Source organism: Azolla caroliniana, unplaced genomic scaffold (genome assembly GCF_043228905.1).
Source record: "Azolla caroliniana isolate FFs.n. ecotype wild unplaced genomic scaffold, voAzoCaro1.0.p SCAF_11, whole genome shotgun sequence".
Classification (NCBI taxonomy): Eukaryota; Viridiplantae; Streptophyta; class Polypodiopsida; order Salviniales; family Salviniaceae; genus Azolla; species Azolla caroliniana.
Genome location: NW_028230446.1, coordinates 3,451,561 through 3,523,649, shown reverse-complemented (window position 1 = coordinate 3,523,649; position 72,089 = coordinate 3,451,561). Strand labels below are relative to the sequence as shown.

At 44.6% G+C, this 72,089-nt stretch overlaps 1 protein-coding gene across 1 annotated transcript; it reads right to left on the bottom strand.

Annotated features, from left to right (window-relative positions):
- Positions 1 to 45,386: 45,386 nt before the first annotated feature.
- On the bottom strand, positions 45,387 to 71,044 carry LOC147857605 (K(+) efflux antiporter 2, chloroplastic-like). Its single transcript, XM_087327366.1, has 20 exons — positions 69,006 to 71,044; positions 68,745 to 68,913; positions 68,337 to 68,427; positions 66,480 to 66,616; positions 58,327 to 58,386; positions 58,115 to 58,234; positions 57,654 to 57,722; positions 57,386 to 57,451; positions 57,135 to 57,224; positions 56,943 to 57,047; positions 56,737 to 56,865; positions 47,841 to 48,050; positions 47,111 to 47,260; positions 46,965 to 47,018; positions 46,821 to 46,879; positions 46,663 to 46,729; positions 46,397 to 46,573; positions 46,245 to 46,301; positions 46,069 to 46,143; positions 45,387 to 45,985 (listed from the first exon to the last, which is right to left on the bottom strand). The coding sequence occupies exons 1-20, from the start codon at positions 70,904 to 70,906 to the stop codon at positions 45,842 to 45,844; spliced, it is 3,930 nt and encodes a 1,309-aa protein (XP_087183492.1). The 5' UTR covers positions 70,907 to 71,044; the 3' UTR covers positions 45,387 to 45,841.
- Positions 71,045 to 72,089: the final 1,045 nt, after the last annotated feature.

Here is a 72,089-nt window from a genome sequence, read left to right as displayed (position 1 = left end):
AAGCTCGACAGAAGCAACTACACATCTTGGACAGAGGAATGGCTAGCTTGCTTCTAACGGAGAATTATGTTGATGGAGCTAATGACACAACACCCGAATTGACACACAAAGATTTCCCAGCCTAGGAACAAGCGGCAAGCAGAGTTCTCTATTGCTTCACATCTATGTGAGCGATCAGCTTCTGAGCTACATTCAGGATGCAAAGATGCTGAAGGATGCTTGGGGAAATTTGAAAAAGATTTTTGGCGCGAGCACCATAGCTAGAAAGCTCCAACTCAGGCAAGAGTTGAGCAATGTTCAACAACGAGATATGTCGGTGGCTGACTACACCTCCAAGATCAAGGACATCTACGACTCTCTCGCCTCCGTCGATGTAAACATCAAGGAGGACGAAATGGTGCAGGTCTGCCTCGGAGGATTAGCGTCGAAGTTCGGGGCTTTCCGAACTACGGTCTGTATGAGGGAGAATACGTCGTCGTTTTTCGACTTACAATCGATGCTCCTAGTAGAGGAGAACCATGCGGGTGTGTCAATGAGTACGCACACAGACAACAAGATGTTGTACACGGAGGAAGATAAGCCCTGTGTTCGTGGCGGACAAGGTGTGTTGGCGTGCAATGGAGGCTTGTTTTAGGTATCCACGTTTTGGGAGGACAAAGTGTTGTCAGACCGAGCTCTGCTGGCTTTTTTCCTATTCCTCGTTTTCCGGTTTTCCTTGTCATTGTCTTGCGAGGCCTCCACTTCACGTTGGTAGCCTGTGTGCTCTCGATCGGAGGCTCGCTAGTACTGTTGAGAATCAAACTCAACTTCCCATAGGAATAGGTTCACACTAGCCCATGGACATACTAGGCTAGTTTTGTAAATAGTAGAAAGGGCGCTTGCCCTAGCTTAGTTGGTATATAAACCAACCCATTGTAACTTAGTGACTGTTGGAAGTCTTATGTAATATACAATTGATTATCTTTGTCTTGAGCTCTCACTCACTCACTCACTCACTCACTCACTCACTCTCTCTCTCTCTGTTGCTACACACACACACACACACACACACACACACACAAACACACATACACATACACATCCACATAGAGTCTCTCATCTTCCGATGCATTGCAATCACCATAGACTCCATTTCTTAACATGGTATCAGAGCATGTGGTTGTCTGATCACACCTATTCGATCGTGTTGTGCTAAACGCCGACGATCAACAAAACCGGTTAATCAATAGAAGAAGACATCACCATGAACACTCAGATGGGAAGCGATGTTCCTACGGAGAAGCTCGACTGAACGAACTTTGCATCTTGGGAGTACAAGATGCATCAATACCTTGTCGGACAAGGTTACTGGAGCTACATTGAAGGAGCTCACAAAACGCACCCCAACCCAACACACGCCGACTATCCTGCTTGGGAGCAGGCTGCAAGCCGTGTGCTGTATTGCCAACACGGCCAACACGGCCGCACGCAAGCTCCAACTTTGTCAGGAGCTGAATAACATCCAACAGAGGGACATGTCAATCTCAAGCTATACCTTGAAGATCAAGGAGCTATGCGACACCCTCGGATCGATCAACGTCGTCATTGACGATGACGAATTGGTGCAGATATGCCTCGGAGGCTTAGCACCGCGTTTCAGCGTGATTAGATCGGCTATTCTCGCAAGGGAGAACCCTCCCTCCTTCTTCGACCTTCAATCGATATTGCTGGTCGAAGAGAATCACACTCGGCAGAGGAGCAACGCACCAAATGGTCATATGCTCTACTCCCAGTCGGATGATAGAAGGAATTTCGGCCGAGGTCACAAAGGTCGCTTTGGACAAGGTCGTAATGATCGGCAAAATCAAGAGCGTAACTCTCACCAATGGAAAATGGATAGAAATGGTCCTAGAGAGTTCGGCGGAAGGGGGAGTCATAACGCCGGACTGAGCAATCGCCGAAACCCAGTTGAGTGCGGGTATTGCCGAAAACCTGGCCATTACGAAGAGGAGTGTCAGAAGAAGAAACGTGAGGCAGGCCGACAATTGACAAATTACGCCACGAACTCCGACTACGGCAACCTTGGCGGAATGTTCATAATGAAGCACGAAGCACACTCAATGTCTGCATTTGCGACAATCCCTCCACTCCTAATAGTGTATGGTTTGTCGATTTGGGAACTTCCAATCACATGACTTCCCATGAAGATTGGTTTCGGGAATTACGGAAGCCCGAACGTCCCGAATATGTCGAAATAGGCGATGATAAAACTCATCCAATATAGCATATCGGGAATGTCCCTTTCGGAAACGACGGCGAACAGACCTATCTCAAGAACGTACTGCATGTTCCCACCATCACGAAAAATCTGGTCTCGGTCGGTCAGATTGTAGAACAAGGAATGCAGGTACGCTTCAACAACGATGGGTGCTTCATTGAAAAAGGCGATCAAATCGTAGCTCATGGCAGACGAGAAGGCCGCATGTTCATCCTCCAGTCGAGCGAAGTAAAGTCGGCTATGTAGCAAAGGGCTAGAAAGTTGAAACTGACTTAAAATTGTGGCACAAGAGAATCGTCCACATCAATCTCTAGAAGCTTTAGAACATGCAAACAAAAGGAGTCGTAATCGGACTCCCGAACTCTACGGAAAAGGAGATCACGGGCATGTGTGAAGCATGCCAAATCGGAAAACAACGCCGTAATCCATTCCCAAAAGAGCGGAATGTAAGCAAAGGGATCTTGGATGTCATACATTCAGATGTGTGGGGACCAGCCCAAACAGCTACTTTCGGCGGATGCCGTTATTATGTCACGTTCATCGACGACTTCTCCAGAAATACCTGGATTTATCCGATGAAGCAAAAGAGTCAAGTGGTTGGCCACTTCCAGAAGTTCAAAGCCGAAGTGGAACAAGCCTTTGGCCGGCATGTACGCTACCTTCGATCAGATGGAGGCAAAGAATATTTTTCGGATGAGTTCTCAGCGTATCTCCGCAAGGAAGGAATCCGACGAGAGTTCTCGTGTCGACATACACCTCAGCAAAACGGTGTAGTTGAGCGTAAAAACTGCCACATAGTAGAAGTCGCATGAGCCATGATGAATGAGAAGAACTTGCCGAAATCGTACTGGGCAGAAGCGACGAACACGGCCGTATTCCTCATGAATAAGTGCACAACCTCAAGAGTACACGACATAACTCCTCATGAGAAGTTCTTTGGAAAGAAGCCAGACTTATCACATGTCCGCATTTTCGGCTCTATCGTCTATGTACACATTCTCGACGATACGTGACAAAAGCTTGATCTGAAGTCAGAGAAATGTATCCTCGTAGGATACTCACTCGAACAAAAGGGGTACAAATGCTACAACCCATCTACCCAAAAAGTTCGCATTAGTCGAGACGTAGTCTTCGATGAGTCTGCATCCTGGTACGCACCAGAGAATACTTCGACTCCGCCCGATGTGGATGACACCGAAATAAGAATAGAAGCCGAGGATCAGCTCACGCAAATGTTCGAAGAAAGCCCAACTACGACACGACTGAGTGGACCGCAAGAGCCTCCAAGTGATCAAAGCACATCTCGGCCAAGTCCACTGCTAGATAAAGGCAAGGAGAAAATGCAGGAGTATGAAGATCATTTCGATCTCGATAGTGAGTTCGATGGCCTTGACATCCACACGGACGGCGTTAAGAAACCCCTAGAATCCACAAATGACAAGCCACGCTGATCCACGCGCGAGAAGAACCCCGTAAACCGCTACGGCTACGACGAGTACATGGCGTATCATTACGCATTCATGATGAAGGCAACGTCAGTACGAGAACTGGAAACGCTTTCCGAAGCCGCAAAGGATCCACGATGGGTCAACACGATGAATGAGGAGATGGAAGCGTTATGCAAAAACGAGACATGGGACCTCGTTCCTCACCCCCCGAACAAGAAACCAATAGGTTGCAAGTGGATTTACAAGGTGAAGCACAATGTAGATGGTTCCGTACATCGCCTCAAAGCACAACTCGTTGCAAAAGGCTACGCACAGACACACGACGTAGACTACGAAGAAACATTTGCCCCGGTGGCAAAGATGAGCAGCAGCAGAAGGGTGGCACCTCCATCAAATGGACGTCAAAAACGCTTTCCTCCAAGGAGAGCTAGAAGAAGAGGTGTATATGACACAACCACCCGGATTCAAATCGCGTAATCATCCGCACGCCGTATGCTGACTCAAGAAGCCACTCTACGGCCTCAAACAAGCACCGCGTGCTTGGCACTCGAAGATCATGCAATATCTTCACCAAGTTGGATTTCAGATGTCAAAATCAGATACATCTTTGTACATCCGAAATGAGTCGGATAGCCTGATAGTGATCATTCTATACGTGGATGACCTGGTTATCGGAGGAAAGAATCTCGACGAGATTAACAAAGTTAAATCACTTCTTTCTAGCAGATTCGAAATGAAGGACCTGCACAAACTTCATTACTTTCTAGGTTTTGAAGTAATTCGGACACTAGTCGGAATCATGATCTCACAACGGCACTACATTCTCAACTTACTCTACAAGTTCGGAATGACAGTGTGCAAACTTGTGACTACCCCTCTGTTGGGAGACAGGTCCCTCCGGATGGGAAGGGTGAAGAATAGTGCCGATGAACAAACTCGGCCGAGGCCGAAACCGTATGAGGTGCAGACCCGGTATGAACCGGATGAGGAGTACCCGGTTACGGAGAGCCGGATGGTGCAGACCCGGTATGAGCCGGATGAGGAGTACCCGGCTACGGAGAGCCGGATGGTGCAGACCCAGTATGAACCGGATGAGGAGTACCCGGTTACGGAGAGCTGGATGGTGCAGACCCGGTATGAGCCGGATGAGGAGTACCCGGCTACAGAGAGCCGGATGGTGCAGACCCGGTATGAACCGGATGAAGAGACATATACGTAAATATGTTTCTGAGAGTCCATCGAGGCTATATTTGTAAATAGCCGAAAAGTCATATTAGTATAAATATGACTTAGGGCAATCTTTTAGTTGTGGTAGTTGTCATTCTTGTTGGTGCAAGAATAGAGAGTGTGCGTAACTGTACAGAGAGAGAGAGAGAGAGAAAGAGGTCGTTGCCTCTGTTGTAACCGCCGCCTGTGGCGAAGATCTGTGAGCACGAGGTCGTTGCCTCAGTGAACTCACTGTTGTACATTCTTACATAGTGACAGTTTGCAGCCTGTGGACTGCCGTGGTTTTTCCCCTAGGTTGGGGTTTTCCACGCAAACCTCCTGTGTATCTTTCTCCTCTTTGTGTCGTGTTGTATTTCCTGTTTTTTTGTGTATCATTCCAAGCTCAGTCGTGGCCGAGCGTCGTGCATAAGGAGCGTTGAGTTCCCGACACCCTCTTGAACGTAATCTCAAAATCGATGCCAGCTCTGGCACGGCCACGAGCGAGTCGACTCAGTATCGTCAACTGATTGGCAGTCTAATCTACCTAACCACTACGGGAACCCGACCTCAGTTATTCGGTCGGCCTACATAGCCAATTCATGCAGAATCCGCGTAACCTTCATCTTGATTGTGCTAAGAGGATACTACAGTATGTTAGTACGACAATGGATCACGACATCTTATATAAGTCGAATACGTCAGTTCGACTCGGAGGGTACATAGACGCGGACTGGGCTGGATACAAAGCAGATAGATGATCCACATTCGGATTTGTCTTCTCCCTTTGAAGCAGAGTATTTTCCTAGAGCAACAAGAAATAGCCGATAGTCGCCCTGTTGAGCATAGAAGCCGAATACAGGGGTGCAGCAGTCGCCGCATCTGAAGCCGTATGGCTTAAGCACGTACTAAAGGATCTGGGCATTCCCATCAAAGATCCAATATGCTTGTACTGCGACAACATGAGCAGTATCTACTTGGCGCGCAACCCCGTATTTCACACGCGGACTAAACACATCGAAGTGCACTACCACTTCATCCGCGAGCGCGTACAGGCCGGAGAAATCGATCTCCAACATATCAACACGCACCTTTAGGTTGCTGATATATTTACGAAGGCCTTAGGAGTAGACAAGCTTGGGCAATTTGCATCAGATCTTGGTCTCATGCCGCCTACATTGCCGAGCTTGAGGGGGAGTATGCAGAGTGCGCATTGATACGCAGATATGTACGCCGAACTTCAAACCGATCAGATGGAAGTTGTGTTCGAAGGGGCGCGTTGAGAATCAAACTCAACTTCCCATAGGAATAGGTTCACACTAGCTCATGGACATACCAGGCTAGTTTTGTACATAGCAGAAAGGGCGGTTGCCCTAGCTTAGTTGGTATATAAACCAACCCATTGTAACTTAGTGACTGTTGGAAGTCATATGTAATATACAATTGATTATCTTTGTCTTGAGCTCTCACTCACTCACTCACTCACTCTCTCTCTCTCTCTCTCTGTTGCTACACACACACACACACACACACACACACAGTCTCTCATATTCCGTTGCATTGCAATCACCACAGATTCCATTTCTTAACACCAGTTCCCTATGAACCTCGACGAGGGCCGCGTTTAATGGGGGTAGTTCAATTCCCATTTGGTGTATCCCGACATTCCGCTGTCTGCCTAGTCTGGCTAGTGGCCCCTCATCATCGCTTTCCGTTGTTTGTGTTAGGGCGCGCTCAATCATTTGTTGCTCTGCATGCTCCTCGGCCATTCGTTGTGAGACTTTTATTTGTTGCGTTGCCAAAAATTCCATGAGTTCGTAAGTAGTGCCGAATTGTAATAGTGTGTCGAACTCGTGGGCTATGTCCGGAATGTCTGGATACTTCAGGACCTCACTTTTTGCGATAAATACGCCTTTCCCCCACTGAGACTGGGCCGTAATGATCGGCCGTGGTTCCCAGATTATTTCAAAAGTGGTGTTGGGCTCTGTAGCTACGATGCTCATCTTTGTGGTTGCGAGTGTGTCTTTAACTAATCCGCGCCCATCTTTCCTTTCCAGCCTCCGCCGTTTCGGCCTCGGGCTTTCCTGACGTTGCTCGGCTTCCTACTCCTACGGGGCTTCTTCCCTGCGCTCCTGCAGTTCTTCATGTGTTGGCCGCGTGCTGGGCTAGGCCGATTGAGGTTCATCCTCCCATTCTATGGTGGCCAATTCCACTAACCTCCGTTTCGCGAAATGAGGCGGCGGCGTGGGCTTGCTGGGTTGTGGTGCGGGCAGACCCCGGGGTGGGAATAGTATCGTCAGATACTGTTGTATGATTGGCCTTAGCTTTTTTCCGCCTTGATACGTGTATAGGCCTTCCCGCAATGCTGGTCTTGTAATGACCCCCCAATCGACCGCGCGCCCTTCGAATGTATCAATGATGATGCTTGCCTTCTGTTTTGGCATCCCATAGGCATTTACATGCACGCATCCGACTTCCAACAAGAACTTGGCTTTTTCGTGGAAGAAGGGATCGGGGATTTCCTTCGTCTTGTATGCCTTGGCGGACGCCGAATATGCCCTGAAATATCTTTGCAAGGTTTCCGCAGGATGAATGTCAAAATGTCTTTCTCCGAGCGATGACAGATCAAGCTTCTTCCGAATTGATGAGTTGGTGACCGTGTCTATATTGAGTTTCCTGGCGATGTCTAGGGCTTCAGGATGAGCAGGTGCCTCGACGACTTTGATGTATCCATCCAGACGCTTCTCGACGAGCCATCTACGCAAGGCAGCAGAAATAGGGATCGACATCGTAGGAGGGTGAGACTCGTGGATAGTGGGTGAGGTATATTGGCCATGGCGAACTTGGGCTCTGTGGTAGGATGGAGAGGAAGGTGAGTGAGGGGAGCGATGAGAGCAATGGGAGTTAGAAGGTTGGTTTCTGTATTGTGCAGAAAACCTTCTATTTTCTTCTTTTTGTGGCCTAGGATTCATTGGTCTGTGAGCCATCGTGGTGCCGCGTGTTCTTGCTCTAGAAGTTTGTGCATGCATCAAGTGCTTTTAATAGCAGCTCTATCTTCTTCTTCTTCTTCTTCTTCTTCGTAACAGTTACATACAATATTATTTTTACACTATAGTACAAGTAGGGCCCTATACTTACTCCGCGGATTCGCCGGCTTTGTCCTGTCCGGCAGGGAACGGGTTAAGTGGCGTAGGCCCCAGGTAGGGTTTTAAGCGAAACCCATTCACCTTTTGTCGGAGCACCTCTCCGGCCAAGGTGCCAAGTTGAAATGTGCCGTTTTCCGCTCCAACTATCCAGTACGGGCCTGTCCAGCGGAATCTTAATTTTCTTGGCATTTGCCCCATGCGTGTTTGAAAAACTAATATTTCCTTCTTGAACGTAAAATCCTTTTCACGCGCATGCCGATGTTGGTCCATGAATGCTTTGCACCGCCGCTGTTCTTGTTCCAATATGGCCATATAGTGTACCCGCGTTTCGCCTAGTTCTAGCAATTGTTGTAGTCGTATTTGTTTGGATTTGCCCTCTAGCAGCCGGTCTCGTACTTGAATCCGCAGACTGGGTACCTGGAATTCGACTGGCATTACGACCTCCAGCCCAAATGCTAGCCTGAAAGGCGTGGATTGTATGCTGGTCTTATAGCTGGTTTGATATGCCCATAACGCGCTGTGCAATTTGGTATCCCAATCTATTATGTTCTCATTAACTATCTTTTTTAGGATAGTTTGTAATGTTTTGTTCGTGGATTCGGCCAAGCCATTTGCCTGTGGGTAATACAACGTACTCTTTTTGTGAATCACAACGTAGTGTTGGGTCAGTTCGTTGATGACTGTATTCAGTAAGTGACTCCCTTGGTCACTAATGAGCTCGATAGGGCAGCCAAAACGACACCAAGTATGTTTGTAAAGGAATTTCGCCGTGACTGCCACGGTATTTTCGCGTAGTGGTTTCGCTTCTACCCACTTGGTGCAATAATCCGTAGCCACCAGGATATACTTATTGCCTGTTCGAGCAGTCATCGGGGTGAAGGGTCCCACAAAATCCAGCCCCCACTTTTGGAAAGGATTCAACGGCAACACCGGTTGATGTGGCATTCTCGTGACTTCCATGGGCTGGCCCATCTGTTGGCATAAATCACATTGTTTGCAATATTCATACGCATCCTTTTGCGTAGTCAGCCACCAAAGTCTAGCTTGTCAGATTTTCCGGGCCGTAACATCGCCCGCATAATGTCCTCCCGCCATACCACAGTGGGCTTCGCGTAAAACCACTGCCTTCTCATCCTGCCATATTCCACGCCTCCAGATGCCGTCACTACCTTTGTAATATAGGATGTCTTCGACTAAACAGAAATTACAACTCCGTACGGCCAACTGTTTTTTCTCGTTCGTCCTTAATTGGGGTGGCAGTAACCCCGTGGTCAGAAAGTAGGTCATTTCCATCAACCACCGATCCGGAAAAGTCTTTTCTGTTCTTGCTGCTAAAGTTGTTATACGCAGAATGTTCGCATTCGGAAAGTCGTCATCATCTTTTTGCACCATTTCTCCTTTATCTAGTCTGCTCAAGAAATCTGCCACCACGTGTTGCATATCCAATCGGTGTTGAATTACAAAGTCGAATTCTTGGAGCAATAGCATCCATCTAGCCAATTTTCCCGTAAGTGCATGTTTCCCCACCAGATATAGCAATGTCGTATGATCCACGTGAAACATGAATTTTCACCCTAGCAAATAATGGAGGAATTTATTGATGTTGTATATCATACCCAACGCTTCACGTTCCGTTGTAGAATAGTTATGCTCAACCGTTGATAGTTTCTGACTAGCGTAGTACACTAGTCGGTACCAATTCGGCTCCGTGAGCTGCATCAACGCACTACCTATTGCTATATCTGAGGCATCCACAAACACGTGAAATGGTTTTGCCCAAACTGGTGGCTATACGATTGGTGCATGCGTTAACATTATCTTTAGCGCATCATAATATCTTCTCTTCCATTGCTGTCCATTTGAAAGGAGTACAGTGAACGACGGCATGTAATGGTGTGGCGAAATCCGCCAAATAGCGTATCATCCGGTTGTGCCATCGTATTTTGACGGGAACTGAACGCTCCTTATGTCCAACGCTCGGCCACAAGCGAGATTCTTTTCATACACAGAAAACTGGAAATAAACCGCGACACAAAGAAGAAGAATATACACGGGAGGTTTACGTGGAAAACCCCAAACTAGGGGAAAAACCACGGCAGCCCACTGGTTGCAAACTGTCACTATGTAAGAATGTACAATAGTGAGTTCACTGAGGCAACGACCTCGTGCTCACAGATCTTCGCCACATGCGGCGGTTACAACAGAGGCAACGACCTCTTTCTCTCTCTCTCTCTCTGTACACAGTTACACGTTCTCACTTCTTCTTGCACCAACAAGTGAATGACAACCACAACAACAGTCAACAACAACTAAAAGTTTGCCCTAAGTCATATTTATACTAATATGACTTTTCGGCTATTTACAAATATAGTCTCGATGGACTCTCAGAAACATATTTACGAATATGTCTCTTCATCCGGTTCTCACCGGGTCTGTACCATCCGGCTCTCCGTAGCCGGGTACTCCTCATCCGGTTCATACCGGGTCTGCACCATCCGGCTCTCCGTAGCCGGGTACTCCTCATCCGGTTCATACAAGGTCTGCACCATCCGGCTCTCCGTAGCCGAGTACTCCTCATCCGGTTCATACCAGGTCTGCACCATCCGGCTCTCCGTAGCCGGGTACTCCTCATCCGGTTCATCGGCACTGTTCTTCTCCCTTCCCATCTGGAGGGACCTGTCTCCCAACAAACTCCCCCTTCACTCCGGCATGGGGGTCTTACCAGTCCGATTCTCTTCCGGCATGCATCCCACTTGTCGGGTATCAGCACTTTGGTCAGCATATCTGACCCGTTCTCGACCGTGTGGATCTTCATCAGCGCGAACTCCTGGTCATCTACTCTTTCGCGGATCCAGTGGTACCTCCGCTGGATATGTTAAACACAGTGCTCGGCCACAACCGAGGAATAGGATCAACTCGCAGAAAACAGGAAATACAAAATGCACGAAGACAATAGAGAGAAGAGTACACAGGATGTTTTACGTGGAAAACCCTAAATGGGAAAAACCACGGGAGTCCTCAAACTCCAACTATCACTATAAACAGAGATGTACAATGGTGAAGCTACAAGGCAACAACCTTGCGCTCACTGTCTTCGCCACAGGCGGCGGTAATACACAGAGGCAACGACCTCTTCGTCTCTCTCTCTCTCTCTCTCTCTCTCTCTCTCTCTCTCTCTCTCGGCTGCACACTTAGCTCCCTCTAAGTGGAAAACCAGAAAAATGAGTAACAACAACAAACTGTTTGCCCTAAGTCATATTTATACACATATGACTTTCGGGCTATTTACAAATATAGCCTCAAGGGCCCTTGGCAAACATATTCACAAATATGTCCCCGCATCCGGATCTCTCTCCGGGTACATTCATCATCCGGCTCCGTAGCCGGGTACTCTTCATCCTCCGGTTCCGTAACCGCAACCGGGCTTGCCGTCATTCATCTCCGGACATCCCATCCGGAGGGACCGAAATCCCAACAAACTCCCCCTTCACTTCGGCATGGGATGTCTCTCCAATCCGATCCTCTTCCGGCATGCTTCCAGCTTGTCGGGTGTGAGCACCTTGGTCAGCATATCCGACCCGTTCTCGTCCGTGTGGATCTTCGTCAGCACGAACTCCTTGTCTTCTATCCTTTCCCGGATCTAGTGGTATCTACGCTGGATGTGTTTCGTCCGGGAATGGTAGGCCGCGTTCTTCGCAAGGTGGATGGCACTCTGACTATCGCAGTAGAGCCGGTACTCCTCCTGCCGGACACCGAGCTCTCTAATGAAGTCCTTCATCCATATTATTTCCTTGCCGGCTTCAACAGTCGCCATGTACTCCGCCTCCGTGGTTGACAACGCAACCATCTTCTGCAACCTCGACTGCCACGAAACGGCTCCCCCTGCATATGTCATTACATACCTAGATGTAGACCGGCTGGTATCCGCATCAGCCGACATGTCCGAATCGGTAAATCCATCGAGTTCGGGCTTACCGGAGCCGAATCGGAGGCACATGTTCGAAGTGCCCTTTAAGTATCGGAGTATCCATTTGACCGCGTTCCAGTGCTCCTTGCCGGGATTGCTCATGTACCGGCTCACCACTCCGACTGCATATCCTATGTCCGGTCTTGTACACACCATTGCGTACATCAAGCTTCCGACGGTAGAGGCATATGGTACTTTCATCATGTCCTCCTTCTCAGCCTTTGTCTTGGGGCTTTGCTTGCTGGACAACTTGCAGTTTGCCGGGAGGGTTGACCCGACCGGTCTTGCTTCCGACATGTTGAACCGGTGAAGCATCTTTGTCACATACTTCTCCTGTGACAGCCACAACTGCTTCTTCTTCCGGTCCCGAATGATGTGCATCCCTAGTATTTGCCTCGCCGGACCCAGGTCCTTCATTGAGAAGGTTCGGTGAAGCGCTTTCTTCAGCATCCGTATCTTGAGCTGGTCCCGTCCGACGATCAACATGTCGTCCACGTACAGGAGGAGTATTAGAAAGTCTCCTCCTTTGAACTTCTTCACAAACACGCAGTGATCGGACTGCGTTTTGTGGTACCCTTCGTCGGTCATGAAAGAGTTGAACTTCCGGTACCACTGCCGGGGAGCCTGCTTCAGTCCGTAAAGGCTCTTCTTCAACCGGCATACCAGGTGCTCCTTCCCTTTCTTCTCGAATCCTTCCGGTTGCTGCATGTAGATCTCTTCTTCGAGGTCACCGTGAAGGAATGCCGTCTTCACGTCCATCTGTTCTACCTCGAGGTCCATGCTTGCCGCTATGCTCAGCACCGTCCGGATGGAGGTCATCTTCACTACCGGGGCAAATATCTCGTCGAAGTCGACGCCCTTCTTCTTCTGGAACCCCTTCACCACGATCCTGGCTTTGTATCTCGGGGGGTTTCCGGCATCTCCCGGTTTCAGCTTGAACACCCACTTGTTTCGAAGTACCCGCTTTCCTTTCGGCAACTCCACAAGTTCATATGTGTGGTTCTCATGCAGGGAATCCATCTCCTCCTGCATGGCACTTAACCACCTGCGGCTATGGGTGTCAAGCTTTGCTTCTTCAAAACTCTCCGGCTCCCCCTCGTCGGTTAGCAGCACGTGCTCTGGTTCCGGAAATCTCCGGGGGGCCCTTCTCTCTCTTAGAGGGTATCTCCGTTCCGGAGCTTCGGTAACCGGCTCCTCCGTTTCCTCTTCATCCGAATCCATTTCGGGATCGGGGCCGGTTCCGGTATCAGTTTCATCTTCCTCGGCCGGTTCTGTTTCTTCACCGTCTTCGGCCGGATCCTCGAGTGCTAACCGGTCCCTTGCCGGTCGGGACTGCTCCTCGTACAATTGATCCTCACCGGTCGACTTGGAGCTCTTCATCTTCTTCTCCGACTCCCAGTCGGCGAGTGTCTTGTCCTCCATGAAGATGATATCACGACTCCGGAATATCTTCCTGTCGACCGGGTCCCATACTCGGTAGCCGAACTCGTCATCGCCGTAACCGAGGAATATGCATGGCCGGGTCTTTGGATCTAGCTTTCCTCTCCGGTCCTTTGCCACATGCACATATGTGAGACACCCGAACACCTTCAGATGCCGGTAGGATACTTCCCTACCGGTCCACACTCTCTGCGGCGTGTCTCCGTCCAAAGGTACTGAGGGTGATTTGTTTATCACGTATGTCGCCGTCGACATTGCCTCAGCCCAAAACCCCTTGGGTAATTTCGCATGCGCCAGCATACTCCGGACCCTCTCCATTATGGTCCGGTTCATCCTCTCGGCCAGCCCGTTCAGTTGCGGCGTCTTCGGCACAGTAAACTCGAGCCGGATTCCCTTCGAGCGACAGTACTCCTCGAACTGCCCCCGGTATTCCCCTCCGTTATCCGCTCGTATCATTTTCAGCTTCTTGCCGGATTCCCTTTCCACTCTCGCGTGGAGTTCTTTGAAGACGCACAACACTTGGTCCTTTGTCTTCAACGGTGCCGTCCACAGCTTCCGGCTGTGGTCATCAATGAATGTCACGAAGTACTGGGCTCCGCCATGTGACTTCGTTTCTACTTGACACACGTCAGTGTGCACCAACTCCAATGGTGCGCTACGTCTCGTCGGTGGCCTTGAGTGGAAGGAGGTTTGGTTCTGCTTACCGGCCAGGCAATCGGTGCACTTCTCCAGGTGCACATGCTTCACTGGAATAAGGTTGTCTTCTGCAAGCCTCTTCATCCCCTTCTCACTCATGTGGCACAGTCTCTTGTGCCACAGATCACTGGCAGTGTCAGCTGCCACGTTCAGCTCCTCCGGACATAGCCGGGAATTCATCAGGTACAATGTGTTGACCTTCCGGGCCCGAGCCACTATCAGGCTCCCTTTGCTGAACTTCATGACACCGTTCCGGATGCTACCCGTGTAGCCTTCATCGTCTAGCCTCCCGGCCGAAATCAGGTTCAATCGAACCTCCGAAACGTGTCGGACATCCATCAGCAGCATCTTGCATCCGGTTGATGTCATCAGCCACACGTCTCCTATGCCGGAAATCCGGCATGTACCTTCATTTCCCATCCGGACACAGCCGTGCTCACCGGCTGTGTAGGATGAGAAGTATTTCTTCTCCGGGGTCAGGTGGAACGACGCTCCGGAATCGACCACCCAGGTCATCTCTTCACCGGCAAGGTTCAGCTCCCTCTCTTCGGTAATGAGCATTATCTCTTCTTCACTTGCCGCGAGTGCCGTCGTTCCTTTCCGGTCCTGCCCTCGCCGATCCGAACCTCTCCGGTCCGTGGCTCCCCGGTATGCACCGTTTCGCTCCGGTGACTTCTTCGAATCGGTACCGTCGGTTCCGTTGTCTTTCCGGAAATGCCGACAGTTCTTTTGGAAGTGCCCCGGCTTCCCACAATAGAAGCATGTAGGTCTTCCCCTCGACTGTGACCGTGTCCCCGACTTCTCCCGTCTTTGCGGACTCCGGTTCCGTTGTCTTCCCCGTTCCGATTCGGTAAGCAGCGCCTTCGAGTCGGAGGCCGGTTCTTTATCTCTCCGACGCGCTTCTTCATTTAGAATACTTGTCTTTACCGTTAGTAAAGACAAGTTCTCTTCCTTACAGGAGGTGCTGAGAGTAACTACCAAGTTCTCCCAGCTCTCCGGAAGGGTACACATCAGCATGATGGCTTGCATTGCGTCATCCAACGGGAACTTGATCGCCGCAAGCTGGTTCACGAATCCCATGAACGTGCTGACGTGTTCGACCATGCTCTCGCCGTCCCGGTACTTAAGATTCACTATCTTCCTCATCAGGGAGGTCCGGGTCAGAGCATTCTTCCTCTCATACAGTCCGGACAGCTTCTGCCACATCTCATAGGCGTTCGTATCGTTCGCCACATGTTGCAGGACACTTACATCGACATATTGCCGGATCGTCGCTACGGCTTTCCGGTTCAGGAGCTTCCACTCCGACTCTATTACCCCCTTGGGTATCTCGGCATTGTCGATCGGTTCGTACAGGTCTCGGACGATGAGAAGGTCTTCCATCTTTATCTTCCAGTCGGCGTAGTTCTGTGAGTTCAACACCATCATGCCCGGAGGCCCACTACCGCCGCCTTCCATTTTCTGTGTTACCGTCGCTCTGATATCACTTTGTTAAACACAGTGCTCGGCCACAACCGAGGAATAGGATCAACTCGCAGAAAACAGGAAATACAAAATGCACGAAGACAATAGAGAGAAGAGTACACAGGATGTTTTACGTGGAAAACCCTAAATGGGAAAAACCACGGGAGTCCTCAAACTCCAACTATCACTATAAACAGAGATGTACAATGGTGAAGCTACAAGGCAACAACCTTGCGCTCACTGTCTTCGCCACAGGCGGCGGTAATACACAGAGGCAACGACCTCTTCGTCTCTCTCTCTCTCTCTCTCTCTCTCTCTCTCGGCTGCACACTTAGCTCCCTCTAAGTGGAAAACCAGAAAAATGAGTAACAACAACAAACTGTTTGCCCTAAGTCATATTTATACACATATGACTTTCGGGCTATTTACAAATATAGCCTCAAGGGCCCTTGGCAAACATATTCACAAATATGTCCCCGCATCCGGATCTCTCTCCGGGTACATTCATCATCCGGCTCCGTAGCCGGGGTCTTCATCATCCGGCTCCGTAGCCGGGTACTCTTCATCCTCCGGTTCCGTAACCACAACCGGGCTTGCCGTCATTCATCTCCGGACATCCCATCCGGAGGGACCGAAATCCCAACAGGATATGCTTCGTCCGAGAATGGTAAGCTGCATTCTTAGCAAGGTGGATGGCACTTTGACTGTTGCAATAGAGTCGGTATTCATCTTGTCGGATACCGAGCTCTCCGATAAAGTCCTTCATCCATAATATTTCCTTGCCGGCTTCCACAACTGCCATGTACTCTGCCTTCGTGGTTGACAATGCAACCGTCTTCTGCAGCCTCGACTGCCACGAAAGAACTCCCCCTGCATATGTCATCACATACCCGGATGTAGACCGGCTGGTATCCACATCAGCCAACGTGTTCGAATCGGTGAAACCGTCCAGTTGAGGTTTTCCGGAGCCGAATCGGAGACACATATTTGAAGTGCCCTTCAATCCTCGAAGTCCACGCCCTTCTTCTGCTGGAACCCCTTCACCACGATCCTCGCTTTGTATCTCGGGGGGTTGCCGGCATCTCCCAGTTTCAACTTGTACACCCACTTGTTTCGGAGTGACCGCTTTCCTTTCGGCAACTCCACCAATTCGTACGTATGGTTCTCATGTAGGGAATCCATCTCATCCTGCATGGCACTTAACCATTTTCGGTTGTGGGTGTCATCCTTCGCTTCTTCGAAGCTTTCCGGCTCCCCCTCATCGGTCAGCAGAACATGCTCTGCGTCCGGAAATCTCCGGGGGGCCCTTCTTTCTCTGAGAGGATATCTCCGTCTCTGGGCTTCGGTAGCCGATTCCTCCATTTGCTCTTCATCCGAATCCGATTCGGGGTCTAGGCTGGTTCCGGTCTCAGCTTCCTCTACCTCTTCTTCTGCCGGTTCAGTATCCTCACCATATCCGGCTGGTTCTTCGAGTGCTAACCGGTCTCTTGCCGGTTGGGTCTGCTCATCATAGAGTCGATCCTTACCGGTCGACTCGGAGTTCATTATCTTCTTCTCTGACTCCCAGTCGGCGAGCGTCTTGTCCTCCATGAAGATAATATCTCGACTCCGGAATACCTTCTTGTCGATCGGGTCTCACACTCGGTAGCCGAACTCATCGTCACCGTAACCGAGGAATATGCATGGCCGGGTCTTTGGATCTAACTTTCCTCTCCGGTCCTTTGCTACATGCACGTACGCGAGACACCCGAACACCTTCAGATGCCGGTAGGATACTTCCTTACCGGTCCATACTCTCTGTGGCGTGTCTCCGTCCAAGGGTACTAAGGGTGATCTATTTATCACATATGTCGCCGTCGACAGTGCCTCAACCCAAAACTTCTTGGGTAGTTTTGCATGCGCTAGCATACTCCGGACCCTCTCCATTATGGTTCGGTTCATCCTCTTGGCCAGTCCGTTTAGTTCCGGCGTCTTCGGCACGGTAAATTCGAGCCGGATTCCCTTCGAGCGACATTACTCCTCGAACTGCCCCCGGTACTCTCCTCCGTTATCTGCTCGAACCGCCTTCACCTTCCGGCCGGTTTCTCTTTCCACTCTCGTGTGGAGCTCTTTGAACACGGATAACACCTGATCCTTCGTCTTCAACGGTGTGGCCCACAGCTTCCGGCTGTGGTCATCTATGAACGTCACGAAGTACTGCGCTCCGGCATGTGACTTCGTGTCTACTTGACACACATCCGTATGCACCAACTCTAGTGGTGCATTACGTCTCATCGGTGGCCTTGGTTGGAAGGAGGTCCGGTTCTGCTTACCGGCCAGACAATCAGTGCACTTCTCTAAGTGCACGTTCTTCACTGGAATGAGGTTGTCGTCTGCAAGCCTCTTCATCCCCTTCTCGTTCGTATGACACAGCCTCTTGTGCCACAGCTCACCGGTAGTGTCGGATGCCACGTTCACTTCTTCCGGACATAACCGGGCATTCATCAGGTACAATGTGTTTACCTTCCGGGCCCGAGCCACAATTAGGCTCCCTTTGCTGAACATCATGACACCGTTCCGGATGCTACCCGTGTAGCCTTCATCATCTAGCCGACCGGCTGATATCAGGTTCAGATGAACTTTCGGAACGTGTCGGACATCCTTCAGCAGCAACTTGCATCCGGTTGGTGTTGTCAGCCACACGTCTCCTATGCCGACAATTCGGCATGTACCTTCATTCCCCATCCGGACACAGCTGTGATCACCGGCTGAGTAGGATGAGAAGCATTTCCGGTCCGGGGTAAGGTGGAACGATGCTTTGGAGTCTACCACCCAGGTCATCTCGTCGCCGGCAAGGTTTATCTCACACTCCTCGGTGATGAGCATCAACTCTTCTTCACTTGCCGCGATTGCCGTCGTTCCCTTCCGGTCCGGCCCCTTCCGGTGTTTACCGTTCCGGTCCGGGGTCCGCTTCGAATCGGTACCATCGGTTTCCTTGTCTTTACGGAAATGCCGACAGTTCTTTTGGAAGTGAGCCGGCTTGCCGCAATAGAAGCAAGTAGGCCTTCTCCTTGACTTTGACCATGTCCCCGACTTCTCCCGGTTCTGGGGACTACGGTTTCTATGTCTTTCGCGTTCCGATTCGGTAAGAAGCGCTTTGGAGTCGGAGCTCGTATCTTTGTCTTTCCGACGCACCTCCTCATCTAGCAAGCTCGACTTTACTCTTGCTAGGGATAACCGCTTTCCTTCCGGCCCGACGTTGCCCAAAGTGACAACCAACGTCTCCCAGCTATCCGGCAGGAGTAGCGCTAGTACCTCATCGGCAATAGGTACTTCCAATGACGTTGCCTGGTGTATCAGCCCCTGGAAGGCATTCATATGCTCCGCCATGCTGGAGCCATCTTGGTACCGGAGTCTTACTAGCTTCCGAAATACCGAAACCTGATTAACAACATTTTTGTTTTGAAACATTATGCCGATCTTCTCCCAGAGCTCATGAGCCTTGCTCTCTTCATTGATGTTGTTGTACAGGCTCATGTCGATGAAGCACCGTGTGTATGCCGTTGCCTTCATGTGCATCACCTCCCATATCGCAGCGTCGATTTTGTCCGGTCTCTTGTCCCCAAACTGAACCGGCAGCCAGAGGTCTTTAACCACGAGCATGTCCCTCATCTTCGACTTCCACACTGAATAGTTGGAGCCGGTGAGCTTGAACATGCCGCCAAACGATTCGTCCATTTTCTGTGTCGTTTCGCTTTGATACCAATTGACGGGAACTGAACGCTCCTTATGTCCAACACTCGGCCACAACCGAGATTCTTTTCAGCGAATTGACGCCAGGCTTTCCAGCAAGCGGCGCAAGAAATTAGAGCGGATCGCTCGTTTTCCAACGTAATCCGGAGAGTAGCGGAGGACTCCCTCTGGTTACAGCAAACATCGCACCCGACGACGGCAGCAACCTAAGCAACCTCCGGGAAACCGAATCCCTTCTCCACGCGTTGGCAAACGGAGAAGGCGAAGCAGAAGCCTTTTCAGCATATGAATCAGACTCCGAAGGAGAATACAGCGTGCACACGAACTACCGGAGCAACAACGAAACCCCGGGCGGACCGGAGGACGAAGGATCGAATACCTTACCAACACCGGAACCCCCGGAACCAGCAGAGGAAGAGCAACCTCCGACACCGGAAGTCGAAGAGGAGAGGCCTCCGTCACCAAAAGAAGAGGAAAAACCACCGACGCTGGAAACAAATCGGGAAAGTCCACCGACGCCGGAGAAAATTCCGGAACGAGCACTAACACTGCCAGCCCGAGCACCGATACCGGACAACAACATGTCGTTCCAGTACTCCAAGTATAGAGATGATCCGGACGCGGAAGCTCATGTGCACACCTTTGAACAGACATGGGAAACCAACCATGTGTCCCAGCGATTGACCCCGGATGAAGAAGAACACTCTAAGATAGCGGAATTTGGCGTCACATTGGAGGGACCAGCAGCAAGATGGCGCCGGACGCAGGACCCGTCTACCATAAACACCTTTGCAGATTTAAAAGCTAAATTCTTGCATTTTTTTCAAAAGGAGGTGGACCAGACCGTAATGGTAGGCTTATTTTATACCATCCGACAGGAAGTGGGGAGAGCATTCCCCAATTTGTCATCCGGTTTCAACGGATGCATAGTCAGCTTGTCCGCGCACCCCCGGAGGAGGAATTACGGACTATATTCCTAAACGCGCTCCGGGAATCCCTACGCACGGTTTGCACGGTAATTGACTTCCGCACAAGTACCATCAACCAAGTCATTGACCGGGTGAGAGAGATGTAAAAGACAAGCTCCTGGCTCACACTGGGAGCACTCCAACGGGCGTTACCGTCCGATGAAGACCTCCGGTTTCGGCAAGCAATACAGTGCACAACTTGCTTGAATTCCGGACACTCAGCTCTAGAATGCACTATGAGGACGCAATGTGTAATTTGTCAATCCAAGAGCCATACGACGGATAGGTGCGAGTATAATCTGTTGAACCGGCAAGCACCGCCCGTCCGACAAATTGAGCCACGCAGCAGTCGGGATGAAGAAGACGAACGCTGGCGGCAAATGGACCGCGACAGACCAGCACAGGATGTCCGGTATGGCGATCGACGGGAGAATGATGTCCGGTACGGTGATCGGCGGGATAACTATGACCGGCATAATCGGTACCGGGATTACAATAGACGATACGAACATTACGACCGGGAGCACTCCCCCGGGTATCGTCAGCAACGGGAGGAATACGGCAGATATAACGGGCAACCCCATCAAGAGTACCACAATAAGAAGAGCTATAACAAAAAACGGCATTTTAAAAAAGGCGGCTACCCTTGGGATCCGGAACAAGGAGCTCCAAGCAGCCAACCAGTCCAAAACCCCGCGCGTACCACAGGACTTGCCCCGGGTACAACAGACAATGCCGAATCTAGCAATACCCGGAAAGCCTACTGCTACTATTGCCGACAGGAAGGCCATTATAGTAACCAATGCCCGGTGAAGAGCTATGAAAAAAGACCGACGGTAAATATGGTAGTCCCTGAGGTGGCAGATCTGTAGCAGGTGACCACAAGGTCGAAGGGCATGGCCAAGGAATGGGAGACGCAAGAGACCATCCGGAAACAAGCAACGGAATGGGTAAAGAAAGCAAACGAGCAGAATGTCACAGACTTACAACAGCAAAAGGAGAACACCGTAGGGCTTGCCGGCGGTAGTCACTCCGAGAACGAGACATGGCAGGCGTTGCAAGAATGCCAGATTACGTTGCCACTAGGAAGATTCCTACAACTCGTGCCAAGATTCACGGAAGGACTGAAGACGGCCATGACGGCAGGAGAACCATCACCGGCACCGGTACTCTTCTCGAATCCGGAGGAGGGACCAACGGTGGTGGACACCAGCAGTCCGGTAATCACTGCCATTGTAAAAGGGAAAGAACTCCCCGGCATAGTTATAGACGGAGGCTCTGGGGTGAATGTAATAAGCCTCCGGACGTGTGATGCCCTAGGAATCCACGAGTGGGAGCCGTGTCCGTTCTGGTTGCGGATGGCCGATACAAGCTCAGTGCGGCCGACAGGATTAATACGGAAATTAGAAGTCACCATCGGCGGTCATACATTTCACATCTCGTCAATGTCGTCAATGTGGAAGATCAAGAAGCATTCGATTCGTGCTGATTACCTGCGTATGACAGATTGTAGGTCGTGCACAGAGAGAGAGAGAGAGAGAGAGAGAGGCACAAAAGACTTCTTATTCCACAAAGTAATAATACAACACCCAACCTTACAAAGAGGTTACAAGGTCACTATATATAGTGACCGACTTAGGGCAACTACCCTTTATGCTAATTACATAAATGGCCAAAACGGGATAGTGTGAATACGTCCATTATACACATGTATTCGACACTCCCCCGTAATGGGCGTATACATGGGTTATCTAAGATTACAGGTATAGACTTAGGTTCTCGGACATATCAGCTTTGTTCGAGTCGGCAGGGTCCGAAGGCAGAAGACCGAACTGGTCGGGTCGGAACAGTTGAAGCCGATCATTAAGGAACTGATGTCGGTTGTCGGGAACCATCCTGCTCTGTGTCCGGCTCTAACCGGACTGGTTTGTCGTTACGCCCATCTGATGCCGAAGAGACCGAAAACGGTCTGCCGAAAGACATTTGGTCATTCCATCTGCGACATTGTCGGTTGTGGATATTTTCTCTAGACCGATTTTCCCTGAAATGACGCAGTCCCGAACGAAGTGATATCGAACGTCGATATGTTTGGAGGCGTTGTGGTGAACCGGATTTTTCGACAAGGCAACAACACCTTGACTGTCGCTGTAGACAACTGGAGCTGAGGCATGGTCGACTTGTCGAAACGTGTGCGCCAGCCGACCGAGCCACAAAGCTTCTTTTGCTGCGTCGGACGCAGCTACATATTCTGCTTCGGTCGTTGAGGTCGCTGTGCACTCCTGAAGTTTCGACTTCCACGAGATTGCTCCATTGCCGAATTTGAAGCAGTATCCGGTTGTTGATTTCCGACTGTCTATACAGCCGGCGAAGTCCGAGTCGGTGTAACCGACTACGCCTGAGGTTCGGTTCGGACCGAAAAGAATGCCGTGGTCTTTTGTGCCAGCCAGATATCTGAACACATGCTTGACTGCGTTCCAATGCGATCGGCCAGGATTGTGCATAAATCTGCTAACGACTCCTACGGCGTGAGAAATATCAGGCCGTGTTGCGACCATCAGGTACATAAGGGAGCCGACTGCCGGTGCATACGGTACCGACTTCATATCTTCCCCCTCCGGACCGGATGTCGGGCAGTCTCGCTGAGAGAGCCGAAGATTCATGGGGAGCGGGGTTGAAGCAGATTTGGCTGATTGCATGTTGAAGCGTTCCAAGACACGTCCGATGTAGTCGGTCTGAGACAAAAAAAGATGTCGTTTATCGCGATGCCGACTAATCTTCATGCCGAGTATGTGTCGTGCCGGACCGAGGTCCTTCATGGCAAACTTCAACCGCAGTTGCCGAACGAGATCGGCAAGTTCGCCCGCGTGGCGTCCAGAAATTAGCATGTCGTCCACGTAAATGATGAGGAAGATGGGTGATCCATCTTGAGCTGTGTTGGTAAAGAGACAATGGTCCTCATCGCTTTTTGAGAAGCCGATCGATTGGATGAAGTCGTCGAACTTCTTGTACCATTGTCGCGGTGCCTGTTTGAGGCCGTATAGACTCTTCCTGAGTCGGCAGACTAGATGTTCTTGGCCAGGTGCCACGAAGCCTTTTGGCTGCTCCATATAAATTTCCTCCTCGAGATCACCATGGAGGAAGGCTGTTTTGACATCTAGCTGAATCAGCTCCAAGTTGTCGGCTGCCACTACGCCGAGTAGAAAACGAAGGGTTGTCATTTTCACCACTGGTGAAAAAATCTCGTCGAAGTCGACGCCATATTCTTGTCGGAAGCCCTTCGCAACTAATCTGGCCTTGTACTTTGGGGTGGTCGAATCAGACGTCTCTTTTAGTCGATAAACCCACTTGCAAGGAAGAGCACGTCGGTTCCTGGGTAATTCAACCAGATCCCAAGTCTTGTTTGCCCGAATGGAGTGCATTTCCGACTCCATCGCCAGATGCCAGGTGGCGGAATCGACAGATGTCGATGCTTCTTCGTAAGACGTCGGTTCGCCGGCGTCGGTGAAGAAAATTCCAGGAGAGTACCTCTCCGGAGGTTGCGACAGTCTCTCGGATCGTCGAGGTATGATTGGACTGGTCGCATCGGGTATCGTGGTCGGATGGTCCGAAAGCGAGTTGTTCTGCTGTTCCGAGTCGGAGTTGTCCGAGTCGGTAGTGTAAGGTTCAGCTACCCGTGAAGCTGACCGTGTGTTGAGAGCGGGGCCTTCTTGAAGGGTCGGCACATCGGAAAATGTTACCCTTCGGACTTCGATTGGTTTTTCGACTGATGGGTTCATAGCCGACTCGTTGAACACAACGTCCGAACTTCGGACGATTTGTCTGCGTTCGGGATCCCAGAGTCGGTATCCCATTTCGCCGTCTGATCCATATCCAAGGAAAATGCATTTCCTGGACCGAGGTGCAAGTTTTCGGCGATCATCTTTCGGAATAAGGGCGTACGCCTCGCATCCGAAGATCCTCAGCTTGTCGTAATTCGGCTTACTGCCGATCCATAGTTCCTGAGGAATTTGAAGTCCTAGAGGTCTACTTGGCGACATATTGATTATGTGTACTGCCGTGAGTAGAGCCTCTGCCCAGAAGCCATCCGACAGTCCGGAGTGTTGGAGCATGGAAACTATCCGTTCTTGGATTGTCCGATTCATGCGTTCGGCAATCCCGTTTTGCTCCGGACTGTGTGGTGCCGTAAATTCACGTCGGATGCCGCGTTGTCGGCAGAATTTGACGAATTCTTCTGATTTGAACTCTCCCCCATTGTCTGTCCGAAGGCATTTCAGCTTTCGGTCGGTTTGATTTTCTACCATAGCGAGCCAATCTGAGAATATCGAGAAGACCCGATCTTTGGTGCGTTGGATAAGCCCACACCTTTCGAGTCGAATCGTCAATAAAAGTGACGAAGTAAGAGGCACCGCCTAGAGACTGATGCGGCATTGGGCCACAGACGTCCGAGTGGACTAAATCGAGAGGTCTCGTTTCTCTTGGTGCTGATGTCGGGTGTGATGCGGCTACTTGTTTGCCATACTGGCAATGCTCGCAGAATTGATGGTCGGAGAAGGAGAGTTTGGGGATGTATCCGGCTCTAGATAGGTGCGTGATGCCGGCCTTGCTGAGGTGTCCTAATCTTCTGTGCCATAGTGATGACACAGGAATATCCACCAAAAACAGGTTACCCTCTCTGAGCGTAACATGTAACGGATACAGGGAGTGTATCTTGGGTCCTCTAGCAAGCAGGAGGTTCCCCCTGTGGAGTGTCCACCCTCTCGAAGAAAAACCGGCACGAATGCCGTCTTCATCTAGTTGTCCGACTGAGATCAATGGCCTTGAGAGCTCGGGTACATGTCGGACATTGTGGAGTACAAGTGTAGAGCCACCTGCAAGGTTGAGCTCTACTGTGCCGATTCCGATGATGTCACAGTGTTGTGAGTTGCCGACTCGAACTGAGTCGGAGTGACGGATCGTATATTGCCGAAATTGGGATCGATGAGGAGTCACGTGAAATGACGCGCCCGAATCTAAGAGCCATGTGCTCGATTCTTCAGTCGTGAGTAGAACTTCTGATCCGACTGGATTTTCGATTGATAGTATATTCGGGTCGTCTGGTAGCACATCAGCTGAGAAGCTGACGTAATTGATCTCCTCATGCCGGCCACTCTTCTTGTTGTTCTTGTTCTTGAGTGTGCGGCAGTCGGCTTTGATGTGTCCGGGTTTCTTGCAATAGTTGCAGATTCGGTTATCCCGTGACTGGCTCCGTCTTCGTTGATTGTTCGGCGGCCGTGAGGAATCTCTTCCTCGTATGTTCGATCGGTCTGTCGAACCTTGTACTACATAAGCGTCGTCTGTTGAGTCTTTGGCGAAAGACTTTCTCCGAGCTGCTTCGGTCAGGATTGCGCTCGTGACTTCGGAGTATTTAACAGCCGTGGTTGACGCGTTGCACACGGTTGTGACGAAAGTTTCCCATGATGAGGGAAGGCTGCTCATGAGTATCATTGCTCTGAGTTCATCCTCGATTGCCGTCCCCTGTGACGAGATTTGGGAGCTTATGCTTTCGTACTCATTGAGGTGTGCTTGAACCGAATCGGATTCTTTCATCCGCAAGTTGTAGAGGCGCCGGATCAGAAACATCTTTGTTGCGGCGACCTTCTTTTCGTAAGTGTCCGACAGTGTTTTCCACAGTTCGAATGCTGTCGTACACGATTGCACCGTAAAGTATACCGATTCCGATAGGTGCATCCGAATCGTGGCGCGGACGATTCTGTCCAGCTTCTGCCACTCAATTGGTTTGTATCCTTCTGGAGGTTCTTCATTTTCGATGGGATCGATTTGCCCCTTGACTATGAGATAGTCCTGCATTTGCTCCTTCCAGAAGTTGAAGTTCGATCCATCGAACTTTCGTAGACTCATTTCTGACGAGCCGGATGTTGATGCCATCAAATTCGGTTTCGGTTGACGAAGCTCGGTTCGAAGTTGACTACGAACCTTGTTGGAGTGCAGCCGGTTGGCTCACCCGATATCGTTCTAGTCGGATTTGAACCCGAGTCGGTTCGGCTTCGGATATATGTATTGTTGAACTTGCTCGAATTGACTCCGGTAACTTGAGGGACAGAACCGACTGGTCTTCCCGAATGTTGCCGAGTCGGAGTGAGCCCGGTTCGCTTCAGATATATATATATATATGCCGAATACCGATTATTGAAACCGATTATCTGAACCGATTCTGCTTCGGGTGGCTGCAGCGACGAGAGAGACAGATCCAACTGATCGTCCCGAATGTCGATCAGCCGGATGAAGCGCGAATTGGGGTTGTTGTCTTGAGACCGATCTGCACCGAGTGGTTACAACGAGCAGCGAGCAGCGTTTAATGACCTTTTCGGATGCCGTTTAACCGAGTGGAGCACGATCGTGTCAATGTTGCACAAGGGGATTTCACCTCGAGCGGTTACGATCACAAGGAACAGAGTACAACCTGATGGCTTACTCCAAGCAAGAGGATCTAACGCGATGAGGTGCAAACCTCGTTTTTGTTCTTCTTCTCTCTTTCTTCGAATGACGCGAATACTGTGCAGGCCGTGATGAAGTGAAGAACCGAATGCTGTGCAGGCGGTGATGACGGCCGAACCTCTGCTCTGATACCAGATGTTGGAGACAATGTCGTCAATGTGGAAGATCAAGAAGCATTCGATTCGTGCTGATTACCTGCGTATGACAGATTGTAGGTCGTGCACAGAGAGAGAGAGAGAGAGAGAGAGAGGCACAAAAGACTTCTTATTCCACAAAGTAATAATACAACACCCAACCTTACAAAGAGGTTACAAGGTCACTATATATAGTGACCGACTTAGGGCAACTACCCTTTATGCTAATTACATAAATGGCCAAAACGGGATAGTGTGAATACGTCCATTATACACATGTATTCGACAAGGAGAACCATCACCGGCACCGGTACTCTTCTCGAATCCGGAGGAGGGACCAACGGTGGTGGACACCAGCAGTCCGGTAATCACTGCCATTGTAAAAGGGAAAGAACTCCCCGGCATAGTTATAGACGGAGGCTCTGGGGTGAATGTAATAAGCCTCCGGACGTGTGATGCCCTAGGAATCCACGAGTGGGAGCCGTGTCCGTTCTGGTTGCGGATGGCCGATACAAGCTCAGTGCGGCCGACAGGATTAATACGGAAATTAGAAGTCACCATCGGCGGTCATACATTTCACATCTCGACAGTAGTGCTACAATTACAGGCACAAGGCGCATACCCGCTATTGCTAGGGCGGCCATGGTTGAAAACGGCACATATCAAACAGAATTGGAGGAAAAATATAATTACCTTTCGGCGAGGAAAAGCCAAGGTACGGGTACCAACACAGCCAAGGACGAGCACTGGCAAGGAATGTACACCGTTGTATGCGGAATGCATCAACATGCTAGAAGGGTTAGTTGACGAAGAAGAAGCTCAGTACCTGCAGGAAAACCCGAAGATCATACCCCTCTTCGAAATTGACATTGCCGAAGCAGTAGCACCATACTTACCGCAACCGGAAGAGGCTGAAGTAGAACTGGATAAAGACGCAATCCGGGAGTTACGGCAAGCGCATGAAGCGTTGGAACGGGAAATGGTCGTTTCACAGCGCGTTGTCGTGCCTTTCGGCTCCGGATCGTTGCGTGAGTCGGGTGGGAAGCACAGAGGTCTTGGACTAGGAGAAAGAAGTTCGTGAGATAGAGATTAATTATGAGTAAATAGCAAAGAGAAAGATAAGAAACTCGTGAATCACACGAGTATACTATATTAATTGGTACTTAGGGTGTTAAGAGAGAAGTAGATGTATAAATCGTGAATCCCACGAATAATTTTTGTATTGATTAATACTTAATCCAAATAATCAACAACCCTTTACATATTTCTCTCCTCCTTATATAAGGGAGGAAGAGCTAAGCATGGCTTCATGCTTTTTTTTTTTTACAAAAAGTGTTCATGTCCACTAAATGTGCATGTGATGCTTTTTTATTTCCTAAGTATAGGGCTCATGCACGCTAGATGTGCATGAGTTATTTTTAGTGTCTCGTGTTTTTCTTTTTCATATATTAAAAAAATACACGATTTACCTTTTAATAAAGGTATGCATAAATAAAGGTCTTATACGTATTAAATCTATATTTAAAACACTTAAGATAAGTTAATGTAATGGTAAGGTTGGGGTTTGTCAATGTGGAGGTGCAGAGTTCGAATCACGCCCTGCGCAGTAGTGAGTATTTCCTTTCTTTTTACATTTATGTCTCTTTATCCGGCTCTTCCTTGCCGGTATGCCGTTTTCTTCCTTGCCGGTATGCCGTTTTCCTCCTTGCCGGTATGCCGTTTTCTTCCGGTTCTCACCGAGCACTCCATTCTCTATCCGGAGGGACAAAAATATAATTTCCACATAGTGTGCAACCTACACTACGACAGCGTAAAAGCGTCGCAACTGGAAGAGGTGAACCTAGGGACCACGGACGAAGCAAAACCGGTGCACATCGCCAAGGAGATGAAGTCTGAGGACAAAACGGCGATGATCACACTTCTCACGGAATTTCGCGATGTGTTCGCCTGGTCATACGAAGACATGAGAGGACTCGACCCTCAGTTATACCAGCATCAGGTTCACTTGAGCAAGGACACAAAACCAGTGGCACAAAGACGGTATCGGATGAATCCCAATTATGCCGCCAAAGTCAAGGAGGAAATTGACAAACTGCTAAGAGTTGGCTTTATCCGTAAGGTAAAGAAAGCGACATGGCTAAGCCCGATAGTAGTCGTACCGAAGAAGAACGGAAAAATTCGAGTTTGTGTGGACTACCGGAAACTCAATGCAACTACGGTAACGGATGTGTTTCCACTTCCGTTCACAGATGGAGTGTTGGATGCCGTCGCCGGCCATGAGGTCTATAGCTTCCTAGACGGATTCAGCGGGTATAATCAGATCCGGATGCACCCCGACGACCACGAGAAAACGACGTTCGTCATCGAATGGGGGATGTTTGTGGCCGTGGTGATGATGTTTGGACTCAAAACGGCACCGGCAACATTTCAACGAATCATCATGGAAATCTTTGGTGAATATATTCCGGCTTTTATGTAGGTTTTCCTTGACGATTTCGCCGTCTATAGCCGGGAGGAGGACCATTTTCAGCACCTCCGCCTTTGTCTTGAAAAGTGTAGAGCGTACCGGCTAAGCTTGAATCCGGCAAAATGTGTATTTGGCGTGTCCAGTGGAACTCTATTAGGACATATTGTGAGCCAGGAAGGTATTGCAGTCGACCCGGACAAAGTAAAAGCCATATTAGAAGCACCGGCGCCGACAACGGCAAAGGCATTAAGCTGGTTCTTAGGCCAGATCCGGTGGCACAGCCGGATGCTCCGATACTTGGCCGACCTGGCTACACCGTTGCATGCCGCCGTACATCGGACACCATTTCAGTGGGCCGACACCGAGGATAGGGCGTATAGGGCCCTCAAGGTACTATTGTCGCAGGCACCGGTAGCGCAGCCTCCGGATTGGAGTAAAGAATTTCATGTGTTCGTGGACGCCTCCGACATCGCAATCGGAAGCGTACTGATGCAGCTTACGGAGCCAAAGTGGTACCGGCCAGTGTACTATGCCAGCCGAAAGCTATCCCAAGCAGAACGGAACTACTCTACCACGGAACAGGAAGCTCTAGGGATGATCTACAGTGTGAGAAAGTTTCGGCATTATTTATTGGGAAGGAAGTTTTCCTTCCATGTAGATCATTCGGCACTCCTTTACCTGGTGTCCAAAGCGTCACTCACCGGCAAATTGGCCCGGTGGACCTTACTGTTACAGGAGTTCGAGTTTGAAATATTCCACCGACCCGGTATACAGCATGCCGTGGCGGATTACTTAAGCCGATTAGAGTCCGGAGAGACGGGTGACGGAGTAGCGGATGAGTTTCCGGATGCGGAGCTGTTTCGAGTCACTACGGAGACGACAACAGATGAGACGGTGGCACAGGAAGACAAGTGGCTCACAAATATGCACCAGTTTCTGAGCACAGGACTGCCTCCGGAGGAGATGAACCGGGACGAACGGAAACGCCTGGCGGTGCAAAGCCGACATTTTTGCTTACTACAAGACACACTTTACCACAAGGGCGCGGACGGCATATGGAGATGGGCGGTGCGCAGTGATGAAAAGGAACTGATACTAAGGGAAGCCCACTACGGAGTTGCCGGAGGTCACTATGCCGGAGATGCGACGGCCAGGAAAATATGGCAAAGTGGCCTATGGTGGCCAACGACATTAAGAGATGTGGTACGGTACGCAAAAGAATGTGACCTATGCCAGCGAATGGGCCAGCCAACGGAGCAGGCTCGTATGCCACACCAGCCGGTACTACCACTTGAGCCATTCCAAAAGTGGGGGATGGACTTTGTGGGACCGTTCAAACCACCGGGTAATCGGTACGTCATCGGGTAATCGGTACGTCATCGTCGCGACGGATTACTGCACGAAATGGGTGGAGGCCAAAGCATTAAGGGACAACACCGCTGCGTCAACGACGAAATTTCTATATGAGTACATCTGGTGCCGTTACGGATGCCCAATCGAATTAATAAGCGACCAAGGGGGGCACTTTCTCGGCCAAGTAGTGGAAAGCCTGATGACATTCTATGCCGTTGTCCACAAACGGAGCACACCTTACTATCCACAAGCGAACGGTTTAGCGGAATCAACGAACAAGACGCTCCAGAATATCCCCCGAAAGATCGTCAACGAAAACCGAACGGATTGGGATACAAAGCTACATAGCGCGCTTTGGGCATACCGGACGACATACAAAACGAGCATCCGAACAACACCATTCCGGTTAGCGTTCGGACTAGAGGCGGTAATGCCGGTGGAATTCCAAGTACCCAACTTACGGATCCAGCTATGGGAACGGCTGAACGAGAAGGACTCGGAGGCAATACGGTTGACAGCGCTGTGTGAACTCGAGGAACAACGACTGGCCAACATCCTGCACTTAGAATTGGAGCAACGGCGACGGAAAGCATTTGTCGACCGGCACAGGAAAGGAAAGTAAAAAATGTTCGCAATTGGCAAACCAGTGTTAGTATTTCAGACCCGGATGGGCAAGATGCCGGGTAAACTACGGTTTAGATGGACCGGACCGTATTGGCTAACACGGGAGTATAATGGTCCTACCAGTTAGGGACACTTGCCGACGAAGTGCTAGGCAAATGGGTCAACGGATTCCGATTGAAGCCATATAGAGGATCGATGCCTACGAACCCATTTGAGCAAAGGACCGACACCAGTGAGGGAAACGGCAACCACCAAGACGGCGGAGATGGCGAGCCGGTAACTGGGGAGAATGAGGCCGGTAAGGGTCCAAGAGGACCAACGGACAAGTAACGTCACACTATTATTAAAAAAATTAAAAATAAAAATAAAAATAAAAAACAATCATGCAAAAGCGAGGAATGAATGGATGAAAGAGCGAGGAGCGAAAAGGTACGTAGTGGGCATTTAAAGCGCCACCACAGGACATAATGCTATTTTAGTACACGACATGCACACACTTGAAAAAGGCGCTAGAATGCACAGACAAAAACCACTGCGCGTAGAGACCCTTTACTTTCGCGAACCCAGGAGCACAGAAGCACCAAGACGCTGCAAGATCATTAGACGAGAACCTACGCACAGAGAACCCCCGCCTTCTGAACTCTCTCTCTCTCAATCTCACTCTCATCACCATCCAACCTCGCCACCGCAATCCGACCTCGACACAGACATGGACCCGCAAACGTTGTCGGAAGCCGCCAAGACATGGCTAAAGCAACACGGGCTCAAGGGTTTCTTGATGATGATGGAAGTACCGCCACACAAAGAAGCCGACAAAGTGATCAAAGAAATCGACACAGAGGTCATAACGGCAGAGGCGATTCAAGCGTTAACAGGCCTTCCGGAGGGAGGCATACTCACGATTGACAATCCAACCCCGGAACAACTCATCAGGTATTTTGGTGAGTACTCTCTAGCCAGCAAGGGCTACCGGACACAGGGCGGCGGAGATATGTTGTTCCGCGAGATTGCTCGTGTGCTCCACGAATACGGCCACGTGTACCCTAGACCCCTTGTCATGCCGCAGAACCGGGCAGGGATGATCATCGCCACCTATGAAGGGATCAAGGTGGATTGGCCGGTATTGATCGCAGACGAGTTGTGTGCGGCGATCGAGATCGTCAGAGGCAAAGACGACAAAGAAGGCCGAGATGGACGGAGGATATGGCACGCCGTAACGCAGTGGCTCACCTTGCTTGTGCCACCCATCCAGCCCGTCCAGCCCAAGAAGCGAGGAAGAGTGGCGGACGGCACCCCAAAGACGGCTTCCAAACGACAACAGTTGTTGGCCTCTAAGGCCAGTAAGGGAAAGGCGGCGGATGTAGAACAGGCGGCAACCAGAAGCGGCCAACGGATGCGCAGGAGGAACCACCGGCACGACCCGTAAAGGTTACACTCCGCCAACCGGTAAATAGAGAAGCGGACCCCTTGGCGGCAAAACTCAATGCCGGGACTCAGGAAGAGGAAATAGAGGAGGAGCCTACGGAGCACCTCCAGCGACGGTCGTCGGCAAGGACCGTTGAGGTAGCCGGGAAATGTTCGGGCCCTCAGACGGAGGAAACACCGGCTCCCCATACTGAGACTCCCACGCCAAGGAAGGAACCGAAACCGGTGCGCATGGCACCGAAATCAGAAGCCCCGGCACCACCGGCAACACCGGCAAGTCCCATCCCGCCAGAGCCGGAAAGGTCAATGCAGCCTCCCTCGGCCAGCCAAGAAGAATCGCAAAGGGAACCAGGACAGCAGGGTGGTCCACGGGCAGAAACGGAACTGCAACTCGGCGCAACCAGGCGGGAGCACCCATCTACAAGTGAGCCCATCTGTCAAATCTCCGTGCAAGCACAACAAGGCACCGGTAGCCTGTGGCTCCGGTGGATAGGCGAACAGATAGTCGGAGCAGTGAGGTATATTGAGGCGGAAGAAAGAGCGCAAAGCGAACGGTTGCTCGTCACAACCGAACAACTAGAGACGGCCCGGTCTAGAATCCGGTGCCTTGAAAAAGACTTGGATCAGGTCACGACAGAGATGGCCAAAATGGCCTTAACGGCAACACAGATCCAATCACCGGTGACTCTGGTAAGTGTACAGAATAAAGAAACGGATCGACCTATACATACCAATAAGACCCCGGCAACGGAAACCGTTCGGGCGAGAGATGCGGCGCAAGCCCAGGAGCTTGCGGAATTGAGAGATGAACTTGCCGCACAAGAAGCGCTAAGGAGCCGTGAACGGGAATTGAAGACAGCGGCCGAAGCCGAATTAAAGAAGACTGCTGAGAACCTCCGCCGGGTAGAGGAGAGCCTCCGGAAAGGCCATCAAGCGTACGACCGGCTAATGGAGGAAAAAGACAAAGTGCTGCAGGAAAAGGACAAGCTGCGGAAGACGGTGGAAACGGAGATTGAACGGCTAAAGGAAGAGCTCTGCTAGCAGAAGGACCGCGAGGACCGGGCCCGTCGACAGATCAACGCACGGCTCAAGCAAAAGACAGATGATTTTGAGCACCTGCACCGGGACTACAAACGGCTGGAAACGGAGCATAAGGAATGGATGGCCGAGCTCCAGCAGGAAGTTGATCGGGCTGCGACGGCGATCGCCGACGAACGTGCAGAAAATACAAGACGCTTGGACGAGGCGGAGAAGGTCCGGATGGAGCTCCAGAGGTAGTAGTAGGAAGAAAAAGAGAGAGCATCAATAGTATTGCAGAAATTACAAAGCACATATCAAAGGCAATTGACGCATTACAAGACGCAGGCGGAAGACAACGTCAAAATCATCAAGCAACTGAAGGAGGAACTGTTAGATATAATCAATGATCAGCCCCAAGTTGTAAATCTATCCCCATATGTGCTCTTAGAGTGCACATTTTGTGATAGCGCCCCAAATGAGGAGCGGCTAGTGTGCAACTCGACCATATGGGTCGATAAGGTGTTAATCTAGGAAACCGTAGATGCGTAGGACACAATATATTTAGGAAAGAGAGAAATAGATAAAAGGATTGGCTAATCAAGTCAACTAGAATATTTTGTGGGCAAGTTACGATGTACTTAGTCTTGAAGTATGCGTCATTGACTTCAAGATAAGTATTATCTAGCACTAGCCTGTACCTAGGGAGTTGGGTCATATTAAATGACAAGTCAGTTGACAGAAAAGGAATATCTCCACTACTGTCAACTGACTTGCACATTTATACTAAGACCAAACATAGATTATAAGTCATTTTTCTCACACAGTGGTCAGATTGATCATTTGTCCCCACTAATTTTGTAGTGAGCCGGTCCATATCCTATCTAAGCTCTAAGGTGTGAGCGCATGGGAAAACTACCATTTTGAACTACTCTCATATGTAATAGAAATTCTGTTCTCATATATCCATCTCTGCAGTTGTAACTCTATATACCTATCTACTCGATTCTCAATATTTCTAATATGGTATCAGAGCGAAGAGGTTGATCTAGATTAGGTATATACGGGTAGTTGCTGTCTAGCAACAGAGAGAAATAGAGAGAGAGAGAGAGACAGAGTATCAATGGCCTTGTCCACGAATGTCGCAGCTGCTCCATTGCGCATTCGCCCACCTCCATTGTCTGATGGAAAGCTAGATGGAACCAACTACACTCTATGGAAGTTCAAAATGTCTGCCATTTTGGATTCCTACGAGTTGTTGGAAACAATCATGGGACCCACAGGGGGAGACCCTGAGCCCATGGCAACCTTTGACCCTGCACACCCTACCACATCAATTCCTCCAAATGCTGATCTACTTCGAGCCTGGAAGAGAAGGAATGCTGATGCGCTATGTACCATAGTCACTGGTGTATGTGACTCCGTACTAACACTAGTGCAACATACAACTAGGGCACATGAAGCTTGGAGCATATTGGCCAGCCAGTATGAGACCAGAAACTATACAAGGATACAAAACCTCGAAAATCAGCTTGCTGCAGAGAAGCTCGCTGATGGAGAGAAAGTAGAATCCTTTGTAAAAAGGATTAAGGATCTTCAAGATCAGCTGGCGGCTGTTGGAGTAGTCGTCTCTCAAGAGGATATGGCTCGTCGGTGCATTCGAGTACTTCCTTTCAAGTATGATGGCATTGTGACAGCATTGAACACTCAGGTTCGACCCACTCCTTTAAAATTTGATGAACTAAGTGCAATGCTGCTTGAAGAGGAGCTTCGGCTGAAGACAAGAGAAGAAAGGGAAGATTCAGCATTTGTCTCTAGGACTAAGGGTGAAGGGGCATCCAATTCAAACAATGCGAATAGGATACCGAAGAAGAAGAAGTTCAATGGATCGTGTTTCTACTGTGACAAGAAGGGTCACACAATCAAGGATTGTCGAAAGAAGATGGCGGATGAGAAGAATGGTTCTAATAAGACTTCTTGGAGAGAGCCCGAGTCCGCTAACAATGTCGTAGATGAACTTGAGTTATGGGTCGCAACTGAAGAAGTGTGTTCTTTAGTTGACACTCAAGTTGTTGATGAGTCTTGGATTCTCGATAGTGGAGCATCCCGACATATGACCAGTAATCGTGACTGGTACAGTTCTTGGACACCTCTACAAGAGCCCATCAATGTTGTGGTCGGGAACAATGCTCGATGTCCGGCCAAAGGAACCGGAACCGTCTCCCTCAAAGCAACGACCGGTGGGACAAAGCATCTCTCTCAAGTGTTGTACGTGCCAGATCTGAAGAAGAATCTACTGTCCATTTCTGCACTGACTGACAAGGGTCTTGATGTTCGATTCAAGAAGTCGGGTGCAGAAATAACAGATTCTGCTGGCAAGGTTGTAGGAATAGGGGTGAGGCGCAACAATCTCTATGAGCTGAGCGCGTTTACCATTTCTACTGACCACAGCACAAGTACCAACACAAAGCAATGGCATGAGAGATTTGGGCATCTCAACGTTGCTGTGTTGAAGGAGATGAAGAAGTCGAATATGGTAGTTGGGTTGCCAACCCTATCTGACTTAAGTCATGTTTGTGATGCTTGTATGATGGGCAAGCATCAAAGATCAGCCATTCCAAAAGAGAGTCAAAATCGGGCAAAGACTCCTCTACAGCTAATACACATTGACCTCTCTGGAAAAATGGTGACTCCTGCAATGGGTGGATCTCTCTACTATATGCTAATAGTCGACGACTTCAGCAGAAAGATGTGGGTTTACTTCCTTCGGGAGAAGGCTGAAGCTTTTAAAATCTTCAAAAGATGGCATAAGTTTGTCGAGAGAGAGTCTGGAAAGTTAGTGAAGGAGCTACGCTCTGATCGAGGTGGAGAATTCTTATCAATAGAATTCTGTGAGTATTGCAAAGAGCATGGAATTAAGCGCCAACTTACAACTGCCTACACCCCACAACAAAATGGCGTTGTCGAACGTCGAAATCGAACAGTTGTCGAGATGGCTAGGTGTATGTTGAAGGCACAAGCGCTGCCCGACCCATTCTGGGCTGAAGCAGTGAACACAGCAGTTTACATCCTCAATCGGAGCTACACGAAGGCACTTCAAGGGAAAACACCCCAAGAAGCTTATTCAGGCAAGAAACCTTCAGTGCTGCACTTCAGAACCTTTGGGTGTATGTGCTACGCACATATTCCAGATGTGAGCAGAAAGAAGTTGGATGCTAAAAGCAAAAAGTGTATCTTTCTCGGATATAGTGAAGAGTCAAAGGCCTATCGACTCTACGATCCAGAGGCAAGAAAGATATTGACAAGCCGCGATGTGGTGTTCGATGAGGAACAACCACAGCTAGCTGAGAACAACGATTCTCAAGTTATCTCATCAACTGAAGAAGTATTTTACCCAATCCCGACCCATTATCCAAAAAAGGAAGCTGAACCATCTGATGGTAATGGTTCACTAGTTCAGCCTATGCCAGTCCCACATGTAAAGAAAATACCTAAGTGGGCTCAACAACTCTTCAATGATCATACTCCTAAAGTTGAGTTTCCTGAAACTTCAACTGATGGATTACGAAGATCAAGAAGAATACAGGAGCAAGGAAGAACCTCTGACCACATTGTCAACATGGCTCTGATGGTGGACATCATAGGCTCAGTGAGTGAGCCGACCTCGGTGGAGGAAGCTATGGCCGACCCGAAGTGGAAAGAGGCGATGATATCAGAATATGATAGCATCATGAAAAATGACACATGGGAGTTGGTAGAGAGGCCAACAAAGAAGAAGGTGATAGGCACGAAGTGGGTATGGAAAGTAAAGTATAAAGCTGATGGCTCTTTGGAGAAATTCAAGGCCAGGCTAGTAGCGCAAGGATACTCCCAAATTGAAGGGTTCGATGTACAAGAAACATTTGCCCCGACAGCTCGCATGACAACAATTCGAATGGTCATAGCGTTGGCTGCTTCAAGAGGATGGCCGATTTATCAAATGGATGTCAAATCAGCATTTCTGAATGGGCATCTCAAGGAGGAGGTATATGTGACACAACCACCGGGGTTTGAGATACCGAATTCAGAAAACAAAGTTTGCAAGCTGAAGAAGGCACTATATGGTCTAAAGCAAGCACCAAGAGCTTGGAACAAGAGGATAGACAGCTTCTTACGATCAATCGACTTTAAGCAATGTGCTTCGGATGCAAGTATGTATGTCAAAATGACGGACGGGAAACAAGTCATCATTATCATTTACGTGGATGATCTAGTACTTACTGGTGACCATGAAGAGTGCATTGGCCAAACACAAGAGTGTTTGAAAACTGAGTTTGAAATGACAGACTTGGGGATTCTACACTACTTCCTTGGAATTGAGGTTTGGCAAACCTCGGTCGGCATCTTCATGTCACAAAGAAAGTATGCAACAGAGATCTTGAAGACCTTCGGGATGATGGACAGCAAGTCGAAGTCGACTCCAATGGAGTCAAACTGCAAGCTATCCCAAGAAGACTCATCACCAATGGTTGACATAAGGAAGTATAGACAACTAGTAGGAAGTCTAATTTTCCTATGCAACACTAGGCCGGATATTTGTTTTGCAGTCAATGTGGTGAGTCGATTCAGCAACAAGCCGAAGGAGACTCATTGGAAAGCTGCTCTACGTGTATTAAAGTACATTGTGGGTACTTTAAATTATGGAATCTTCTACAAGCCAACAATTGACCAACTTAGTGGATATTGCGACTCCGATTGGGCTGGAGATAGTGATTCCAGAAAATCAGTTTCTGGATATTGTTTTTCAATAGGATCTGGAGCTGTTTCATGGAGTAGTAAAAAACAACCAACAGTGGCACTATCTTCAACGGAGGCAGAATACAAAGCAGCATGCATAGCGGCATGCGAGGTAGTTTGGCTAAGAAGAATCCTTATGGATGTGGCAGTCCCAATAAGGACGGCAACGGTATTGAGGTGTGACAATCAGAGTTGCATGGCCATTGCCAAGAACCCCGTATTTCATGCACGTACTAAACACATAGAGATTCAGTATCACTATGTGCGGGAGCTAATAAATGATGAGATTGTGGAGCTTGAGTACTGTCCAACATCAGAAAATGCTGCAGATATCTTCACAAAGGCGCTTGGAGCAGAACAGTTGCAACAACACCTTCGACGACTAGGTGTTGGCCCAATTCCAAGTGAACTCAATGGGTTGATCATTGAGGGGGCGTGTTAGATATAATCAATGATCAGCCCCAAGTTGTAAATCTATCCCCATATGTGCTCTTAGAGTGCACATTTTGTGATAGCGCCCCAAATGAGGAGCGGCTAGTGTGCAACTCGACCATATGGGTCGATAAGGTGTTAATCTAGGAAACCGTAGATGCGTAGGACACAATATATTTAGGAAAGAGAGAAATAGATAAAAGGATTGGCTAATCAAGTCAACTAGAATATTTTGTGGGCAAGTTACGATGTACTTAGTCTTGAAGTATGCGTCATTGACTTCAAGATAAGTATTATCTAGCACTAGCCTGTACCTAGGGAGTTGGGTCATATTAAATGACAAGTCAGTTGACAGAAAAGGAATATCTCCACTACTGTCAACTGACTTGCACATTTATACTAAGACCAAACATAGATTATAAGTCATTTTTCTCACACAGTGGTCAGATTGATCATTTGTCCCCACTAATTTTGTAGTGAGCCGGTCCATATCCTATCTAAGCTCTAAGGTGTGAGCGCATGGGAAAACTACCATTTTGAACTACTCTCATATGTAATAGAAATTCTGTTCTCATATATCCATCTCTGCAGTTGTAACTCTATATACCTATCTACTCGATTCTCAATATTTCTAATAGGAACGGCAAGCGGCGGAAACAAAATCGCAATTGGGAACGGGCCGGATTCAGTCCATCCTCTGGGCATGGCTGAATCAGACAAAACATTTGATTGATGAAAGCTCCGTAAAATGGTGGACAAAGTGGGCACAAAACTACGGGCAGACGTGGCAAACCGGTGGAAGGAAGGAGATGATTGTTATACGTTGACTTCCGAGGACTTCACCGCCATATGGGACGAGTTGGCCGACGACTTCCAAGTCCTGGCAGATGAACAGCTGGCGCAGGTCAGGCAGCTCGTAGCTCAGTTAGACGATGATAGGCTGGACACTCAAATCCAATTTGAAAGCTACGAGCAGTCCCGGGTTCGGGAAGAAAAAGCATGGGAAGCGGCAACGGTTAACCTTAGTGATGAGGAACCGTCGCCGGCTGAGTCCCAGCCCGGAACCAGTCAACCGGAGACCACTACGACGAAGGGAGCAACGACAGAGACGCCGGTGTCAGAGCAACAAACGGAGGAGCAGTCGTAACAGCCACCAACGGACCCGTCGCAGCAAACGTCAACAGAGCAACAACAGAAGCAACAACAACAACAACCAATTCCAGATGAACCATTGGAGACTCTCGAACAAAGCATTCTGGATATTTTGGACGAAGAATAGCCAGGGTCGCTTGTGGATTCGACGTACAAGGTACTATCCCACAGGCGTGCCATGTGTTACCAGCCAACAAAGGAGTCCAGAGTGGGAAACGGAGAGTTATTTAAGTAGTAGGAATGTGGTTGTAATTAAGCTATGAGTGTGGACGGACGGACCGGAATCGGTATGCCGTTCCAGATCCGGACCGATCCCGAACAGGTGCGGATGGCACCGTTTTGTAATACAGACCGGAAACCTATTTAAAGGCCCGGATACAATGTAATGGATAGCATTAATTAATAAAAGCTTAGCGTTGTTATCTCTCTGTGTTAATTGTCGTTCTGTCTTAATTGTTATATCTTACGCGTGTGATTATGAAAGACGATCATGCTAAGTAACTTAATTAAGTCGGATTAAGCGTTGAGTCTAATCCGGTTGCCGTAACACCCTTTGGTGAAGTGTCTTCCGTAGACACCCTGTGTTAGGCCATTGTCCGGCCCTAAGAGTTAACAATTCTCGTAGCATCGGCCTCCCTTATTATATCTATGGTTGCCTCGGTAGTATTCGTCCTCCGACTCTTCTTCCTCGGAATCGTTGTTATTCTGGCGATTCCGATAGTGCTGATCATCGCATGGGTTCCGATCCGTATACCGGGGTCGTTCTTCTTGGCGCCTTTGCTCATTACGGCGAGGTGGGCGCTGTGTTTCCATGCTTCGTATTGTGGGCGTGGGTCTATTCAACATATTGTACTCACACTACTCGATCGTGTGTGCTTTTGAGTGATAGATTGGGTAGTGGATTTGCATGTTGCATTCCATTGCGGAATGCCCAGAATTGAGGCAAATCGTGCACTGGATTGCCTGGTGAAAATGTCATTCCTCATCCTGAGGTAACGCTTGTCGTAATGAGGACATGGAAAACCTTTCCTCTTCTTCGTCTAGCTCGAGCTGTAGTGCTCGTTCTATGACCATATCGGTTGTTTCTCCTTTCACGCTATTGTTGTTGAGCGTCGTCCATATCGGTCGTCGTAAAGCTGCCAGAAATGTCTCCCAAACCTCGTCCTCTGTCGGGCCCCGTTCTAATTTCCGCCGCAGATTTTGGAAGCATAAACTGAAGTCCGCTACAGTCTCAGCCGACAACTGTTTGATTGTATAGAACTGCCCGAGGATTTCGCATTGCGGCACCCTCCGATGAAAGAAATGCAGAAAGGCCAACTGCAACTGGTCGAAGGTCATGATTGCTGGCAGATCCATCTACGAATGCCAAAATGCCGCTCTCCCATCCAGAGTTAGTTTGAACTTTGTCATTTTGGACTGGTGCGCTACCTCTTCGGGGAGTCTCTATGCCATGTGATTTGCATTCCAGACATTTAGGAACAGGCGAATGTGGGTTGCGACGTCTGTTTCGCCGTTGAAGCGGGGATAAGAGAAGACCATGCTAGACGCTACGACGATCAGGGAAAGACCACAATGCTTATGTGGTGAGCGAACTTCCTGCTTGTCACCGGGGTATTTGGTGAGCGGGAAATCGACTGCCTAGCGTGTGATGGACCTTGTGATTGGTCGGTCTTGTCGTGTTGGTTCTTTGGGACGTCTACGACTAAACATCTATTCGTCGTTGTTCGTTTGTAAGAAGACACAAATCACCAAACGTGCCAAAAGTGTTACCGATTAGGAACACGGTTTACGGTCAGTCCTTCGACCTAGACCTCAAGGTGACTGCGTTGCAAAGAATGGTACTGTCGTACCGTAATACGTAATGGGATACTTCCTCATATCCTAGTAGCGTATAAGGGAGACAACTACAACCGAACTCCTTAGACAACACACTAGTAATCGCACTTACGCCTACGCCCTTATGATTACAATAGGCTACAGAGAATCAAAGAACACAGTAGATCAACCACAGATATGCACAGAAATAGAGAAGATAGTACTCTATTAAAATAATGCTCTATGCACCAAAATTACACACTACCTCTTACAGAGGATGTCTGCCCTTTATATACACAGGGTCTCTTAGCCGTTCACGCTTCCCGCGTGAACCGTTACATACATTTCTTACGCTTTTACTATATTATTATACTTCTTCGCTTATGTCCGTCGGTTACTATTCCGACAGACAACAGGTTGCCATTGGACAACTTAGGATATCATCTCACCAACTTTAGATTGAGAATGATTATACTAATAGAGTCCTTAGAGAGGAAAGGATAAGTAGATTATGTCACATAGAGATAGAGGATGAGTATCACTTTACATGCAAGTTTCCAACTTACGCCGAGATAAGGGCGAAATACCAAGACATACTAGGACCCTCTCCAAACTATTAGATACCCCGGATATAAAGAGACTAGGTAGGTATATCTTAGAGCTAAAACTACATAACAAGAATAAGCTACAAAATGTTAACCATAACCATTCTAACATTCACCAACATGTAACTAATGAAACTTTTCAGGAACAAGGGGAGATGATGAATTTGGACACACCTACACCACTCAACCTCTCCCTTGCTGAAGTAGAAAAGCAAAGAACAACCAAACGCCCTCGGATGTCAGGCTTCAAAGCAACTCCACGTGGAGTAGAAACAATTAAGAAGATAAGGGAACGTGAGCTACGCCGCCTAGAAGCTATGGTTGGAGTACCTTTTACATGGGGACCACATGCCACATCCACATCGAAACCCTTTGAGCTCCCGCTTCTTTTCAAGAGACTTGGATGGAAATGAAACTAGGCCTAGTATGAAGCCATTTCCTTTCTAGAACATGTTTTTTAGTAGAACTCTTTAACTTAAGTCTTATTTTATTTTATTTTATTTTTACTTTCGATGAATGGGTAAATACCCCATTTTTGTTATAAACCAATTGTCTCATGGGCCAATTTTGGTTTGAGAAGATGTTAATATATCTTTCTTTCTTTCTTTCTTGAAGTCTAGGAAACAATAATATAAACCCCATATGTGAAAGAGAACCATAACATATTATCTTTTTGGCACTTGATAGCTCACTTGAGTTCTTACAATGCATGCATAGACAAGTCCATAAAAGTTGAGTCACCATAACTCTCAACACGTTTGTCATTTAGATTCCCTCAAAGATTAACATATGCATGTGCTTTATCTTGTGTTTAGAGAAATTATTGAGTAATTTCTAATATTTCTCTTTCATTAAATAAGCCTTTTGTACTCATGCAAATGCTTTTAATAATTTTGTTTATCCTTGATTGCATCCAAATTCATAAGACACACTCGAGCTTCTTGGCATTCTTTATCAAACCATTTTTCTTTGAACTACATTTCTTGATGCGCTTCCGAGGTGTACTTGGCCGAAAAGAATTTGTTTATGTATGAGAGAATGACTCTCTTGAAAGCTTCCCATTCACATTATTATGTAGCACCATGTTATATCTTTGTTATTTGTAACATATCCTCCACCATCTTGGAATTTATGGGTGCTTGTTTAAGATTTGCACTATAATAACTTGTTTATTATTCAATGGCCTTCTCACACTCACTATGATGTGAGATAGGGCACTAGGGCACACATGATGAGAGTAATAGATTATGGACACTTTGCCTTAAACAAGTTTAGGAGTCATTAAGTATCACATTTTGATACAATCCTCAACCTTTGATCACATCTAGCTCTGCTTTCCACACATCTTTGACCAAACACGAAATTTTCTCACAATCATGGTGTGCATTCTCGATTGCAACATTTATTATTAAATTTCTTGAACATAAACAATTGTTACTCACTTTCACATATACTACGTGAAAATGTTATATTTTTTGTCTCATAGGTTATATTTGACCTTTGAAGACAATAATAAAATCTCTCTCTCTCAATGCTTGCATGCGACTTAGCTCACATGCATTGCAATGTGAGCAAGCATGCGACTTAGCTCACCTGCATTGCAATGTGAGACGGGGTGTTGGGGCACAAGTGATGAGAATGGTCAATTATGCACACTTTGCATTAAACAAATTCAAGATTTTGAGTATCACGCTTTGATACAATGCTCTACCTTTGATCATATTCCACTATGCTTTGCACACATCTTCAACCAAGCCCAATCTTTGTAGGAATTTCTCTCACAACCACAATGTGCACTCTCGATTGCAACATTCATTGGTAAAGTTCTTGGACATGGAGTGTCGCCACTCACTCTCACATGTATTACACGAAAATTACACAAAATGTAATATTTTTTGTCTAACCTCTGAAGAAGATAATAAAATCTCTCTCTCTCTCTCTCTCTCTCTCTCTCTCTAACTTGAGATTGAGAATGGTTGTACTAATGGAGTCCCCAATGCTCTACCTTTGATCATATTCCACTATGCTTTGCACACATCTTCAACCAAGCCCAATCTTTGTAGGAATTTCACTCACAACCACAATGTGCACTCTCGATTGCAACATTCATTGGTAAAGTTCTTGGACATGGAGAGTCGCCACTCACTCTCACATGTATTACACGAAAATTACACAAAATGTAATATTTTTTGTCTAACCTCTGAAGAAGATAATAAAATCTCTCTCTCTCTCTCTCCCTCTCTAACTTGAGATTGAGAATGGTTGTACTAATGGAGTCCCCATAAAGGAAAGGATATGTAGATTATGTCACGTAGATATTGAGGATAAGTATCACTTTACATGCAAGTGTCCAACTTACATCGAGATCAAGGGAAAATACCTTTTACATCGGGACTACGGGCCACACCATCGAGACCACGGGCAATGCACTCTATATCAATCAATTAGGACCATAATGTTCAAAACCTAATCAGAATCCAATTTTGAAGTGTTCCAAAATGTGTAGGTTGAACCAAAATGTGAAAACACTTGTTCTACTAACCTCATCTACTTCTACTTCTCACAACCCACATTGCATGGCCCCAACACATGAATTTAGTTCTGTACCCATTTGATCTTTAATGCTACCAACCGAAAGAAATAATGCTTTTTGAAAGGATCCAGCCATTCAAATATAGTGCAATTTTGGTCTTGTGGTCAGAGAACTCAATGTCGGACCAACACAACATACACCAATGTTCATGACAGAAATGGCAATATACCAAGAACATGCCAATAAAGACACGTGAAGCTCTGATTTTATATGAATTAGAAACAATATGAGTTGTGATTACCAAATCATTAGAGCACGATTGTACACATTTTGGTACATGTACGCAGGGCAAAGCCCAGACTCAGCTTTTATATTTATTCACAGAGCTGTTTCTCTATGAAAGCTGAAGATACTCTAGCAAAGTTCATTCAGCCTTGTCTTGCAAAAGAATTCATGGGTGGTGTTGACCTACCACGCTCATATCTGTGGGCAACATATCGGTAATAATCTGTACACAAAAACCAAGAGAAACTCCGGTGAAATGTGATTGCAAGGACATCAACTATGCTCCATGCTTTCAGCTTTCCATCTCAGTAAGCTACAAAAATAATATGCCTCTTCACACCTTCCAGTTACAGACTGCTTCTCCATCATCAGAAATCATCATGAATCTGCCAAATCTTGATTTGATTTCACAGAATAACTGTTGTTACTTGTGCCTCATTAGCTGAAGAATCATCCGACTTTGCTTTAGCTAGAGTTTCTGTCTGTGGTTTCAACTTCCCAATTATTCGTGAAAACCCATAACCCAATGATCCCCCACTTATTTCAGATAGCTGCAAAAACAACTCACTTGATTAGTTTGCTCTTCCTAAATTAGAAATACCATTTTTAAAAGCTTTCATTTCCATCACTGTACCTCAGTAAGCTCTGAAAGGTGCCTAGATCTAAACTCATCAATAGTTGCTGCTATCTCTGCTGCAGGAAGTTGAACCTGTTGCAACCATTCACATATATTCAATGGAGAGATGAGATCATGGCTTTGGATAGTATCCAGATACTGGTTAATATATGTAAAACTTCAAACTTATTTACCTGTGCCAAAACTGCAGCTGCTAACTGTAAACTCGGCTCCAATGTCTCTGGCACAACCTGTAGCCATCAACACAATCATGTAATTAACTCCCTAATAGAGAATACGAAAACATAAATGTAAAAGGAAATTAGGTGGAAATCCAAACACATACCGCTGTAGCCCCTGCTTTTTCTAAGTTAATTCCATGTTCAACATCATGTGCACGGACAAAGGTTTTCACATTTGCGAAATACTTGCTCAGAGCCCATACTGTTCGGTAATTTGCACCGGGAGTATCAAGGGTGATTACCGCACATGATGCCCTTTCTGCACCAACTTTATGCAATACCTAGAAAGGATTCCAGGTACTTAAAACCAGATATTTCAAAATAGACATGAGAATATGTCAGTATATGCCTAGATATAATGGAAACCTACCTCCTTGCTCCCCGCATCCCCAAAATATACAGGGAGATCAAGGGCCCGTCCAGCACTCACACGTTCACTGCCAAGCAAGATATATATTTCTAGCATTTGTCACTTCTGCTGTGATGGTAGGGTTCAAAACTGAAACTTTTTGAAAACATTGGCATTACCTTCTAACATCCAGCGCCACGAAGGGAATCAAACGATCTGACAGTAGTTGGGCAATAATCTGTAAGAATATTGCGGTAAGATAAGTTCCCTCAGTATGATTGAAATTTGATGCATTAAATGAGCAATTTCACATATTGCCTCACCTGCCCAACACGTCCAAATCCACAGATTATTATATGGCCTTGTAAATCATCTGTCTGAAAAGGCAATGCAGCCATGATCATATTTTAAAAATATATCTCAAATAAAGAACCAAAAGAGTACAACCAATGCAACATTATTTCCTTGCCTCAGTTTCTGCTGGAAGCAGACTCTGCATATCCTGTTTTTCAAAACGAGAGGCTATAGATTGACCAAGAGCTCCTAGCCATGGTGTTATAGCCATGGAAAGACCCACAACAAGAAAGAGCAAAGACGACATACTAGGACTCATTATACGCTGCACACAAAAAAGGGCTGTTATCAGGGTTATGAAATTGATCAATTGGATTTTGATTTCAATACTTTCATCAGTATATAAGGCAACGAATGTATGTGATAATACAAATTTAATATTCACTATTATATTTTCCTTCAGACTCATAAAGAATCCAAAATTTCAGTTCTCATTTCAACTTCAGAGTGTTTTCTGTCTCTGCCAAGCATAGTGTGCAAGGAGGTTTTGGATGACAATTAAGCAGTCATAGTAGCATAATTTTATTTTTGGAAGTGACATAGCATAGAGTGCAAGGAGGTTTTGAATGACAATTAAGCAGTCACAATTGAAAGCAACGGGCCCAATAGATGAAAACATTTGCAACATTAACAAAAAGTAATGCTTCAAACTAACCGTGGGTTAGAACTACTCAATCAACAGTAGCACAAATTTATTTTTGGAAGTGCCATAGCATCACATTATAGCTAATTTGCACCTAAATTTTCTTCCACACTTATGAAGAGTTCATAAATATCTGAGATTTTAGGAAATTCTGAGAAAGGCATTGAAGGATAGGCATCGAAATTCTGAGATATTAGGATACCTGATTCACAGCTTCACCAAAAGCAACAAAGGCGAATTCCCCACCAGGGGCAAGCAGAAGCCCAGCTCGAACAGCAGCCACAGTTGAAAGGCCAAATAGCCGACCCAATGATGCCACCATAAAGGTTTTTCCAACGAGTAGCAAACTTAGAGCTCCAATAATTACGGGAAATTTAGATATGAAGAGCTGAGGATCTATCGACATGCCTACCTGCAAACAAAATTTCAGAAATTTCAGAATCTCACATTATTTAAATGCAACAAAGTTCACATGGTTAGTCTAACATAAAATGACTTGCATTTTCATGACAATAGTCAGGTTCTAATGCAATAATGCAATAAAGCACAGGTTACATGTTGTGGGTTAACACTGCAAAAATTGTGGTTCACTCATTTCCATAATAGGAGTCCTGCCCATATAAGCACAAAATTCCAACCAAGATTTATATTCATTTGACTAGCACCTATTCCAATGACGGATATGATTTACAACATGCTAATCATTTTCATAGTCATGCATCTGCATTCTCCATACCTATATTCGCAAGGTATGGAGAAATACCAATGTCTATGATCTTATTTCCAAATTTTAAGTCATCAGTGGAGACCTATCATTAAATGGAATAGAAAAGCACTGATCACCGTTGTAATATGGAACTCTGCTATTTTCCACAGTATTTTTTAAGGACATAGTGTTGGAAGGTTATTCCCATTTTTCCTCCTACCTTTGTAGACCTAGGCCATCTCATTTCTGTGTTACTGAAATGTCTGCCAAATCTGAATTGGATACAGCGAGAGAGAGAGAGAGAGAAAGAGGAAGAAAGAAAGAAGGATATATTAACGTTTTTTAAGAGGCCAAAATGGCCTACAAGACCAAACAAGAGATTACATCTTAAGTGTTCTCTCGTCTTTGAGAACAACAAATCTAGAATCTGGTTTTCGCACATGTGAGATTCTCTAGTTAGATATACTATAACTTTTGTCTTCGAAGATCTCTAGCAGAGGTTGATCCAGAATGGAGAGGTCTCCGAAGCAAGGGAAGTGTAAGTAGAAGATAGAATGACAGTTTTCTGAATATCAAAAAGGGAGAGATATAGAAGCTAAAAACAATTATGGGGTTTAACACATAGGAGGGATTAAAGAAATAGATAGAAGCAGTTCTGCAAAACAAAAGCCTACTATTTCAAAAAAGAATACAAAGTAGGAGTGCACACAAACACACACACACATATATATATGCGCTATCCAAGATACATAGAATATGCTCTTAGAAGAAGAGCTTTAAATACTGATGTGGCAGCTAAGTTATGGCCTCATAAATACCTATTTAATGCTGAGTGGAATCTTGTACAAGGTTCCCATTAAAACTACAAAAAATATTCTTTTAGAAGTTGTCGTACAGCTCTATAAACGAGACTGTACAACTTTAACAAGAATATTCTTTTTTATTCTTCTTCTGTCTTTCAAGCTCTTTATAAAATCTACAATCAGGCTTTTTATGCCCTTTACGGCCACACTGAAAGCAAGTGATTTCTTTCCCCTTGCTTTTGCTTCTGGATCCTTTCATTGACACATTCTTTGTTACAGCTCTCCCTCTTGATATGTTGGCAGAACTAGAAGACTCCCCACTTCCTTTTCGACGAATTTTTTCATTGAGGATTGCTCCAACTCCATCAAATGTAGGGCTTGCACTATTTGAAAGCACCTCCAAAGTTTCAGGCAACGTCATGAGTAAAAAGATAGCCTTCATTTTGTCGTTGAAGATTTGCAATCCTACATCTTGAAGTTGATTGAGTAGACCATTAAATGTGGAAATGTGTTCAACTGCAGACTTCGCATCTTCAAGCTGTGCAGCAATGACCCTTCCCATCAGTTGAACTTGATTCACTGTAGTGGTTGACTCGTACATAGACTTCAGTTTGCTCCATACCTCATGACCACTAGTCAGCCCCTTAATTTGCACTGCCATATAAATGTGGGCAACTGCCTTACGTTTGAGCAGTTTCCAAGTCGCATCATCGATACTAGTTGATTTGTTTTCCTCCTTGTAAGTAAAATGTGGTTTCCATTCTAACCTTCCATAAGTCGAATCCAATGCCATCAAATTTACTGAATTCTACCCCAACATGGCTAATGTATTTGCCATGGTGAAAGAAGGATTATAGAACAAACACGAAAAACAAAACTCCCACTTATTCAAAGTGAAGACTAGGCAATCTTGTCTCAACTTTGACAATTTCATGCTTAAAGCTCAAAACTTGATTTTTGTAATGAATGCCAATATGGTAAGCAAGTAAAGAATTCCTACTACTCTGGTGTCTCTTGTAAGCCTAATCTTCTTGATCTAGTTCATTCTGATTTTTACAGCTAGGAATCGGCAACAGCTCAGCTCAAGCCAAAACCGTTTAGCTAAACCGGTTTAAATCAGTTTAGGATGTTTTTCCCAAAGATAATGATGCAGCCAATTACATGAAGAATGTTCCCATATGCATCAGAGCTTGTTGTTCACTTCACTTATGTATGCTACGGTTGCCACTCGGCCAGACATTCCTCATGCAGTTGGAGTTGTTTGTAGGTTCATGGCTAATCCAGGTAGAGCTCATGGGAGGCAATCAGATCTACCATGACATATTTGAAAGGGACCAAAGGTAAATGATATGGAAAGGATCCATTAGAGTTAAAAGGATTTTGTGATTCAGACATGGCAGGTGATGTGGATACACACAAGTACTGTTTTGGATCTGACCACACCATTGCATCATCATCTCTCTTTCATGTTGTTGGTATGATGAAATGCGATAATAGATCGTGCCACATGGCACAAACATAAATGGACTACCCATTGTTTCAGTATAGCCTGGATTGCGCCCACCTAAACATGAACAAAGTGAAAAAGAATAGAGTAATCTGAACTGATAATATTAACTTGGAAAACAAAATAGAATGGATCAACCCCAAAACACTTTTTACACATTGGAGGATAATCAAGCCATCTTATATAGACATACGTTTTCACGTTTTCACGAAACAAATTCAAATATTATATCAAGGGACATTTATGAGACCATCAAGTACAGAATAAAAATCATTACGATAAACTCTTCTATCTGGTTCTATTCTCATCATTATACTTATGTCTTATGTCTATTTTTTTTCCTTGAAAGATTTTCTTCAGTAGTATTAAGAAAAAATGCCCGAAGGCTACAACTTGAAGTTATCTGCCCAACGGCTTACAACGTTTTATGCACAGTGATGTATAGTTATCGTAAGGCCAAAGATAGGAACTTATAAAGGGGTTTTGAAATTTGATGAGGTATACTGCCATGGTGTACAGATATTCAAGAAAGGGTCCATGGAAGTCGATAGTTTCATTGAGGCCCTTGAATCCATCTACGTTTCCATAATGCCCATAACGTTACCATAGTCACTGTTTTCCAGACATGTACAGATCGCACCTGCTTTCGAGGTTGCTGAAATGGACTAACTAATATCAATCTTCTATTGTGTACCATCATGGCCTCGTGAACATCATCTGCCTCATACAGCATCAAGCTGGAATGTAAAACTCCCCACATCGCCGCTCCCCAAGAGATCAAGCAACCAGCATTGATCGTTAGGAATAAACAAAGAACTTTATGCCCATACTTGTTGAGCCAAGGGACAAGACCAAAGGGCATGCTTGGTAGTCTCCTGAGCTGTGCATAGCAAAAGCCACATTGGTTAAGATTGGGTGATATATTCCCTTTCAATGAATTGCCAAGTGGTAATGCTGCATGCACTAATAGCCATTTGAATAAATTTAGTTTGCCCCTTGAATGCCCAAATCCATCTCCATTAGGTTTTCAAATGCAAATTTGAAACACCCCAGTTAGTCCGATGTTTTTTAGCTGCTGGTGTTGGGTTCTTGCTTTGAATCCCAAAAAGGTTACCCACTTTAGGGTTATGAGAGTATATATAGACAGGGGGAAAAAACCTCCTAAAGAGGGAAAAAATGCCCATGTTGTCCTAAGTGTGTTCACACACATCATTGTCCTAAGTGTGTTCACACATCACTGTCCTAAGTGTGTTCACACACATCACTATCCTAAGTGTGTTCACACAGCACTGTCCTAAGTGTGTTCACACACATCACTACCGAAATATGTCAACAGCTGGTACCATTACATTCCGAGACATCAGTAATGACCTTCCAAGTTTCACTGAATACTGAAAGAAGGGAACCTTTATGGTCTGTTCCCTCAAGGAGTGTGACCAGAACCAACCCCCCCTCCCATCCCATAGTAATCTTGCAACACGTTCATTTGCATACAACCACATCATATCACGCATGTGAGCGATGGAAGGATAAGGATTAAGCAACCACTTCTTTCCAGTTTTAGCAACCACTCTAACTAATGCACTCCACAAGTGTTGTAGATAGTTGCAATCAAAGGCATAAGACTGCAATTTGTTGTCAAGAACCTCAAAATAAGAAATGCACCTATTAGGTGAGACACCCTTGACAGCCAATAATGTGTCATTTATGAAGCATCCAAACCAAAAATGTTCTTGTATGGGTTGGAAGATTGTAGAAAACGAAGAATATGCCACTGAAATGTCAACAGTCATTATCTTGGCACCATGAACAGATTGTAAATGCACGAGACGGTCTGCTCGTGGCATTTGCTGAAATTGAGTCCAAGTTCTTACAGACGCAGCTGGACCATTATACAATTTACCCTAGGCAAGGCGAGTTCTAAGGTCCAACACTTTTCTTGCATTATCCCAAAATAAAGAATTTGCGAGAAGAGGCTGATTAAGAAATGCATCCTACATAAAAGGCTTATCTTTAAGCAAAAATGACTTAATCACATCCCATGCCCTGATGATTCCTAACAAAGATTTATTAGATGCAAGAATCAGGATTACGCCTTCGCATTTGCACATCATTCAAGAACAACCATTTTAGAGAGCGTGACCAAACTCCCCCCGTCTTAGGACTTCACTACATTAGCTGATTTAGAAACATTCCTTTCCAAGCTTCTAATCCTGCAAAAAGACAATTGTTGGGCATCCCAATATAGTAGTTTGATATCTTATGTCTATTTTCATACATGGGAACTCAGATTAGTAGGATGGTTATCATGCATCAAATGTAACGCATGTGTGCCAAATGGTGATCATACATCACATGCATTACATGCATGTCATGCACCCTCACATACATCATAAATTGAAAAATGAGAAGGCACATCTGTTCAATAATATACATTGGTATGTCACAACAAGAGGGAGAAAATATAGAGATCGTTCATATTTACATGAGGAGAAAGTTCCTCTTTATAAAGGCCAAGATCTGGCCGTTGGGCTAACTAGTTGTTGGAGCTAACTAGCTGTTGGGCTAGCCGTTATGACTTTTAATCATTCTCAACACTCCCCCTCAAGATGGGCGAAAAATATCCACTAAGCCCATCTTGTCACACAATCTAGTAAAACTTACTAGCCCAAGTCCCTTTGTAAGACAATCTACTACTTGATGTTCAGTAGAAACATGACTCAATTTTAATATTCCATTATCAAGCTTCTCCTTGATAAAGAATCTGTCGATTTCGATGTGCTTGGTCCTATCATGTTGTACCGGATTGTTGGCAATGCTGATTGTTGACTTATTGTCACACCACAGCATCATCTGATTTTTTGATTCACCTTTAGTTCTATTAGGAGAGTTCTCAGCCATAACATCTCCGCAACTCCTACAGCAATAGCTCTATACTCTGCTTCCGCTGTTGACCTTGCTACTACTGACTGTTTCGTACTCTTCCAAGAGACCAGATTGCCCGCAACGAACATGCAGTATCCTGATGTGGATTTTATATCATCAACACAACTGGCCCAATTAGAATCACAATAGCCCTCAATGTTAAAATGACCATGTTTTCTAAAGATCAATCCCTTCCCCGGGGCACCTTTGAGATATCTTAGAATATGGTACATTGCATCCATATGATCTTTCCTCGGATCATGCATGTAGCGACTTACCACACTTACTACAAATGAAATAGTTGGATGGGTATGAGTCAAGTAAATCAGCCGACCTACCAATCTTTGATACCTTTCACGATCAACTTTCTCTGCTGCAAGTTCAGTTAGCTTGATCTTTTGGTCGATTGGAGAAGCTACAGGCCTACAACCCAACATTCCAGTTTTTGTGAGAAGATCTAATACATATTTTCACTGAGATAGAACAACTCCTATTCCACGAGCTACCTCAATTCCAATAAAGTATCGTGGCAATCCTAGATCCTTCACATCAAACTCTTTACCCAATTTCACCTTCAATTGTGCAATTTCTCCTTCATCGTTACCTGTGATAATTATATCATCCACATATACAGCAAGTAATGTAGTATGCTCCTTGTGTGGTTGAAAAAACATTGTATGGTCTGCATTCGTCTGTTGGTATCCCATACCCACCTAACCCTTCTTAACCTGTCAAACCAAGCTCGAGGAGATTGCTTTAGTCCATAAAGTGACTTCCTTAGTCTGCAAACCTTACCTACTATTTGAATTGTATCAAAACCTGGGGGGACATCCATGTACACTTCCTCCATCAACTCTCCATGAAGGAATGTATTTTTTACATCTAATTGATGTAATTTCTAATCCTTATTCACTGCTAAGGAAATAAGAGTTCTAATAGTGCTCATCTTCGCCACATGTGCAAAAGTGTCATCATAGTCAATGCCATATGTCTGACTATATCCTTTAGCCACCAATTGTGCCTTGTATCGATCTATTTTTCCCTTTGGGGTCTATTTTATTGTAAACACCCATTTGCACCCAACCGCCTTCTTTCCTAGTGGTAGTGACACAATCTCCCAAGTTTTGTTCTTCTCAAGAGCTCCGAGTTCTTCTTGCATGGTTGCTTTCCATTTTGGATCTTCTTTAGCAACCTGCCAACACTTGGGTAAAGTGACAGAGTCTAATGATGCAATGAATGCTCTATGTGTAGCTGATATGTTAGAATAAGAGATAAACTGAGCAATATCATGAGGAAAACCATAACGATCAGGAGGGACTCTTGCACTACTACGAGAGGTCCTCCTAATCTCTATAGGAGAAGGAGAGGAAATCATATCACCTTTGATTTCTGGGGTTGGGAGTTCTGTAGGTATTTCAGAAGTCGAGGCAGGTCGGGACATGGAACTTGATGGCACATGTGGCAATGAAGACGTGTTCATATTTCCTTCTTTCTGCCTCCTCTTCCTTGTATACACCTTTAGCTCCCCCTCAGCTTGAGTCTCAACACATAGGTTCCTCATCTTCTTTTCCTTCTTCTTCCTTATCTCCTATGCTCACTTGTTTCTCAATTGATGTAGGGAACAACAACGGAATTGATCCTATTTTTAGCAACCTCTCACCATTATCTCCTTACTATCACGGATAGATCATAAGCACAAGAGACAAGAAAGAAGATAACCAAATGGATGAGTAGTATTAACTGAAAGACTCCATAACTGTGTTGTTCACCTTGAATTCCTTCAAGGTGAACTCAACTATTTATACTACACGGCATGCATACTTATTACACGCATGTGAATCTACAATAGAGCATGTAGGTACGCATGCATGTGCAAGTGTAAATACTACAAGGGAGCAACTATGCACATGATACTAGCCAAAACTACACGGACCAATTATATACATAATTGTATACTAGATATGTTGGTTAACCCATAATACTTGATTATAATATGGTCATGTCAAGAGTTTCGAATCTTGACATTACCCCCCTCCTACGCCGCTTTCCCAAATCGGCCGCCGGTTTGTGTGCATATCGATGATGAAAATCTTGGACCACCTCTAGGGCATTTGGTAAATTTTCCGATGGTTCCCACGTGGCGTCAGACATGGGGTAACCCCTCCACAAGACGAGGTATTGCAAGTGTTGACGGTGCCAACGTGAGTCAAGGATTTGGTCAACCTCGTATTTCTCCCTTGTCGTCAATTGCACAGGTGGTGGTGGTGGGGCCTGACGTCCTGGGAGTTGCAAAGCATAATGGGGTTCAAGGAGGGAGACATGAAAAACATTGTGAATCCGGAAGTGGGATGGAAGGGCGAGCCGGAAGGCGATGGGATTGATGCGCTTGATGATACAGAATGGTCCCAACTTCTTGTAATCAAGTTTCACACATGGCGAGTAGTAGAGATGTGTCGGCGTAACAACCAGACCATGTCTCCAACGACAAAGTGTGGAGTGGCAGATCGATGATGATCAGCCTGCTTCTTGTATCGTTCACTAATGAGACTAAGCTCCAAGAATAAATCATGATGTAGCTCTTCTAAAATGCGTGCGCGATCCTCCGCCGAAGGGTTCACGGAAGTGGTAGGAAGGGAAATGTTGAAGTGATGTTGTAAACCATAGTTTGCAAAGAAGGGAGTGATGGCAGTCGATGCATGGAGAGAATTACTGTAGGCGAATTCCACAAATGAAAGTAAGTTGACCCAATCATCTTGTTGGTAACTAACCGAGCACCGAAGATACTGCTCAAGGATTTGGTTGACGCGCTCCGTCTGCCCATCAGTTTGGGGGTGATACGCCGAGGACAACTTGACAGAGATGCCTAAAGTTTGTAGCAGGCGCTGCCAAAAGTGAGAGACAAACTGGGGTCCGCAATCGGAGATGACTACAGTTATACTACACGGCATGCATACTTGTTGCACGCATGTGAATCTATAATAGAGCATGTAGGTATGCATGAATGTGACAAGTGTAAATACTACAAGGGAGTAGACAGGTCATATTAAGATTGCTAAAGAAGCCAGAATGGCAATTGAGACCTAAAAAGAATAACATCAAAACTGTGTGCTTCAATACGATGCCACTACATACAGAAATAAAACCATATTTAACTCACAGTCATAAAAAATAAACCAAGAAGCAGGCCACGGTATGGTGCGATATCAGATTCCACTTGCAAGGCAAACTCTGTTTCTGCCAGTAGAAGTCCTGCCAGAAAAGCTCCCAGTGCCATAGAAAGGCCAGCCTAATATTATTAAGAAAAAGCATCAGCATTCTATTGATTGAAATAATATGATTATAAATGTTTTCTAGAGAACTCACCCTAGCAGTCAGGACACTAGTCCCCAGTACTACAAACAAAGTATTGGCAGCAAATATCTCTGCATTATGATTCTCAGCCATCCTCTTGTAGATAGGACGAAGAAGCTACATGGAGACAGTTTGCAAACGTGTAAACACCACAGAGTCTGCATGTAGCCTATGTTAGTAATAATGAATATAAGTGTAACTTACCAAGCGTCCACCAGCAATAATTGCCCCAATAGCTACAACACCCTTAACTGCAGCAATTCCAAGAGCTTCAGCTATGGCCTGAAAGCCAACCTGAAAGATCCAAATAATCAATCCATAAAAATCTTGTTGACTATAATCATGATTTGTCCTCTTTACAAACACAAGGGAATCAAAAAGCAGCTTTTTCTGGATATGCTATCTTTGCTATATTGAGAAGACCAGTTTAGAGCAATAGAAAAAGTTGTACGCACTCCTCCTTTTGAAGAATTTGGGGAAATAAGCGGAATCAAGATCAGCAAGACAACAACAGCAAGATCCTGCCAAATAAATGACGCGACACGCTCCAGATGTTAACCCATCCAACAGTTTCTTATAATATGAATGCATGTGAATCTACAAATATCTCACACATCCTAGTTAACAACAGTGTTGAAATACTTACCGAAGATTAGTAATGTCCTCCGATGCATTATTCGTATTTTTGTTATTGTGTTTCTCAAAATAGATAAAACATATTACCTGAAATAACAGAACTGAGAATGTTGCACGCCCATGGCGTGATGTACTCTCTCCTCGTTCTTGGAGAACCTAAATATTGAACAAAATGAACATTAAATAAGTTTGGGCTAGCCTTGGGTTCAAATGTGTTCACTTGTAAATCTAAATTCTCTCGACTGTTTAAAACAAAAGATGTTATTGTCGCTTGAAATCTGCTTGCATGTCTCTTTTCTATTTTATTACATCATCAAAACAAGACGAAAGAAGCTAGAAACACCTTAAAAAACAAATTTATTCGGTGATAGCCATTGCCATGTACAATCAGCTACACTATCTATTACTAAAGCATAGTTGCCATTCATCTTAAAAAAGAAATATGTTATTCTTATTTAATAATAGCAGGGAAGGAAATTCTTAAGATATTTTACCAGAAGATGTTATAAATCTAAGGAAGAAAACTTTCAGAAATATTGAATAACCACCTGCAGGACAACTGCAGTTGATGAGAGAGCTAGACCATTTCCTACAACAATAGCTGCAGGACCTGAAAACCCACAAATATACCGAGAAAATAGGCCAACAAAGAGTGCTGTAGCTAGCACCTGCAAGTGTCAGAGATAATTATCAAATTGTATGGTTCCTATGCAGAGACTTGAAATAAAACATCATATCTGAACATATAAAGATACTCTACCTGTGATGTCCCAAGGCCAAAAACGTACTTCTTCATTGAGCTCAATCTTTCAACAGAAAGCTGTAGAATAAGATGGAAAATCAAAATGCTGCTACAGAAAGCAACAGAATAGACCAAGAGAAAGGAAAGCAGCACTTCTTACAAGCAGGTACGAAAAAATAATTTTATATATAGATCCTTCATCTTCAATCAACTCGTTCATGTAAAGAATAGGAGAAATAAAATATCAAGAAAAGAAGCACTAGGCGCAGAAGTGTTGGTGGTGGAAAGAAAAGCATTTGCAACAGTTCTTTGAAAATACAATCATCATTGTATATCCACACTACAATTCTATAATTTCTTTCAGAGATACTTTCAGCATTCAGTTTTATAAAGAAAATGGTGGAGTAAATGCTGTCAAATGTTAGGCTACGAAGGCTGGCTGTCCCTGCACATTTGGTGGCTCATCATTTTGGGCAAAGGTCTGCTGATCATTTCCAGCATCATTTTATGCATTTGCCGGCACATTTGCAGCAGGTATTTGCTGCCGTACAGTGGGCACATTTTGTGGTCCAAAAGTATTTCTTCTTGGTATAAAACCCCAAGAGCTTCCTCAATCTTTACGGGCTGTTTATGCGTGCGACTTTCCCCGAAGATAACATCATTGCTATGTACTATTTTCCTTTTCACGGCATCCCACAATCTATACCCCATTACACCCTCATCACCACATCCAGGAAAATACATTTACAAGATTTTGGCTCATGTTTGCTGTGTTCTTCTTTTTGAATGTGCACAGAAAGCCTCGCAGCCAAACACTTTCAGGTATGCATTTGAAGGGGGTTGCCTGACCATGCTTCTTGAGGGATTCCTCCCCCCAAAGACCTGTTGTGTGACCAATTAGTCAAGTGAACAGCTGTCATAACAACCTCTGTCCAAACACCATGGCATAATGCAGCATGAGACAGCATAGTACGAACCTTTTCCTGTATAGTTCAATTCATACGCTCTGCAACTCCATTTTGGGGTGGATTATGAGGGGCAGTGAGCACCATTTTTATTCCTTTGATGTCACAACATACCTGGAAGGCCTTGGACAGATATTCCCCACCATTATCAGAGCGAAGACACATGCATGCCTTATCAATCTGATTCTCAATCAATGCCAAGAATTTTTTTAACTTGTCCAGCACTTTGTCCTTGCTACAGATAGGATACACCCATACCTTCCATGCAAGTATCATTGACAAAAGTGAAAATATTTCTTTCCCCCTAAAGATAATTCTGGCATCTGACATACATCTGAATGTACTAACAAGATTTTAGCAAAAGATGTAAGGAAGTAGAAGATAGATTGACAGTTTTCTGAAATATCTAAAGGCAGAGATATAGAAACTAAAAACAATTATGGGGTTTAACACGTAACACATGGGAGGAATTAAAGAAGTAGAAGCATTTCTGCAAAACAAAAGCCAGCTGCTAAAAAAACAATATACAAGGTAGGAGTGCACAAAAATATATTTGAGCTATTCAAGATACATAGAATATCCTTTTAAATAAAGAGCTTTAAATGCTGATGTGACAGCTAAGCCATGACCTCATAAATACCTATTTAATGCTGAGTGAGAATCTTATCCAAGGATCCCATTCAAACTACAAAATATTCTTTTCAAAGTTGTAGTACAGCTATGAAAACGACACTGTACAACTTTAACAAAACTTGTTTTTCTAGTTTAGTTAGAGAAACCTAAAGGGCCTTTAATTCCAACAACCTCCCACTTAAAGGAGCTAAGTTACTCTGCTAGACAACTCCTACTCGCTCAAGACAGTATTGGTGACGTGTCTTTGATAAACACTTTGTCAAACAATCTGTCGGATTTTTGGTGGTATCAATCTTTACCAATTGGATTTGACCATCCTCTATCACCTCTCTAATGAAGTGATAGCAAATATCGATATGTTTGGTCCTTGCATGGTAAATAGGGTTCTTTGCCAAAAATGTGGCACTTTGGTTATGACAATGTAGGACTAGAATTTGCTTTGAGAGTCCAAGCTCACTACACAAAAGAGTTAACCAAATGGCCTCCTTTGAAGCCTCTGTAGCTGAGACATACTCAGCTTCTGTCATAGAGAGTGCAACGATTCGTTGCAGCCTTAAACACCACACAATAGCTCCACCTGCAAGAGTATAGATGTAGCCATAAGTAGATTTTCTTGTGTCTACATCTTCAGCCATATCAGAATCACAATAGCCATGAAGATTCAAGTCCCCTTTACAATAAAAAATGTTTTTTTCTTAATGCCTTTGAGATATCTAAGGATAGACTTGACTGTAGCCCAATGGCTTCGTCTAGGTTGACTCATAAATCTGCTTACTACTACTCCGTATGCAATATCAGGTCGTCTTGATACCATTGCATACATCAAGGACCCACAAGCTGAAGCATATAGGATAGCCTGTATTTTTTCTATTTCCTCTTCGTCTTTGGGATAATGTGCTTTTGAAAGCTTTTCTTGTGATTGAAGAGGCACTGAAGATGGCTTTCCATCAGTCATCTGAAATCTTTCCAATACCTTCTCAATGTACTTCTCTTGAGACACAAATAGTAACTTCTTTTGTCTGTCCCATCTGATTCTTATCCCAAGAATGTGTTGAGTGTTTCCGAGATTTTTCATAGAAAATGCAGAATTGAGTTTGCATTTTAATTCCTGCAAACTTATGTCATGCTTTCCTGCAATGAGCATGTCAACATACAAAACCAAAATGATGTTTCCTTTTTCATATGAAGAAAATGATGCGTGGTGTTGGGAATAAAGGGCCATCGTGCCTTTTATTAGTGCACAAGTGTGAATGCACTCGTAACACATTTTTTACTTGTGTATACATAATATCTAAAAACCAAAAAGTGGTACACTCTTTGTACCCAAGACAAAAGCTACAATATACCTAACTTGAGGATCTCACATGTGCCAAAAACCAGATTCCCTCATTTCTTTTCTTTTCATGTTATTTACTTTTATATTTACTGTGTAATATTTATTTTATTTTGATTTGTTCTCAAAGACGAGACAACACTTAAGATGTAATCTCTTATTTGGTCTTATCGGCCATTTTGGCCTCTTAAAAGACGTTAATATATCTTTCTTTCTTTCTTTCTTTCTTTCTTTCTTTCTTTCTTTCTTTCTTTCTTTCTTTCTTTCTTTCTTTCTTTCTCCCTTTGTCTCTCATTCAGACTCTCTCCCTCTCTGGTTGACTTCAACCCTAATTCTCGTGCTGCCCTTCACGTGGTATTTCAATTGAAGCCATTTGAGAGCATGAAAAAATCAAATTTCTTATACCAAAGACATGGGGTTTGTTTCAGCCCATAGAGGCTGTGTCAAAGTTTACAAACTAAATGCTCTTTTCCAGGAATCGGGACCCCTTCAAGCTGCAACATATAAAGTTCATCATCAAGGCTATCATGAAGGAAAGTTGTCTTTACATCTATTTGACTATAATTCCAAATCCAAAAAGGCTGAAATAGTGAAAGTGTCCTGAGTGTAGTCATTTTGACTATTGGAGCAAAACCTTATGAAAATCAATTCTTTGTATTTGTTTGTACCCTTTGGCTACTAAACGAGCCTTATACTTGGGTTTACCTTCTAGAGTCTTCACCTTGTAGACCCACTTGTTGGGAATACCCTTTTTACCTTTGGGTTGCTCCACAAGCTCCCACGTGTTATTCTCATGGAGTGCTTTCAGCTCCCACTTGTTAGAATGCTCACATATTCGAGCCTCTTTAAGAGTGAGAGTCTTCCCTTCATATGTTATCATCTCCTCTTGCATTGCGAGCTCCCACTTGTTAGAATGCTCACATGTCTGAGCCTCTTTAAGAGTGAGAGCCTTCCCTTCATATGTTAAAAGAATTTGATGAAGAGATGGATCATACATTTGGTGGATGCTTCAACCGTGTTGATCTCCTAACCCATGATCTACATTATCTGGAATTGGTTCCAAGTCAAATGGAATATCTTCTTGTTGTAGTTCAGCAGTTATTTCTTCATTTGTAGGTGGTTGTATTTGATCTTCATCTTCAAGGTCTAAAATTTCTCTATTTTGCTGTCCATCTTCTTCTAGCAAAATAATTGGTTTGTAGATCTCTAGTTGTTCATCACCCTGAGATGATATTCTTGAGTCGAGGGTTGGATGCTACTGAATTTCACGTTTTTTGTTGATTTTAATGAGGTACAATTACTTTTGAGCAACTTTGCTTCATTGAATACAACATCACGAATTCCGATTAACTTTCGAAGATGAGGTAACAAAATTTTGTAACCCCTCTCACCTTCTTCACCATATCCCAAAAAGCTGCCTTTGATGGATTTTGCATCCAACTTGTTTCTTAGCTCACATGCACGAAAGCTTCACAGCTGAAAATGCACAGATGATGATATGAGGTTGATTTGCCAGACCAAATTTCCTTCGGTATGCTACCTCTGAGTGAATTGTGCGGGGATCAATTGATAATATGCACGGTAGTTTGTAAAGCCGCTCCCCAAAATGCATTAGGGAGATTAGATATGGATAGCATACATCAAACCTTTTCACATAATGTCCTATTGTATCGTTCAGCCACTCCATTAGATGTTGGATTAAACAGAGTTATGTTACAAGCCTGTTTGAGTAGTGATAAAGGCATGAAAATTTCTGAAAACGGCAAACACTTCAGTCTTATCCTTTAGCAAATATGCCGAACACATTCTAGAGTAATCATCAATGAAAGTTACAAAATATAAGGAGCCTCCTAAGGATTTAGCAAGAGGGGTACACTCTATTGCCTCTCAAGTCGAGCTCTTCTTGGTCAATTTCTTGCAGTTGTGGAAGCAAAAATGGAGCCGAATTGTGGCACAAAAGATTAGGTCCTATGAGCCAAAAGGGCTTGGACGTTCTACTCTCTTCTAAGAAGTTGGTGACCAAAGGTAATAAGCTCGATTTTTGCAATGATTGCCTTTATTGAAAACAAGTATCTAGTTCTTCAAGGAAAACAACATCACTTGATCTCATACACTCTAATTTGTTTTCCTCCAATGCTTCTACACATCCTTGTAAGTAATGTGTGCTTTTCATTCTAACCTTCCATAAGTCGAATCCAATACCATCAAATTTCTTGAATTCTACCCCAACATTGACAGATTTATTTGCCATGGCGAAAGAAGGAATACAAAATAGACACGAAAGACAAAACTCCCACTTATTCAAAGTGGAAGACTACGCAATGGAGATCCTGCGAGGCTGCAATGCTTGTTCCGATACCATTTGTAAGAAAGTAGAAGATAGAATGGCAGTTTTTTGAAATATCCAAAGGCAGAGATATAGAAACTAAAAACAATTATGGGGTTTAACACATAGGAGGGATTAAAGAAGTAGAAGCAATTCTGCAAAACAAAAGCCTACCACTTTAAAAAAATATACAAGGTAGGAGTGCATAGATATATATGTGTGCTATCCAAGATACATAGAATATGCTCTTAGAAGAAGAGTTTTAAATGTTGATGTGAAAGTCAGTCATGGCCTCATAAATACCTATTTAATGTTGAGTGGGAATCTTATCCAAGGATCCCATTCGAACTATAAAATATTCTTCTAGAGGTTGTAATACAGCTTTGAAAATGAGATTGTACAACTTTAACAAAAATTAGAAAACATTAAATAATATAAACTTGTTTTCTACTTTAGTTAGAGAAACCTAAAGGGCCTTTAATCCCAACAAAAGAGACCTTTTATGAGACGTCTGCGCAGGTTTACCATAAACACAATTATCACAATGCTCAAAATTAGCATAACGAAGACGAGGCTTGTAACCCAAAAAAGAAAGCACTTTCATTCCAGTTTGACTCATGTGTCCCAACTGGCCATGGCTCAAAGAAATGCTTGACACCTTAAACTCATCATCAATGACGAATGTCAAGACGACCAGCTGGCTGAAAATAGAATTAAACTAACTCAAGTGAGTTGACATAGAATACCCTCTTTAATGCGCAAATCCATAAGCTTTTTCAGCCAATAAACTTTGCTAGTTGCACTCTTTTGGGCATACAACTCGTTGATTCTAGTCCAGATTGCATAGGTAGAGTTCAAACCTTAAAAGTTAAACAGCAAGGCACCAAAAACTCATAGCTCAATGGTCGAACAAGCAACCTCATTCAACTCCTAGTCATCCTTTGTATCTGTAGGCTTTACTTCTTTGACCTTGATCAGCTTTGCCTATTTTTCTACAATAAGATATTGTAGCATTGCTTTTGCCACACAGCAAAATTGTGTGTGCCCTCAAGCTTCTTGATGTGCATGCAATTGGCTGCTATCATTGCTGCCAGCCATAATTTTTAGCCAACGAAAAATGACCAAAAAATTCAGCAAATGCAGACCCAAACCCCACGAACTCTTCTCAGTGTGTAAGGGACTTGCTTGCGAAGAACCTATGCAGGCAAAACATGACGAATTGCAGCACTGACTGTCACTTGTGCTGAAAACATGACCTGTTGCACTGACTGTCATGTGTGTTGAAAACGTAACCTATTGTAGTGACTGTCACCTGCGCTGAAAACATGACCTATCACACTGATTATAAACCTGCTATGGTACCAGTTTGAAGGGACTAAGAGTTAGAGAGATGCACAATCTTTCCTTTTTTGGGTGTCTTCACTTTTAGGTTTATATATATATATATATATGAAGGTTAATGTGTGCTATGGGTGTGTTCACACCTGTGCACTAATAAAAGACATGATGGCCATTCCTTCCCAACAACATCTCCCCCTAGCATCATGTGGACATTCATGTCCACATTAGATCTCACTTAACAGTCTCCGAGTTCAAAAATCCATGAGATCTTCCCAGTTTCTTGATGCCAATATTCCACAACTCTGTCAATGTCAAACCACAACTACTAGAAGAGCTTAAAGATGAGCAACCTTTTTCATAATTCCTATTAGGAAAACCATATCATCTAACCAGTGATTGATTCAATATTCCAGCATTACTTAAGTAGTTTACCTACATATTTTTTGCAATGAAGTGATACACTCTCAAAGATATATCTTGCAAGTCAAATACGATAAATTATCATTCAATTTTGAATGTACACTAATATTTTGCATTTCATTTGGATTAATCAAGTACTAAACTTCATTGTCTAATCTTACTATTTCTTCACGTGTTGGGTCAATCAAAATAAAGTATTTTCATATACATATATATGTATGTATATGTATATATATATATATATATATATATGCTGATTTATATTTACATTTACACTTATTATTTTAGGTGAGGTGATCTAAACACCATGTAAGGGCTCACTCTTGGAAGCAACCACGAGGAAGTAAATAAATCTATACTAAAGCAATCCAAGATGCTGATAAGCTATTAACACAGCCAATTCATTCAGCCAAGTTATATTACATTATATTTTCAATTCTGCCACAAAATCATTTTGGAAATTTTAAGACTGAATATATTTCTGATGCCAAATTCTGCTTCTAGAAAAGCATGTACCTCCAAATACCAAAATTTCTCTCATTGAACTATGCTCATGATCAAACACTTGTCACCCACAGCATTACAACCACAAAAAACCAATAACATGAAGTGTTATTTTTCAGCCAGCCAGTAATCTCTAAATAAGCTGTGGATGTTCCCCAATCCAAGTGTATTTATACAGCCCAATGAAACTCCTTCAGAATTTCATTAATCACAGTAATTTTGTGAGATAAACCTCAAAAACAAGGCAAAAGATCAACCAGTGAAGGGACACCTGAAAAGCACAATTGGCCTACACAGCCTGGAATAATAATACTTTAGTATGTCAAAGACTGAGTTTGTTTTATGTTTCAGTCACATCAAACATACATTAATGCAGAGAAGGGATAAATAGTGAATGGTGATAAAAAAACAGATCCATTGCTGAAGAGGATACCGACATGCAGTTTTTGTTGGTATCAGTGGAACTAGTGAAACCTTGAATGTATTAGGATGAAATATTGGTATACAGAATTTCATAGCTACAAATAACGCAATGATCTTACAAAATAGTTAATATGAGCAGATTAGAGCATACAAACAAATGAATGGATCCAATTGGAGAAGTAAATATCAAACAACGAATACCATGATTATGAAGCACAGAAAATACCTCTAGCCCAATATTGAAAAGCAAAAAAACAACGCCAAATTCTGCAATTGTCTTTGTTGCATGGACATTTTGTATGATTGATAAAGAATGTGGCCCAAGAATGACACCAGCTGCAAGATAACCTAGCACAGGACTACCTACAAAACAATACAAAATCAAAATGAAGCTATATTGTCATGCATGTGGTAAATGAAGCTTTGATTGAGATTGCCTTGTATTCCCAAATGTACTTTTGAGACTCACAACCACTCAAAAGAGGAAAGCTAAAAAGAAAGACTTGAAAGAAGCATATACAATATCCAAAGAACATGTTTAAATCCAAATTTGTCACAGGTCCTCTTTCATCTTAAAGAAAAGAAATCTCAACATGAACACCTTCAAACAATGGAGTACACATAATGTGCAGATAATCTCATCATTGTCCAACAAATAACTAGAAGATATGAAGAGGCTTATAGAACTATTATACGGGGCTTTATTTCCAATGAGAGAAACAACACTCAAGAACTGTCTCCTGTAAGCACACTATGCAGAGCATAATAGCAAGGAAACGATGGGCCAGGAACATTGAAATTATGCAGTTAAATCACCATAGGTTGGAATGCCTTAAAAGTTATAATGCATCCTCCCACGATAAGCCACATTAGAGATAAAACATCTTTTCTTGTCAATTATTGTCATTTTTAGACAGAAATAGAATGCATCTGTCTCTAACGGTTATGTTGAAAGATTAAAAACACAAATATCAACAACTTGGGAATAGTTCAGCTACAAACAAATTTGTTACTACGCATAATTCAAAACTTTCCTTTCTTGAGCATTGAAGAGATATGCAAAGCACATGTTTAAACCATTACATCATATTTAAAACACAGTTTTTATAGAAAACTTCAGAAATAGTCTTCAAATTATTTGAAATTAAAAAGCCATTGTTGCTAACTTCAAAAATTATAGAGAATCCCCATCGTTATTATCTTCAGTGTTATTGGCATCAAATATGAACAAGATCTGTTAGTTATCTTACTTAGATTGTAATTTTCAACAAATTAAGCCACGAAAATTTCAACAGTGATTAACGACTTCAAACAATAATCTTAATGCTTATGGAAGTAAAACAAACATAATAGTTATTGATCTTGAACTTATCATTAATCAGTTTAATGCAATGTAATTTTTTGTGGTTAAACTGAAAGTTTATAATTACTTTTTTACACTCGTGCAATAAATCAGGTGCTTCCTAATTACAACTTTACAACAAGTCAATGGAAATGCTAATTTGAATTTAGTGCCATTTCTGTGAAGAACTATTTGTGATATTTTAAAGCTGCTGGAACTATCAAAAAGTTTATTGAAGATAAATTGAGGACAATTTGGGGGGTGCAAGCAAGCCCACACTGCCAACTTTATTGCATGTATCTGCCCTGGAGGCATAACGGAATTATGATTCCTACGATACTTATGTGACCAAACAGATCCAAGAACAGAATATAAGAATAAAAAGACTCAATAAAGGTTACGTACGGTGCTTGGTAGTATTTACAAGGTCAAAAATATATGTTTGTAGCATAAAAGTAAAAAATAGGAGCTTGAGATCCATTCTTTGATTGGAATATATCTGACTGTAGTTTGAAGGGAAATCCGTTCTGATTAAAGATAAGAAAGAAACACCTGGAATGCATACTTCAAAGTACAGAATACCCAAGATATACTTTACTTATTGATACTTTGGGATGTATCATCAACTGTTATCTGTGCTTGTTAACTTCAATATATGATGTATTTTTACGTGATTTCAAATACATCTAAAAGTTAAGACATTAAACTGCAATATTGAAACCAAAAGAAGTTTAGACTCACCCCCTGGCAGTTTCTGAAATATTGGTACAAATATAACACTTGCCAGAAGTAGCCATAAGACATCAAATAGAGAAGTTTCTTCTTCATTCAGCTGCAAAAAAACACACATTCATGTCTCGGCATCTTTTTCATAACACGCAAAAAATTCACGGCTACATTAACTTTGGTAACGAAGTCCAATAAATTTAAATGCCCTCCAAATTTTTTCCATCAGCATTATTAATATACACGGAAAAATTCTCTGCTACTTACAGTGATATATAACAAAATTAATGCCCAAACATAACTTCAGCCTTTTTATCACACTACTGTTCCCTCTCTTTTTTAATCTTATAGTGAGCTGACTGATTTTAACCCCTCAATGGCTAATAATTGAAAAACACAAACCAAACATTCTAGTATGATTACCTCTTGATGTGGAATCTTTTCAAGAATACTCTGCACCATATTTGGTATCTTCTTCAATTCTCTTACGAGTGGCTTTGCACTAGTGGTAACCTCTTCGAAAGTGGCAACAAACTCTGTTCGTTCAGTTACCTGTGGTTGTGGTTCTATTCTATTCTTCAAAAGTAGACTCCTGTTATGATAATATTCAATGTAAATAACAGAAGGCATGCTTGACATCTTTACGTAATGAAATTCCATAATTAAAGCAATTGCAAAGCCTACCCTCCGCAAAGCAACAGCATGCCAACTGATATCTTTAGAAAATTGCGTTGTATTCCACGGAAAAGGGTGCTAGGAGTGAACTCTGCTTCATCATCGTTGAAAGAGAAAAATGAAGCAGAAAAGAAACGAGAGGATTTCTTTGTAGATGATTTGGGAACCCCAGTAAGGTTCTCTTTAACAGTTTCCTTTTGCTGATGTACAGTTTTAGGTTTCTCAACCTCATTCTCTAGCGAAGTACTCGAGTCTCCTTTCAAGACTTCGTCAATGGCTTCTACAGCTTCAAGAGAGGTTGTGACAAGTGGTTTGCGAACTTCTAACCCTTGATCTAATATGCTAATATCACTAATATCAACTTCTTTTGTGACTTTGTCTAAGTCAGGTTTTCCTTCTGACAAAATTCCATGGGCACTTGCATCTCCTTCAGATTCATCTTCGGAGATTCCATTCACATCAACTACTTGTGTTGACTGAGTTAGTTTTGCTTCAACTGCAGCTTTCTCAGCCTTCTCAAGAGCTATCTCAGCAATGCATACTTTTTGCGCAGCATCGACCTCTAAAGCAACAGCCTGTTCAGCTAATGACATTACTTTTGCGACTTCATCATCAGCTTCCAAAGCAATCTTGTTAGCGAGTTTTGCAGCTTCTATCATCACCAAAGCTTCCTTTTCCACCTCTGATTTCACTTTCTTAATCCGTTGAAGATCTAGTTCATATTCAGCAAGAGAAATCTGACAAGCCTTCACCTCTGCTTCATATGCAATAAACTCTTCAGCTTCCTTTGACAATGTCAAAGATTCTTTGTTTACTTCATCACCCTCTTCTTTCAAAGACATGTCGTCAGCCCTATCTTCAATGGAAGAGTCCCTGGGTTTCTTACTTACACCCTCCTCTAAATTCATCAGCTCCCTGTCTTGTGCATCGATTAATACTTTTTGAGCATTTTTACACTTTGCCTCTGCCTCAGCTAGCAAATCGCTCGCCTTCACTACAAGTCCTTGCACACTCGATTCCTCATTCAACATCTTCTCAACCAAATTTGTTGCATTCTCAGCCTTTATATTGGCTGCTGTAGCCTCATCTCTCAATGCAATTGCTCTTTCTGTAATAGCTTGTGTATCTTCTTCAATCTTCGAGCTTTTCAATCTGGCTAATTCTAACTCTTCTAAAGCTGACTGAAGAGCCAACCTAAGGTTATCCACAGAGCTCACCTTGCCATCCTCGTTCTCACTGTTATCTATCTCTTCACTATTCTCAGATGATGTATTAGCTTCGAGCGATCTACCTACATCACTATTCAAATTCATTGAATCAGAAGCCGTAATACTCGAATCATTTCCCAGGTCGCACAAAACCACAGTTAAACCACCATTACTCTTCTTTCTTAGTCCATCATTCCACAAATACCTCCCATTTCTGGCTGAAGATAGGCTTCCATTGCAAAAAAAACCCTTTCTTGTTTCTAGAATGCACGAATTCTCAAAGCCATCCTCGGCGGGCATTTCTGCATGCTTTCTATACCGCGCTTCAAAACCTAACCGTGAAGAATTCCTTCTTTCAGCAGAATCCCCATTTCGAACTTTGAAACCTGAACCTAAACCTAAACCTGCAACATTTTGAGAAGAATGCCTTCTCTCTATACAAAGTGGTGATCCATGGCTTGGTCTTCTGTACTTGCATCTACTTCTACGCGAAGCACTCGCAGACGATTGCGACACAACGGAAATTCGAGGAAACTTCCATGTAGAATCAACAGAATACGATGATGGAAAGGACGAGAAAGGATTACCTTTCCGTTCATTTGTGAAGCAAGGTCTGCTTGAAGTGGAAGAGGAAGAATGAGCAGGAATGGGACGATTAGCTCCGTAAGCAACATCCATGACTGGGTGAAGTAAAATCACCATGGAAGCTATAACTGCCGGAAGGCGTTAGACAGACTCCATGGATTGATTGCCTTCTTCACCCTGTACGACACTCTGTGAATGTCTATGGGGGAGAGGCAGGGGAGATGGCAAAATCCAACCTAATTCTAGACATGGTTCATGTTCATACTACAGTCTACCATTTATGTATTAAATTTCTTCTATGTACGTATGTATTTCTATGTATGTATGTATGTATTTCTATGTATGTATGTATGTATGTATTTCTATGTATGTATGTATGTATGTATGCATGCATGTATGTGGGTATGTAGGTATATGTATGTATGTATGTACATGTATGTATGTATGTATGTGGGTATGTATGTATGTACATGTATGTATGTACATGTATGTATGCATGTGGGTATGTATGTGTATGTGTATGTGTGTATGTATGCATGTATTTATGTGTGTTTATGTATGTATTTATGTGTGTATTATGTATGCACATATGTATGACTTTTGCACGTATGTATTTGTGTGTGTGTGTGTGTGTGCGCGCGTGTGCATGCGTGTGTGTGCGTGTATGTATGTATTTGGTGGATGCATTTGTGTGTATGTGTGTCTTTGGATGTACTTGTAGACGCATTTGTGTGTATGTGTGTCTTTGGATGTATGTACTAATGTATGTATACACTTAGGTATGTATGTATATGTATTATGTTTGTGTTCATATATATGTATGCATGTTGTAACTTGTATGTATATGTATTATGTTTGTGTTCATATATATGTATGTATGTATATATGTATTATGTGCGTGTGTCGTATGGATGCATGCATGATGAATGGATGGGTGGGTGGATAGGTGCACGTTTGTATCCTTGGTATGAGAACAATATATTTGGCCCTCTCAAGGTTTTCCTTATCTCCGATCAATCGATCAAACCAATGGCATGACATTAATGGAGGGTTATGCTTCTATGTTTTCCTTCTTGGATGAATACCTTTGTAGCGTCTATTTTTCCGTGTTTACGAGCATGTCTAGTTCTGAAACATTGTGTTTTTCACGTGTGCATCATTCATGCCTACATCTCAAATGGAAGTGCATGTTTAACAACTATGCTATTCAATTTAAGGAATCTACTCAAAGATAAAGATAAAGATCTCACAATAGAATATGACCAAAAAGAGATCAAAGTCATAATACTTAATATAGAAA

Coding starts and splice junctions, on each gene's coding strand:
- LOC147857605 (XM_087327366.1), bottom strand. CDS start 70,906: ATGGTGATTTTACTTCACCCAGTCATGGATGTTGCTTACGGAGCTAAT. Junction 57,723..58,114: donor CAACTGCAGTTGTCCTGCAG/GTGGTTATTCAA, acceptor TTCAATATTTAG/GTTCTCCAAGAACGAGGAGA. Junction 46,574..46,662: donor GGGATGCGGGGAGCAAGGAG/GTAGGTTTCCAT, acceptor AATCCTTTCTAG/GTATTGCATAAAGTTGGTGC.